The sequence below is a fragment of the Diceros bicornis genome, chromosome 4 (genome assembly GCF_020826845.1).
Source record: "Diceros bicornis minor isolate mBicDic1 chromosome 4, mDicBic1.mat.cur, whole genome shotgun sequence".
NCBI classification, from domain to species: domain Eukaryota; kingdom Metazoa; phylum Chordata; class Mammalia; order Perissodactyla; family Rhinocerotidae; genus Diceros; species Diceros bicornis.
In genome coordinates, this window is record NC_080743.1 from 72036636 (window position 1) to 72097583 (window position 60948).

The following is a 60948-nucleotide window of genomic DNA, read 5'->3' on the forward strand; positions in this document are numbered from 1 at the left end:
AGCTCAGGGCCGGTCTTCCTCAGCAAAAAGAGGAGGATTAGCATGGACGTTAGCTCAGGGCTGATCTTCCTCACAAAAAAAAAAAAAAAAAACCTAAGGGGGTGGGTGGTAGGATGGACCATATATCCTCACTTTACAAAGGTAATGACAGAATTTTGAGTGTGGTTCCTTCTCTTTTTATGCTTCATTTTAGCTATTCCAACATTTCTATCATCATTGTTACCATGATTGTCATTTTCCTCATTAACATCTTTAATTATTATTTTGCCTGGAATAGTCAATGACATGGAGAAAAGACCATTAGAAATCATCACCATCCATGATCGGGCATCCTTTCTGATAAAAGTACCCTTGAAATAGGGATTTCTGTTCCATTTCATCTGTTTTTATTGAGCTTTGCTGTGTTCCCACCCATGTGACTGTTTTGAGGAAACAAGAACAAAAACTAAGACCAAGCCCCAACTTTAGAGCTCACACACTCGAGCTGAGGAGATAAGGGAAGGTGATGGGAAGAGAATCACCACATACCTATGGGGAGGCTGTGATATGACATAGCATTTGAGAGCCTGGATTACGTGACTTTAGACTGCTTGGGTTCAAACCCTGACTTTGCCACTCACTAGCTAAGTGATGTCGAACAAGTTACTTAACCTCTCTTGCCTCAGTTTCTTCATCTTTTAAATGAGGGTAAGAACAGTAATTACCTTATGGAGTTGTCTTAAGATAATTCTTAAACTAGAGAATCCATAAAACACTTAAATTTATCCATATATTCTATCAATTTCTGTGTTGACCACTCTTTCTTATATCCCACACCTTCCCCTTGGAATTCATTTTTGTCTCTGACATATATCCTTTAATAATTCAATTACCTTGGATTTTGTAGCTCTGAAAATACTGCCCCCAGTTTTGCCCCAATCGTATACTTTACCTGTGCATAAAACTCTAGGTTGATGATTATTTTCCTCAGCTTTGAAGATATTATCCATCCCACTGTCTTCTGGGCTTTATGCCACTGAGAAGTTTGCTGTCAGTTTAACTGGCTTATTCTGCAAATAATGTGTCTTTTCTCACTGGTAGAATACACGCACCTAAGACTACTGATAAATATCTATATTTATTATGAGAGTTACCACTCCAAGTACACAGGATTTCCAATGCCATGGACGAGGGGGGAAGATCACAGTATAGGTATCCTCTCATCCTTTACAAAGGGGCATGCCAGGGACTGAAGGCCATTGTGATTAAAAGGAAGCTCCACAAGATTAACCATATATAACTCTAACCTTGCCTTCAGGGGAGAACTAAGAGTGCCTTTGCAAGAATCCAAAAGATTGTCCTAAGGTATGAAGGGAACTGCTGGAAGACCCTCATTTTTATACTCCACTGAGTTACTACTTTCCTTTTCTCTCACGCTTTCCAATTCCTATAACAGAACAACTCTGTATTTTGAGCATATGAGGCAAGTATGATAAAACAGTACATTAAAAATTTTTATTTTAGCTCTTCCTGGCCAATGTTTACCCTTATGTTCATATTACCAAAAGCATGTATCTAGAAATACAGCACAACAAAACAGATCTCTCCTTGTAGATGAAATAGCTAAAATGTTGGCCTCTTTATTGATCTCAGGTCATATATTTGGCTTGAAGAAAAACACACAACAAATAGTTCCAATTAATAGTTACAGAATCTAAATTTTTCTTCCAGATCTCTAAATACTCATGGAGAACCACTTCCATGGTACATGGCACACAGCACAGACTTGAGAGGCGGTCCCACAGAAAATATTCATGTAAGCAAAACAAGAAAGATGCTATTTGTTTCTCATTACATAAATATCAACTGAACTTATCTAATCAAGACACTTATTTAAAAAAAATTAATCTGTGATCCAAAGCACTATCATGTTTGTTGGGTGCCATCCTTACGTGAATCACATCCAAAAAGTCTAGAGATAACTCAAAACTAGAAAGTCACCCATGTGCTAAGGCTGCCTATGGCTCTTGCTACAAAGTAATTGCCAGTCTGATTTGAATGGCTAAAAAGAATGACAGGAATTATGGGTTTCTTCTTGATTTCAAGAGAACTTTCCAGAAGGAGGTGGAGGACCAAGAAATCCACCTGCCTGCTTGGTGGCTGCTCGCGAAGGGGCAAGGCCAAGAATCTTCTGGATGTTCTGTGAAAGAAAACACAATAAGAGTTGGGTTTTAACATGAGATATAGGGAAGAATGTTTTACCTTAATCTCATATGAAGAAAAGCCATACAAATTAAAAGCATCATTATGACCAAAATAGGATGATTACCACTAGGTTATTTTTTAAAAGGCCTACAACATTACGAAGATCATAGAGCAGTAAAAGCCCTCTTACCTGATGGGACATTGGTCTATTAACCAAAGAAGCTGATTTTTTTAAGTGGAGAATCATAATAAGTAGGTAACCTTTTGGGGCCACCGCTTGTCAGGCCATGCTGTGGCGGTGTCCCACATAAAGTAGAGGAAGATGGGCATGGATGTTAGCTCAGGGCCAGTCATCCTGAGCAAAAAGAGGAGGATTGGCATGGATGTTAGCTCAGGGCTGATCTTCCTAACCAAAAAAAAAAAAAAAAAGAGGTAACCTTTTATTTTAATACAAAGCATATAAAGTACATTCAGTAGCTATTTCTTGTAGCAAGGCCTTTTCTTTGAGTATGGTACCATAATTTAGTCATTATGGTACCATCTGAGGCTGCAACTGAAATATTCAGTTTCAATGTCTTCAAAGTGGTGAGAGAACTTAGGCTCCTGCAAAGCAATCTGAGTCCAGAATCCTCCTAGATTTTTAACACCTCTCCTCGTCTTTTTCAGTTGTCTCACTTACATCTAATTCAGTAGTTTTTTTTTTTTTTTAGAAACTCACCTTTATTAAACTAGTTTTCATAATACAACTATTTTTATACTCAGATTTCATCAGTTACTATAAATTAAATTAAATTACATAAATACAACAACAAGTAGAACTAGCATAAACAGTTTGGAGATAAACACAATCGGCTCTTGGAAGGCAATGACTCAACTGGCGGGAGCAGACAGGTGTAGGCATACTAAAGAGCAGTCGTGAGGGGACAGTGTGATGTGGAGATTAATCGGTATGCTTTAAAGAGGGAAGGGAAAGGGTTTATGAATGTGGAGAGGTTACATAAAGGTCAGTTGTTAAGATTTTGTCCAGCATTTAGAAGAAGGAAAAACCTTAAAGATCATCTAACTATTCTTGTTCAATTACTTCACTTTATATTTGAGGAATTCCAATTAAAATTCAGAAAAGTATGACGGCGTGTCCAAAATCAAAAAGTTAAATGAAGAGCAGAGTTAGAATTAAAACCCATGTGTTTTGATTCTTGATCTAATGGGTTCTCTTACACTGTACTTCCTATGTTAAAGCTCTGGTCTTCAGAACAAACTCCCCCCATGGTAGGCAGCTTAGCATGCATGCATACATTCATTCAACAGTTATTGAGTACCTATTGTATATAAGGCACTATGAAAATACTCATATTCTGGCTTCTCTGAAGTATACACTCCCCCGATCCTTCATCATTAAGGATGATGACTGCCACAGATGTGAGTGTTTATATTTCTGAGATAACACTCTGTCAGAATATAACAGAACATTTAAATATGAAGACACAACTATAAGAACTCATTTAACTTATATTTACCATAAAATACTTTATTTATTTACATTTGTTTATTAATTCATTCACTTACAAAACTATAGCTCAAGCTTTACTTTAGAAAGAAATCTGAAAACAAGTAGACAAATCAATCATTAGTAGATCAGGCTACCTCTCCTTAGTAAAGCTGAACAATGTCTGTATTACTTTTATAATAAAAATAGCTCCTTCTTGCCCATCTCTAAAAATCCACTGCACAAAGCAAGACGACGACCAAATAATATAATGTCACTAATTTCCAATTTCTTTTATATAATCAGTAAGTATTTCCCGACCACCTACAATGGTATCCAGCATTAAGCAAGGCATATGGGAAACTGCTTTAAAGATAAAATTTTAAATAATAAGACATTACAGAATTAGCTGCTGATAAATACATTTGTCTAGTTAACAAATACAATAATACAGTCTAGACAAAACATACAAAGGATCCTTGCTCCGTTATTTTGTAGAGACAGGGGTCAATTAAGTGAGCCCTTATCATTTTAGATAAAGACCAGTGTAAAAACTTCTGATGCCATTTAAATTACAGGTTTACTGTGACTTTAAAAAGACATCTGAGAAAAATAGGAACTGTTTTGAAGGGCAGACTGTTGACAGTCTCATTTATGAATTAAAAACATATAAACGACTACTGAACACAAGCCACTGCTCTAGATGGGAAACAGCTCTAACAGCAACAACCACACCAGCAACACAAATGTTAAAACGGAGGCACTTTAGTAGCCAAGGCCGAAGGCCATGGAAATCCAGGCAGCTCTACACTTTGTTCTCCTTGTCACAGGCTCCTTTTGGGAACATTAAATTAAGTTTAACAAAGTTATATTACTCAAGTATTTGTATTTTATTAAAAATATTCTGCATTTACTGCATGCAATCTTATCCTTTAGTGAAATTCTAAACAATCTGTTTAAATTTCTGTAGTCTCACAAATGAACCCAGGTCTTATGACAGTTTTTCTTAGATAAAATTTCCCCTGCTTCCCTGTCAGTGAAGTCTTTTCCTCTAAAACACATGGAGGAACTAACTGATGGTCTCAAGATGCAAAAGACCTAGGTAAACGACTAGCGGTCACTATTCTGTCCACAGTAGTAATAACATCCTACATTTCTATGCACTTTAAAGTTTGCAAATAGTTCTAAGGATCAGATATCTCCTTAGTTATCCTCGCTTTTCAGATGAGAAAGTTGAGGCAGAGAGAGATTACAAGTCAGGACGTGAACTGACATATAACTCAAAGTACAGTTTTCCTCTATTAAACCACATCTCTCTAACAGATCTTTATCTCAGGAGTAAAAAATTGTGTAGCAGGCCTGGCCTATAAAAAAGACGACTGTGTAAGCACACCACAGAAAAATAGATAAGTTATATTGCTAAGTGAATAAATACACATAAATCAAAACCCACAGAAGGTACAATCCCAAGAGTGAACCTTGGGGCACAGTGGTGAAGTTTGCATGCTCCACTTCTGCAGCCCGGGGTTTGCAGGTTCAGACCCTGTGCGTGGACCTATACACTTATAAAGCCATGCGGTGGCAGGCGTCCCACTTATAAAGTAGAGGAAGATAGGCACGGATGTTAGCCCAGGGCCAATCTTCTTCAGCAAAAAGAGGAGGATTGGTGACAGATGTTAGCTCAGGGCTAATCTTCACCGCAAAAAAAAAAAAAAAAAAAAGAGTGAACCCTAATGTAAATTACGGACTTTTCATGATAATGATGTTGTCAGCGTAGGTCCACTGATTGTAACAAATGTACCACTCTGGTGCAGGGTGTTGATAGATGGGGAGGCTGTGCATATGTGGGGCATAGGAGGTAGGTGGGGGATAGGGGATATGTGGGAAATCTCTGTACCTTCCATTCAATTTTGCTGTGAACCTAAAACTACTCTAAAAAATAAAGTTGACAAAAAATACATATAAAGGCTGTAAGAATATATGGAAAAATAACTGTTGTAATAATGATAGTTGTATACTCTTTTCTCATTCACTGCCTCCAACTTTTTGAAATATTGCTAAACAGGATAATTTAAAGACAAATATTTTCGTCAGTGGTATCTCAAAGTGCTAGGTATTGTTCTAGCACTTTACATATATATTCTCATTAAATCCTCACAACAACAATGAAGCAGGCTTATTATTATTCTTATATGCAGATAAGGAAAAGGAGATCCAACTGTCAGGCTTAATTCAACAAATACTTGCTGAGCATCACACTGTGTAGCAAGTACTTTTATATAATATATTATCTCCTTTCTAGCTTTCAATAACCTCATCCATTAAACTTGAACTGGCTGCTTTCCTATACTCTCTTAATTCTCCTCCAATTTTTGAGGCCTACTTAATTAGCAAGATTTAGTTTAGAAATGCAGGCATACCTTGTTTTATTGTGCATTGCTTTATTGCTTGTCACAGATACTGTGTTTTTGACAAGACCCTCCACCAGCAAAAAGACTATGACTCACTGAAGGCTTGGATGATGGTTAGCATTTTTTAGCAATAAAGTATTTTTTAATTAAGGTATGTACATTGTATTTTTAGACATCATGCTCTTGCACACTTAGACTACAGTATAGTGTAAACATAACTTTTATATGCACTGGGAAACCAAAAAATTTGTGTGACTTGCTTTAATGCAATATTTGCTTTATTGTGGTGGTCTGGAACTAAACCCACAATATCTCCAAGGTATGCCTGTATGTATTTTGCTGAAAGACAGGAGTTTTAATATATTATAAAAATGATATGGAAGAACAAAATATAAATGCAAAATATAATAAGATGTGGTAAGGTTTTGGAAAAATATAAAACAATTATTTTGAATTTCTGTTCAGCCCTATGTAATGGGGTAAAAACTAAAGAGTGTATGTCAGAAGGGAAAAACAAAGGAAAAACATTTTCCCATAATCATGCCTTCTATTGGCAGGAAACCCAAAAAAATACCACCACAGGATTTGCGTTCCTTCCTCTTTGGGAAGGATAAGAACCGGTGATCAAGAAAAGGAAGTTGTTGGTTGCTAACCAGATATTTTGGGAAGACCCAGGTCACTGGTAATAAACACATTCTGCTAAATTTTATCCCTTAGTCATTTAGCTAAAATAACTCAGCCATGGCAATCAGTTCACTCTTTGTTAGTTTCTCTGGCATCTGGCAGGCAGCCTTCGCTTCCAACTGATTACAACTTCTCGTCAAGTTCTCATAACATAATCTTTACTATATCCATAAAGCTATGTGTAAAATCCAAACACCTCAGATGGCCCCATCCAACAGTCCCAGGGTTTTCACATTACATCTGAATAGGCTGTTTGGGAGAATGATGTAGATATTAAATATTTACCGAAAAAAATGACAGTACAAAACTGGTGGAGCTGAAATATTAGCTGGATTAGCAATCAGAAGATTTGAGTTCCAGTACTGGCAAAGTAGGCAAAGGGACAATAGGCAATGTCCTTTCACTTTACCAAATCTCAATTTACTTACACTTGAAAGAAGGGGGCTCATTAGATCAATTGTTTTCAGACTCTTTAAGCCACAGACTCCTTTCTTTAAACAAAATCCCTGGGCCAGCCCCGTGGCTTAGCGGTTAAGTGTGTGCGCTCCGCTACTGGCAGCTCGGGTTCAGATCCCGGGCGCGCACCAACGCACCGCTTCTCCGGCCACTCTGAGGCCACGTCCCACATACAGCAACTAGAAGGATGTGCAACTATGACATACAGCTATCTACTGGGGCTTTGGGGAAAAAAAAAAAGAGGATTGGCAATAGATGTTAGCTCAGAGCCAGTCTTCCTCAGCAAAAAAAAGGAGGAGGATTAGCATGGATGTTAGCTCAGGGCTGATCTTCCTCACAAAACAAAAACAAACAAACAAAAAACAACAAAATCTCATGTGAAAACCCAATACAGAAAACAGATAAAATAGGGTTGGGGATCTGATGCCCCCTGCCAGGGGGGCCGTGCTTCAAGCTTTTCCACCAAACACCTTCAAGGAGCCACAAGTCCCCTCCAACATTTTAGAATGTGTCTATGTTGTAACAAATTATATTGCAGACTCCAACACATATCTCCAAAGTGGAAATCAAGGATTAGCACATCAAATTCGTACCAGAGAACCCATACAAGGCATATCAAAATACTTTGCCCTCAGAAAGCCAAAAGTGTGAAAGAAAATAAAATTTACCTATTTTTATCACTGTCCTGAGCACATATACAGGTGAAGGAGACAATGACAAATTCTCACTGATACTTTTTCAGATTATAGTCATACATACATTAAGTTATATATTAAGATGTAGGTGATGAAAGAATAAAAAGATAAGAAACTCTTTCTTCCACTTTTCCTCAGAACCACTAATCCTTTTTGCTGTCAAAGAAAAGAGAATTCTGTTCATAGCTTTTACAGTCATATAAATTTATAAGAATAAACCATTTTCCCCTTAGATTTAGAGCACTTTATACAGAGGAGACCATCATTTACTCAATCTACCAACTGACTCATAATAAGAAAAAAAAAAAAGCAAAAACCTTAATTTTAGGAGTTCAGGAAATTTCCTTTTATTCTTGAATTCCATCACTACCCTGGACTGATTTAACACCTCTGATGGAAGCTGGCAGACCTGCTATTTCCGCTGCTACAAATTCACACAAAGCAAACAGTTGTGATGTGAAGGTCAAGGCAACTAATCATTTATCACTAAACATTAAGGAAGTAAACAAAAGGAGAAAGATAAAAATGAGAAAAGGTAATTAGATTTATTTTCAGTTGATATGACCTATCACCATGTGTCAATCTGTGAAAAGAAACTTTGTTCTAAATTGGGCTGGGAAACAAATATTAGTTTTAAAAATACTCCAAAGTGGCGGGGGAGGTTAACAGATTTTTTAAAAAGCGTCACCTTAAGAACAACTGCTAACATTCTATATCATTGTCATCTGATAATCATAACATGATGAGGTTGTGCACTAAACCCCATTTCACATCTGTGAAAACTGAGACTCAGAGAGGTTATATGACTTTCCCAAGGACACTCAGCCAGTAAGTGGCAACAAGATTCAAACTTCAATGTTTTACCTCCTAATACTGTATTTCCTCAACCTTACAATGCATTCTACCTCTCTCCCCAGCATTTAAAGTTTCTGAAGGAGGAATGTGTCTTCAAATCTATTATATGATCAGTATAGCATTATTTCTGCTTTTCCTTGAAAACTCTTAAGTCAATGGTGAATCATATAATCAATAACATCCCAGAATGGGAAAAAATATGTAATAGATGAAAACCAGACTCACAAATACTTATATGAACTAGTAATATGTCATAAAACTGCCTTCGTTTAGGTTTAAGTTTAATTTTTGTTTGCTCTGCTTCTACTCTGAATGATCAGTATAATAGAAATAATTTTAAATGTACTTCTACACCTTCATATTTAATAACGATTTTTTTAAGTGAAGCTATAGGTGGGGAAATTAACTTTTTTATTTAAAAAGAAACATAAGTTTCATGAGGGCAAAAACCATTAGATGTCAGTTTTGTTTACAACTGTATATAAGCACACAGCACAGAGCCTGATACAGATACGTGCTCAATTTTGTTGAAGGAATAAATGAACAGATGAGTCTACCAAGGAATTATTAATAATGTGATAATCAGTTCTCTTAAGGAGGGGGGAAAAATGCCTGAAACAGATAGATACCCTTAACTCAATCTAATATTAAACGTCCACCATAGTAAGGGGGCATTATTGTCATGAACTGACAGAGCTAGCTGGTTTAATTACACCATCACTCACATTTAGTAAAGGAAGTGGATTCTGGTAAATACTATTGAGATGTTATTAACACTTACATATGTACATGTAGTCATGCTCTTTCACAAATAAAAGACTTTAAAAACATAAACTCAGGAAACCAAGTGATAAAATACCTAATCACTTCACAGCAATTAAACTGGTGAGACTTTAAAGACACTAATAACAGAGATGTTTCTCATTCTCCTAGATGCTATCTTCTAATTTACTATAAGAAGACTTCCTCATTAAAGCAAACAAGGCCACCCTCATTGCTGGAGGTAACTTGCATAAAATGTACATTGTTTTTACACGTCTAGCATGAACACTAAACCTCAGTGAATGAAATTATGGTTTTCAATCACTGAAACAAAAACATGAGAAATTACTTGTATCCTTTAAAAAATGATCCCAAGCTTGGGGCTGGCCCCGTGGCACAGCGGTTAAGTGTGCGCGCTCCACTGCTGGCAGCCCGGGTTTGGATCCTAGGCGCACATCGACGCACCACTTGTCAAGCCATGCTGTGGTGGCGATCCACATAAAGTGGAGGAAGATGGGCATGGATGTTAGCTCAGGGCCAGTCTTCCCCAGCAAAAAGAGGAGGATTGGCATGGATGTTAGCTCAGGGCTGATCTTCCTCACACACACAAAAAATAAATGATCTCAAGCTGGTAGTGAATTGAAGCCTTAAGATTAACAGTAGCGGGTAAAATGGTGGAGTCACTGTGGAAAATGGTGTAGTGACTCCTCAAAAAATTAAACATAAAATTACCATATGATCCAGCAATACCATTTCTGGGCATATAACCCAAAAAAGTGAAAACGGGAACTCGAACACATATTTATACACTCATCTTCATAGCAGCAATATTCCTAATAGCCAAAAGGTGGAGGCAACCCAAGTGTCCATCAATGGATGAATGGATAAAAAAAATGTGGTATATACCTACATTGAAATATTATTCCGTCTTAAAAAAGGAAGGAAATTCTGACACATGCTACAACATGGATGAACCTTGAAGACATTATGCTAAGTAAAATGTGCCAGTCACAAAAGGACAAATATTGTATGATTCTTCTTATATGAAGTCAAATTCACAAATATGAGTAGTCAAATTCACAGATACAGAAAGTAGAATGGTTGTCAGGGACTGAGGTGAGGGGAAAATAGAGAATTAGTATTTACTAGGTACAGATTTTCAGTTTGGGAAGATAAAAAAGTTCTAGAGATGAACAGTGGTGATAGATGCACAACAATGTGAATGCACTTAATGTCACAGAACTGTACTGTTAAAAATGGTTAAAATAATAAATTTTATGTTATGCCTATTTTACCATAATAAACAAAAAAGATTAATAGCACTGGAATTACCAAATACAGGAAACCAGAAAGTAGCTTTTGGGCATAAGAGAGGATTGGCTTGAGAATTCCTGAGGAAAACTGTTACAATGGGCAGTGGCACTCCAAGTTTAAACCCTTGAGACTGTCTAGGTATAACATATATGTTCTGACCCACTCCTCCGTATTCTTTTACTCCAGGCGTTCAGATCATATTGCTTAGCCCACTCTATGACACCAGCACATGCCAAAAGACCTGACTATCTAAACAAGGTGTGAGGAAAGGAAGAATGCCTCCAGTCAAACCCTTGTCACTGCGATCTGACCAGACTTTCAAATTTCAAAGACGAATTTAGGTAGGCACTCCAGAGAAAATATTAATACTAGGCTACTGACAGGGTTTCATCGTATTCAAACGCACACCAGACTCAAGAACAATCATTCAGCTCATTGCATTCTTTCAACTCTCTGGCTTCTTAGTCTTTGAAAAAAGGGGCAGGCAACCTGTGATCTCAAATGAATCCATGTTTTCCTGTTTTCTCTCCTAAAACATCACATAATAGTGGGCAAAGTAGAGGAGGGTAAAGAAAGAGTAAATAAGGTACACCAGCATAAACTCCAAGTGAATTGACCTATGGTTTAAATGTAAAGAATGAAACCACAAAAGTATTAGAAGAAAACAAGGATGAATTTCTTTATAACTTGGGAGTGGAGAAGACATATCTAACCATAACTCAAAATCAAAAAGCCATAAAAGACTGATAAATTTGAGGGGAAAAAAACCCCTAGTAAACAAATAAAATTTTGCACGGAAAAAACCATTGTAAGTAAATCTGAAACACAAATGACAAGTTGGAAAAATTATTTGCAACTTACAGCACACAGAGAGGGGCTAATCTCCCTAAATAGGGCTAAAAAATAAGAAAAGGACTAACAACTCAATAAAGAAATAGGCAAAAGCATATACAGTCTCTCATTTAACAATGAAAGAAAAAATATATAAATAGCTCTTAGACAAATAGAGATGCTCAATCCAAATGCAAATTAAAACTACAATGGGATAGCAATTCCTACTTATCAGATTGATAAACACCCAAAAGATTGACAATTTCCACTGGTGAGGTTAGGGTAAACATGTACTTGCATACATTGCTCTTAGGAGGAAAAAATGGTATAACCCCAATTTGCCAAGTTTATAAGTTTATATTTCGGTATCTACTACTTGTTTAACACGTGCTTTCTAGGCGCATACTACGTACATACAAAGGTACTTTAAAGTATATAAAGACAATTACAAAATCACTACCTTCAAAGAGCTGGAGAGGAAAGGAGAAGAATAGAGACAAAAACAACAAACAGATAAAAACAAATTTTAAAAATCCTGTAATATTAGGCAGAATATGACCAATCATAACGAAAACTTGAATCATTCTATTTTACTCTCCTCATCACTCATTCAACTTTACAACCGAAAACAAAGAAAACAATTCTTTGTGTTCTCTTAAAATTACTTTACGCTACAGTGCATATCTGAAACCAAGTGGCCTATTTCTTTGAATAAAAATGGCCTTGGGGGCTGGCCCAGTGGCAAAGTGGTTAAGTTCCTGCGCTCTACTTTGGCAGCCCAGGGTTGGCAGGTTCAGATCCTGGGCACAAACCTACACACCGCTCATTAAGCCATGCTATGGCAGCATCCCACATGCAAAGTAGAGGGAGACTGGCACAGATGTTAGCTCAAGGACAATTTTCCTCAAGCAAAAAGAGGAAGATTGGCGACAGTTGTCAGCTCAGGGCCATTCTTCCTCACAACAAAAAGAAAAAAAGAATGGCCTCAATGGGGAAATCATAGTATAGTCTATAGTTTGAGTTTCTGAAAGCCTCATATTTTATGACTGCTCATTTCATAGGCATCTACATATTCAACTCTCATGTAACCTAAGATCCTAAAAAGCAAATAAACAACAAAACATGGAAATTACAGGCTAACAAGCATTTTAATTCAAAGAAAAAAGCATATACTCCATAGTTAACACTTCAAACGTTAAGGTATTTCAGAGTAGATATAAATTCATAATCCTCCAGTACATAAGCTAACAATCAATGAGGAACAGGACAGAAACCATTTGCAGTTAGTAAAATAAAAATTATAAAAGTAGGCCATTTCAAAAAAAGTAGGTGATTTTTCGAAGATTGTGAATATCTTGGAATACTTTGTTTAGAAATTGAATAATATAATTATCTGCCCAAGATAACTATCATTCAGGATGCTGCAACAAGTTAGAACTCAACATTGACCTTGGGGAAGATAACTGTATACCAAAAGAATAAATCTTTCAAATACAACAGTTTTACATAGCTATGCAATACTATAGCTCTTATATACTTTTTTCCTATTAATATCAGTGCATAGAACTGGACACATGGAAATCAAATATATAAGTATACATTCTCCTTGGCTCACAACAAACACATTGATTTTTTTTTTTTTTGCTGCCCCCCCCTTTTGTATATTCAATAAGCAATTATTTCATTAAGCTGTACCACTCTAGGATCTGTATATGTCCCTATTTTTAACATATTGTACACTCTGGCTCTCAGGGGATAGCATACCATGGCTGGCCCACTGCCTATTTTTGTAAATAAAATTTTGTTGGAACACAGACACACTCATTCATTTACATATTGTCTATGGCTGTTTTCATACTATAATGGCAGAGTTGAGTAGTTGTGACTGAGACTGTATGATCCAAAAAGTAAATACAAAAATATTTATTATCTAGACATTTACAGAAAAAGTTTGCTTACCACAACGAAACAAAACAACAATCATTATGTTCTCTTAAAATTACTTTATGCTACAGTGTGTATCTGAAACCAAGTGGCCTATTTCTTCGCATAAGAATGGCCTCAATGGGGAAATCATAGTACAGTCTATAATGTGAGTTTCTGAAAGCCTCATATTTTATGACTGCTCATTTCACAGGCATCTACGTGTTCAACTGTCATGTTACCTAAGATCCTAAAAAGCAAATAAAACAACAAAAAAAACAAAATAGGGAAAATAAGCATTGCATTCCTGATAAAATTAACTGCTAGACATATATCTTACTACACTTTTCTGAAATAACCAAAAGGAGTTTAAAGACCAGCTTGGGCTGAACTTCCTCAATGATCATTCTTAATGTTTATTTCATTTTTAAAACTCTACAGTTTCAGATGGTGATTTCTAGGTAGCAAGTCCAGGTAGCAGTACAAATGTTGTCTCTAAAATGACTATTGTGAGCCATCATAAATGAAGTAGTAACATGTGCACCTAATTAAAATAGAATTGCCTTTGTGGCTTAAAGTAGAATGTATACATCACTGTGTTTTATTAACATTCTGACTCAAGCTACAATTTAAACATTTCAGAATTAGACAATTAAATTTAAGAACAATATTCTATAGAGATCAATGGACCTCTGCTAAACCAACAAAGAGATCTGTGTTGTCATTGTCTTGGCTTTCACCTTTGGACAAACCGAAATGCTTCATGACAGAGACATTTGCAAAAGGTATAGTATACACCTCAGCTCCACAAGAATACAACTTCCTGGTGGACATATGCACTTAGCTATTCCACAAACAACTCAAATAGCACGTCTTCTAACCAACCTACTCTTCTTTGTTTTATTCTCATCCTCACAGTGAAATACTCTGCATTTGGTTACTAAAGCTAGAAATCTCGGAGTCACCTTAGTCTCTCCTTTGTCCCCTCACATTAAATCAATCACTAAGTTCTCCTGGTTTTCCTCTATGTATTTCTCAACTCTGTTGCCTCCTTTTCATTCTTCATATCATTGTAATTGTTTAGAACATGATATTTTGCTGGACGATTGTAACAGTCTTAGTACTTCTGCATCTAGTCATGCCTCTCATTACATCTATCCTTCAAAATACAGTGTCAGAAAATGATTCCAGGAAGCCTTGAAACTTCGTTGCATTTAATATGCAAAAGGAGGAGGTGGGAGGCATTCAGATAGAAGGAAGAGCATTCACAAAAAGTAAATCTGGGTGAGTGGAACATGGAAACAGTCAGGCAAGCAGAATGGTCAGAGTGTTGTATTAGTGGGGATGAGATGAGAGATGAGGTGGGGAAAGCATTAAGCAGTAAGATCATGAAGATCTTTGTGAGCTTCAAACTATAATTCCATTTCCTACGGATTCTCACCTGCCAGGCTAACCAAAAACCTGCTGCCATAGACAGTATTCAAAAGAAGTAAGACAAGTCTGAAAGAATCACTTATGTAACAAATAGTGAAAGAATCATGTTCACCTTTACTGCATGTGCCAACCTCCTTACTGCAATGCCTGCTGAATGTTCAAAAACTGAATAATGCCCTGAAATATAAAGATTCTTGAGCCAGAGACTTAATGAACTTTCTTAAAGGCCCATCTCAAAAGCCACTTCATTCTCTAAAGCTTTGTGCTTTAGAGAATCTTCTCTAAACTGTGAATCTTCTCCCACTAATTGAATGTTATGTCTCTCTTCCAGGCTCTCACAACCCTCAGCTCTCACTTTTTTTCACTATGAATGTCCGATCATCATGTTGGCCAAATGTAAATCCCATAACCCAGATTTTATCTCCATTGTGAATAACTTAAAATCCCCAAATTATTACATGTACTTGTGTTCCTGAAGTGCCAAAAGGCACTGGTGTACACTAAAGAAGAAATGGTACTGGGAAGACCAAACCCACTCTTTACTTTTGTACCTTTAGATAGCTGCAATGAAAAAGGAACCCTAGAGCTCTAAGAATGGAATGTGGAAACCATGTTTGGTTTCATGGCTACTTTCCATCCCTAAGGATCAGTAATCTAGACCTATACACATTTAAAACAGCTTTAGACGATACACTGGAATTCTAAAATGAGCAACTGAAAGATTTCAGTAGCAACAGATAGACACTTCCAGTATTACAGAAGTAAAAGCTAATTTAGGGTATGAGAGCAAGGAAGGATATACATATTAAATAGCAGAAGTGGTCACTCACCTGTCGAATCGACATGGTACACAGAATATACAGGAAGATGAAGGAACAGTCAGTGGTGTCATCCCCCAGCAGATTTCGATGAGACAGCCCTTGGATATAGGAAAGGGGGGTGAAAGGGAGCTTTGCCACCACTCTACCATCAAATCTAAAAAGGAAAAAACAAAGAATTGTTATTTTTGGAAGACTGACAAGATTCTTAGTTCCAGAGATGAAATCTGGGACAGAAATAGAACGTTAAGTCTCTTGATCTCTAAAAAACAAAGAAAGGATGATATTCTAAAAAGAGACCTGAAGTACAAGGATGTAAGGAAAGGCCTAGATTTTTCCATCAATCTTTTTCTAACCCGGTGATTCTTAATTTTTTCAGTATCAGGACCCCTTAACACTCTGAAAAATTACTGAGGACCCTAAAAAGTTTTTGTTTAGAGGTCATATCTATCAATATTTACTGTTTTATAAATTAAAACTGAGAAATGTTAAAATACATATTAAATCATTTAAAAGGTAGCAATAAATTCATTATATGTTAACAAATATTTTTAGGGAAAATATACTTTCTAAAACAAAAAAGAAATTAGTGAGAAGAAAGGCTTTGTTTTTTCTCATCTCTTTAATGTTTTATTTAACAGAAAACTGCTGGATTCTCATAGCTGCTTCAGTTTTCAGGCTGTTACAATACTACACATCATGAAGCCCCTGGAAAATTCCACTGTACATTCATGAGAGAATGAGAGTAAAAAAGGCAAATGATGTCTTAGAATTATTATGACAATAATTTTGACCTCAAGGACCTCCTCAGAGTCTCTGAGACCTCCAGTATCTCCAGTTCTAAACCACTGTTCTAAACCATGACACCAACAAGATATGATAAACCCTCTCTTCCAAGACTCAAAGATTCCCAATATACACATTGAACAGGATAAATGTTTCTGAATAGAAATTCATGGAAAATATAGTAGTGAATAAAAAAAGTAGATTACTAAATTGTATACACAATATACTGAGATAACTTTTAACATACTTTTAGTGTTCGAAAGTAATTCCTGTAATTTTTTCTAAAAAAAAAAAGATATGTTTCTAAAAGAGAAAAGCTTACAAAAAAGCTAGAAGAAAATACATATCAGTGTATATATTGAGATGCTAGGGATATAAGCTTCTTTTATACTTTTCTACGAATAAGTTATAAAATCAGACAATAATAAAAATTAATGTGATTACAGATAGTGATACTTTAACCATAATACTAGAGACTTATATAACAGTATCGGCTAAATTACCCAAATAAAGCCTTCAGTTCCAGTTAAAATGGCTAGAAAATTCCCTCTTAGAAAAGCACTTGGTATTTAGAATGTTTCTACGGAGGGAGAGAGAAAAGAGAGGTAGCAATACCATCTTTGTCTCTGGGAAAAAAAATTCCAAAATATCCAGATTAACTACTGTGGTTCTAAAGAGCTTTTTATACAACTGTACTCCAAAGAATATAGGATAGAATGAATCTGACATCTTCTATATGTATGATTGTCCACTTACTACTTCCAATTGCCTTCCTAGTTTATATTTACACAGGCAAAGGGCTCAATCATGAAGTGACTTTACCTGTATATGACAAATATATTTAAAGATGTGCTTGAAGTAATCATTGCCATTCTTTTCTACTAACCTAACAAAAGCAAAACAAAAGTAGTAATTTTTCCAGGAGGAGATATTTCCATTGACTCACAAGAAGTATTAAATGCAGTTGTCCAAATATTTTCTAGTTATATGCCATATACAGTATGCTGTTCAGGTCTGCCACTCAGACTATCCTTTTGTAGAGTTAAACTGTGAGAAGAAGGGATGGAACAGATATAGTCCAAGATATTTACTCCCTCTTACTGCTAACGTACACAACCAACAAATTCATCTTATGTAGTCATTTTATTTTTTGTTATTTTCAACTTGAAATTGTAACCAAAAAGAAACTCTTTTAGAACTAATAAACCAATTCAGTCAAGTTTCAGGATACAAAATCAACATACAAAAATCAGTTGCATTTCTATACACTAACAATGAACTATCTGGAAGAGAAATAAAGAAAATAATCCCATTGACAATAGCATCAAAAGGAATAAAATACCTAAGAATAAATGTAACCAAAGAGGTGAAAGATCTATACACAGAAAACTATAAGACACTGATGAAAGAAATTGAAGACAAAAATAAATGAAAATATATCCATGTTCGTAGATTGGAAGAGTTAATATTGTTAAAAAGTCTATCCTACCCAAAGCCATCTATAGATTCAATACAATCTCTATCAAAATTCCAATGGCATTTTTCACAGAAATAGAAAAAACAATCCTAAAATTCATATGGAACCACAAAAAACTCCTAATAGCTAAAGCAATCTCAAAAGGACCAAGCTAGAGGCATCACATTTACTGATATCAAATTATATTACAAAGTTACAGTAATCAAAAGTATGGTACTGGCGTAAAAACATACACGTAGAGGGGCCGGCCCCGTGGTGTAGCCCTTAAGTGCGCACGCTCCGCTGCTGGCGGCCCGGGTTAGGATCCCGGGCGCACATTGACCCACCACTTGTCAGGCCATGCTGTGGCGGCGTCCCACATAAAGTGGAGGAAGATGGGGCACGATGTTAACTCAGGGCCAGTCTTCCTCAGCAAAAAGAGGAGCATTGGCATGGATGTTAGCTCAGGGCTGATATTCCTCACAAAAAAAAAAAGAAAAAAAAACCAGACACGTAGACCAATGGAAAAGAACAGAGAGTCCAGAAATAAACCCACACATATATGGTGAACTAATATTTGACAAGGGAGCCAAGAATACTCAACAGAGAAAGGATAGTCTTGTCAATAAATGGTGCTGGGAAAACTGGATATTCACATGCAAAAGAATGATATTGGATCTGTATCTCACACCACTCACAAAAATTAATTCCAAATGAATTCAAGACTTAAACGTAAGTCCTGAAACTATAAAACTCCTAGAAGAAAACACAGGGGAAAAGCTCCTTACATTGGTCTTGGCAATGATTTTTTGGATATGACACCAAAAGCACAAGCAACAAAAATCAACGAATGGGACTACATCAAACTAAAAAGCTTCAGCACAGCAAAAGAAACAATCAACAAAATGAAAGGCAAACTATGGAATGGCAGAAAATATTTGCAAACCATATATCTGATAAGAGGTTAATACCCAAGAGCTATAAAAAACTCATACAACTCAAAAGCAATAATAATAATAACAATCTGATTAAAAAGTGGGCAGAGGATCTGAATAGACATTTTTCCAAACAAGACACACAAACGGCCAAGAAGTACATGAAAAGGTGCTCAACATCATTAACCATCAGGGAAACGCAAATCAAAACCACAATGAGATATCATCTCACACTTATGAGAATAGCTATAACAAATGCTGGCAAGGATATGGAGAAAAGGAAACCCACATGCACTGTTGGTGGAATGTAAATTGGTACAGCCACTATGGAAAATGGAATGAAAGTTCCTCAAAAAATTAAAATAGAACTACCATATGATGCAGCAATCCCACTTCTGGGTATATATCCAAAGGAAATGACATAAATTATTATCTCAAAGAGATATCTGCACCTCCGTGTTCAAAAGCATTATTCACAATAGCCAAGACATGGAAACAAACTAAGCATCCACTGACAGATGAATGGATAAAGAAAATGTGAGACAGACATATTTGCATGTACACAATGGAATATTACTTAGCCATAAAAAAAAATCCTGCCATTTGTGACAACATGGATGAAACTTGAGGGCATTATGCTAAGTGAAATAAGTCAGAGAAAGACAAACACTGTATGATATCACTTATATGTGGAATCTAAAAAAGCTGTACTCATAGAAATAGAGAGCTAGATGGGTGGTTGCCAGGGGCTGGGGGGGATGGTGGGGGTGGTGGGAGAAATGGGGAGATGCTGGCCAAAGGGTACAAACTTCCAGTTATAAGATGAAAAATTTCTGGGGAATCTAATGTACAGCATGATAATTATAGTTAACAATACTCTATTATAAACAAAGTTGCTAAGAGAGTAAATCTTAAATGTTCTCACCCACACCACCACAGCAACAAAATGATAATTATGTGAGGTGAAGGATGTGTTAACCAACCTTATTGTGGTAATCATTTCACAATATATACACTGTACACCTTAGACACACACAATGTTATATGTCAATTATATTTCAATAAAACTGAAAAAAAAGATTTAAAAAAAAGGAAACCCTTTATGTCCTGTAAGTTATTCATTTATGTGAAACTGAACATCTATTACGCATGAGACCTTAAACCAGCCACAAATATGAAAAAAAAAGAAACTTTTGAATATTCTTACTTTTAATGAATTAATTACACTAATTCATTCAGTTAGTCTCCAGTTCTAAGAGACTAGAATTTTCATTAATTAATTCAGTTGGTCTTCAGTTCCAGGAGACTAGAAGTTTGTCATAGGAATAGCTAAGTGAATTGGTGTCTAGCTTAATAAAGAAAAGACTTAGGGAGAACAGGAGAAAGGTGCGAAGAGAGAAAGAGCTTATAATAGGTAAATTATTTAAGTGCACTTACTCCCTGTGATTCCAGAGGACAGGAACACAACTGATGAGTAGAAGTACAGGGAGGCATATTTTGGCCCAGTAAAAGGAATTACTTTTAAGTCTTAAAAAACTACTCAATAAAAGTATGTTATCTCAGAAATGATCAAGCTCCTCATTGGTGAAAATAATTAAACAGACGATGGAAAATTATCTACTAGAGGTATTATTGAGAGGATTTCTGTATTTGGACAGAAGTTACATGTTAAATGACTTTCAAAGTCTCTTCTAAGATTATAATGTTTCAGCTTAGGGAAATGATCCAGGAAAAGAAAACAAAGAGAAATAAATAGCTAAATCCAGTGCCTCCTATTGCTTCTCTGGCAATCTGGGACCTAAGTCCTTCCCATTTTAGTTGGATCTTAGGCATTTTTCTTAAAATCTGCTGGCTGTCAACAAATTTTAAGACTAAATGGGATATTAGAGATAGCTGGGGTGGTGGAGGAGAAAAGGGATGAGCAGGCAGAGCACAGAGGATTTTTAGGGCACTGAAAGTATTCTGTATGTACTATAATGGTGGACACATGTCATTATACATCTGTCCAAACCCACAGAATGTACACCAAGAGTGAACCCTAATGTAAACTATGGACTTTGGGTGGTTATGATGTGTCAATATAGGTTCACCAATTGTAACAAATGTACCACTTTGTTGGGGGATGTTGATAATGGGGGAGGCTATGCATGTGTGGGAGCAGGAGGTATACAGGAAATCTCTGTACGTTCCTCTCAATTTTGTTGTAAACCTACAACTGCTCTAAAAAAATAAAGTCTTAAAAAATGAATATAGCACTTGAATATATAGTAAAACACATATTACATGAACCTCCACCAGTACTGTAAAACAAAACAAGCAAAAAGCTACTGATTGCCAATGTTCTGAATAAGAAAGTTAACAAAAAGAAAATAGTATACTCAAGAACAAAGAACAGCCTTCCTTCCCGCCAAGAGTAGAATTTTATAAGAAGCCTGAATATAATGAAGCTTTTCATACCATTTTCCTCCTGAAGATACTATATTTGATTTCTTTGACTTCTACAACTTGGAAAACCTATACTATAAGAAAAAACATCTAATAACATTTTATCTTGTACTGATGAACTGCATAAATAGGCATTCCAATATTGGTCTAAGGCCCAATAACTTAATCACCAAATATTTGTTGAGTACTTAATTATATGGTATATGCTTATAAGAAAATGGCCCTTGACTAAAGAGCTTTAAGAACTAAAAAATAAAATGAAAATACATTAGACATTCAGTGCTAGATGGTTTATGCAAGTGATAACAGTATGAAAATTCAGCAGAGAAAACATATGGGGGCTCTGCTGACTAGGAAAGTTAATTTGGTTCCCCACATTTTCTTGTACATATTTTTGAAAACCTCAGTCCTCTAAAAATTCCATAAACATCAAAGTAGCAATATAGGCATTCTCTTCATCTTGTTCCCATCTTTATTGGATTATCTTTAATATTTTGTTATTAAGTATTTAACCCTCTTCTGGTTGTTCTAATTCAATTCAGGTTAGAACTAGAGGGAAGTGGGAGAAGAAGGGAGAGAAGGAAAGAGGGGGAAATTTGGGAAGAATGAGACAAATTATTTGTCTCTTCATATGATTATCTATCTAGAAAACCAGAGAATCAAACTAAAACCCACTACAACCTCTTAAGAGTTCAGCAAGATGGTCCGTTAGAAAATAAAATCACAAAAATTGGTAACCTATTTACATATCAGTAGTAATGAGCTAGAAAATATAAGATCTACGCAATACTTATTTGAAAAGAAACTAAAAAGTAGATAAAATAGACTCAGCAGAAATATTATGTGCCCGGATAAGAATATTAAAAATTATAAAGGTGTATAATATTTCAAAATTAATGTATAAATTTAGTAAAATTTCAATCAAAACTCAAAAGGAATTATTTTAGAGGAACTTGACAAACAAGTGATACTAAAATTCACGTGAAAGAATAAGTATCTCAGGAACAGTGCACAGTGCTGTTAGAACAGAACAATTAGTAGACAGTGATAAAAAATAAAGTTTAAAAGACAGGCTGTGCCAGAGCATGGAATGCCATGAAAACCAACTTAAGGAGTTTGGACTTAAATCAGTATTCAGAGTGGCAGATGGTAAGTATGGACTTTAGAGTTAGACAAGGGTTAAATCCTAGCTTAAAGTTAACTAGCTTTGAGACCTTGGGCAAGTTAAATAACTTGGAGTCTCAAAGCCTCATCAGTAAAATAAAGATTATAATCCTTATCTCAGAAGGCTGTTAAGATGAAAAGGGTAACATATGTAAAGGGTTTAGTATAGTGCCCAACACACAGTTACTATTCAATCAGTAGCAGACGTTATTAGGCAATGAGTAACATGCTTTTGAGGCTGGTTGACTTAATATTGTTGTGACAGGAGATGCTTGAAGGAGGGAAAGCAGTTAGGAAGCTACTGTGATACCCAAGGTTAAGAAGCAATAGCAGAGGGGAAAAAAGGAAATGAGCTGAAACTAGCATGGAAGCTGGTGCTAGGATGGATGACAAAAGGAGAGAGAGGAGGGAGGAAGAGAGGGAAGGAAGGAGGGCAGGCAGGCTGGCTGGCTGGGTGACTAGACAGATAAAGAAAGGTAAACAGGAACTGTTAACTGATGTAACACAGTGTTGATAGTGTTGATAACTCAGTGTTTAGCAATAAATTTGGGACAGGGTGGATACACTATAAATGTTTGCTGAAAGAAAGGAAGGAGGCGGGGAACAATAAAGATTTCAATTCCAGATGACTAGAATTGACTACCACTGAAAGACACACACATATCAGGAGGAGTGCTGCTTTGGCAGAGAATATGATGGCTTCCAAGTGAGTTTCAAAAATAATTTAAAGAGAAATAAGCCTCTCCAAGGTCCAAAGATAGGCTGTTCTACAACCCAAGAAAAAGGTAAAATATAGCTGAGGTAGGGTGTTATTGCTACAGAATCCCCCCTACCACCCTTTTTAAAGAGCTCTCTATAACGGACCTTCTACAAATTACAACAGCCCCTATATAGAAAAGAATAGTAGGGTCGGTCCCGTGGCTTGGCGGTTAAGTGCGCACGCTCCGCTGCTGGCGGCCCAGGTTTGGATCCCGGGCGTGCACTGACGCACCGCTTCTCTGGCCATGCTGAGGCCGCATCCCACACACAGCAACTAGAAGGATGTGCAGCTATGACGTACAACTAACTACTAGGGCTTTGGGGGAAAAAAATAAATAAAATTATTAAAAAAAAAAAAAAAGAAAGAAAAGAATAGTAAAATTTTAACTGGCAGATCAATACTTCCTATATAGATGTCTAGTCTATTCTAAGGCAATAAGCAACTTGAGGGCTTAGACTGGGCAAGTTTCTTTTACCTCCCACACAGTGTGAGGCACCAAATAATAGCATGCAGCTTTTTGAACTGAATAATATTTTTTAAAAATAGTTAAAATATTCATGTCTTATATTCACAGAAAATTGAAAACTGGAGGGAGAAAATCAAAGGAAGAAAGACAAATGAGAATCATTATTAACTCAAGGGGTAAAAAAACACATGAAATATATTATATTTTGTGGTTGTGTGATTCCATGATTATAATCAAATATATTAGCTTCATTTAGTAACTAAACCAACTAGAGATTCAAATCAAAATTATACGCCAAGGTCTTGTTTTAACCACAAGAAAGTATCAAAGAGCTGGCAAATTCTAAAAAGGTGATCTAACATTACCTCCTACTATATAAGTAATGAACATAAGCCAAGATGATTCATTTCCATTTTCACAACTTAGTTTACAAGTCTAGACCTCTCCCTACTCAAATATAATGTCAACACTCTCTTGTATTGAGATCACAGTCTTCGAAAATTAGATTTATATTACTGACCTGTCAAAAGGATATACACAATTTTGTATTATTTTTTATGAATACTGTCAACAGGTTATTTAATACTGAAATAACCAGACTCGCAATATTTTTTGCTGGGATTAGCCTGTCTTATTACAAGACCCTCTGAGCTATCGTGGGCTAAAATAAACTACGTCCTAAGAGTCTTTAGAAGACATTTTCACCAACTAGACTCAGACTCTCATAGTTTGAAACTTTGGTTTCACTGCAGTTGGTTCACTAGTATTTTCATAAATGAACCACTGGTATCTTGGAAATCAATAATTATCACTTTAAACTTTTTGATTCATGTTTCAAATGAGATCAAATTCTTACTTCAGAATAGTACAGATATCCTGACAGAGGGGAGAGGGTTGTGTATTTATAAATATTTTTTATTTACTTAATAAATACCTATCTATGCCATGAACCCTAAGGATATAATAAACTATTACATGTAAGTACTATGAGGAATTTATAGTCTATTAGAGGGACACATAGATATAAGTTTGGTAAAAGAAGAATCAGGAAAAGTTTCATAAGGAAGTAACCCTTAACCTGAGTTTTGAATGATAAAAAAGTATTCCCCAGGTATGGGGAGAGAAACTCACAGATATTAAAGTGTGAAATAACCTGGGCTTGGAGTCAAAAAGGACTTTTCAGCAAGAAATGAATCAGAAAATGTAGACAGGTCAAAACCAGGGAAAGTTGAGACTTACTCCTAGTGGTCAGTGGTTTTCCAATGGGGTTGGGCATCAGAATCAACTGTGAGGCTTTTAATTCAGAAGCCTAGGCCACAACCTAATCTTATTGAGTCAGAATCTTTAAGCGTGGGGTGGGGTCTGGGCCTGAGTATTATGTTTTTAATTGTGGTAAAAAGAAAAGTAGTATAAACGTTTCCATTTTAACCATTTTTTTTTTTCATAATCATCCTTGCATCATACTATTGTTGTGAAGCTTAAATGAGATAAGGATTGGTTATTTTAATTATAAAAGTATTGTTTTTTCCTACTCGAAGTATTCCTTTTCTACGTGACAACTTCTAACTCATGTTTTTTTTTATTATTATTTTTTATTGATGTTTTAATAGTTTTTAACATTGTGAAATTTTGGGTTGTACATTTTTCTTTGTCCATCACCATATATATGACTCCCTTTACCCCTTGTGCCCACCCCCCACCCCCATTGCCCCTGGTAAAAAAAATAAACATTTTAACCATTTTTAAGTGTCCAGTACAGCAGTGTTAACTATAGGCACATTGTTGTGCAACAGATCTGTAGAACTTTCATCTTGCCAAAATGAAACTCTATACCTATTGAGCAACAACTTTCCATTGTGCTCCTGAGGATTTTTTTAAAGCTCCAGAATGGTTAAAAAAAACTTAAAAGCAATCTACATATTCATCAATAGGGAAATAATTAAATAGAATACGGTAATCCATGCCATGGGATACTATACACCAGCTAAATAGAATGGAATAGATTTGGTAGTACTGATAAAGATTTCTAAACCTAAAGTTAAATAAAAAGCAAGATGCAGGGCCGGCCCCATGGCTTAGCGGTTGGGTGCGCCGCTAGGCTGCTGGGGGCCTGGGTTCGGATCGTGGGTGCGCACCCGCTGACGCATCACTTCTCTGGCTATGCTGGGGCTGCATCCCACATACAGCGGCTGGAGGGATGTGCAGCTGTGGCATGCAACTATCTACTGGAGCTTTGGGGGAAAAAAAGGAGGAGGATTGGCAATGGATGTTGGCTCGGAGCCGGTCTTCTTTGGCAAAAAGAGGAGGATTAGCATGGATGTTAGCTCAGGACTGATCTTCCTCACAAAAAAAAAAAAAAAAAGCAAGATGCAGAACAAGACATAGAGTATGATATCACTTAAGTAAAAAAAACACAAGACTTAGAAGGACAGATTACCTGTTAACATTTGTTTCTTTTTTTCATAAAGAAAGGACTATTAGAGTTTGGAGAAAGGCAAAAGGTCACTTTCACTTTTTTTTATTATATGCATCTTTAATTGTTTATTAAAAATAACACTATTTTTTTTTTTTTTGTGAGGAAGATCAGCCCTGTGCTAACATCTGCCAATCCTCCTCCTTTTTTCACTGAGGAAGACTGGCCCTGGACTAACATCCGTGCCCATCTTCCTCCACTTTATATGGGATGCTGCCATAGCATGGCTTGCCAAGGAGTGTGTCGGTGTGCACCCGGGATCCGAACCAGCGAACCCTGGGCCACCGCAGCGGAGCGTGCGCACTTAACAGGATGCACCACCGGGCCGGCCCCCTGACATTGTATTAATATTCTCATTTTAAGTGGAGAAATTAGAAGGTTATACTTTAAATAACTTGTAGAAGGTTACCCATTTAGTAAATGGGGGAGAAGCCTGGAATTTTAACCCTTATCATCTTAAGTCCATCCTTTTTTTCTTTTTTTGTGAGAAGATCAGCCCTGTGCTAACATCTGCCAATCCTCTTTTTTTTTTTTTTTTTTTGCTGAGGAAGACTGGCCCTGGGCTAAGATCCGTGCCTACCTTCCTCCACTTTATATGGGACGCTGCCACAGCATGGCTTGCCAAGCAGTGCGTCGGTGCGTGCCCGGGATCCGAACCAGCGAACCCTGGGCTGCTGCAGCAGAGTGCGCGCACTTAACTGCTTGCGCCACTGGGCCGGCCCCCATCCTTTCTTTTTAATAGACTTTATTTTTGAGAATAGTTTTAGGTTTACAGCAAAACTGAACTGAAAGGACAGGGTTCTCATATACCTCATACCCCCAAACAGCCTCCTAAACAATCAATATCCCCCACCAGAACAGCACGTTAATTACAACTGATTCACCTACACTGACACACCATTATCACCCAAAGTCCACGGTTTACATTAGGGTTCACTCTTGGTGTAATACATTCCATGGGTTTTAATAAATATATGACATGTATCACCATTAAGTATCATACAGAATAGTTTTACAGCTCTAAAAATTCTCTGTGCTCTGCTTATTCATCTCTCCCTCACCCCTCTCCTTAACGCCTGACAACTGCTGATCTTTTTACTGTCTCTATAGTTTTGCCTTTTCTAGAATGTTATACAGTTTGAATCATATGGTATGTAGCCTTTTCAGATTGGCTTCTTTCACTTAGTAATACGCGTTTAAGGTTCTTCCATGTCTTTTCACAGCCAGTAGCCCACTTCTTTTAGCACTGAATAATATTTCATTGTCTGGATGTACTACAGTTTATTTAGCCATTTACATCTTGGTTGCTTCCAAATTTTGGCAATTAAGAATAAAGCTGCTACAAACATCTGCGTGCAGGTTTCTGTGTGAACATAAGTGTTCAACTCATTTGGGTTCACTTTCACTTTCTATTCTCTATTATTCTGTATTGTTTGAATTTTTGAGAAGCGTTTGTGTTTCACTAGTGTAAGAAAATTATTTTAAAAAGCTCCATATTTGATTCTGATGCACACTCTTGGTTAAAACTTACGGCATAAGCTTTGGGAAGCTACTGATATACGACAAGTAAGTCATTTCTAATTATCAGGGAGAATATTGTTTATTCACTATCTGGTATTGACAATGGCTAAGAACTTGATAAAACTGGAAACCAAACACCAAAATAATTACAGATGAAACAAGATTTAAATATAAAGATAGGAGAGAGAAAAAAATTCTATAATCTGGTATGAGGCAGCAAAGAGTTAACAGATTTGACATAAAAGTTAATATTTTCCATATATTTCCAAAAAGAGAGATTAATAGCCTCAACAGATGAAGAGTTCTTGAAAATAATGAAATAAAAACAGGGAGAGAAGGAAGACATGAAGTAGAAATTTAGCAATGGAAAAATATAAATACATGAAAAGATGCTAAACTTTACAAGTAATCAAAGAAATGGAAATTTTAAAAAGAAATATTTCTCAACTATTAGATTGGCAATTATTAAAGACACATAATTACCAGTGATGACAGATAAATGGAGAAAGACCACTCACAAGTACTGATGGCAATAATACAAAAATATAAATTAATGACACCTTTCTAGATAACAATTTGTATCAAAATTTTACCCAAGCAATACTTCTGGGATATACCTTGAGGAAAAAATAAGTATACACTGGTGTACACACTATCTGTGAATATTCTATACAAAGACTAATAGAAGATTAGTTAAATAAATCAGGGCACATTCATTCAATGGAATACTTACAGACATTAAAAAAGAATATGTTAGAGCTATATATATTGTATTTTAAAAATTACCACAGGGAAATATAGCAAGTTACAAAACAACAATCTTTGTGTATAAAGATTTATATATACAAATATCTAAATGCTCATATACATATAGAAAAAGTACAAATCTTGAAGGATGTGCATTATATTTGAGGAAGGCAGAGTCACTTTTACTTTATATTTTATATATTTATGTATTATTGGAATTTTTCCAGTGAGAATGTATTACTTTAATAATTAAAGAAAAAATGTAATAAAGGAGAGGTTCCACCTTTGGGGAAAAAGATGGCACTGGGAGAAAAATTATACTTGAAGCAGATGCCTTCCCAAAGAGCAGCCTTTCAGACTTAGTGTGTGTGTGAATGTGGGTGGGTGTGTCTATGTTGGGGGAGATTAGAAGATTGTTTATCATAATATGTTCATAAACAATATTATGAAAGAGAATCACATGAATATAAAGCAGCATTATTACTGGCAGAAACGGCCACAGTTATTTCTTAGTCAGGCTATTTCATTAGAATTCAACTGTATATAAGACTAACGAATAAAATAAAATGCTGAACTTTAAGCAAAGCAGTAATCACACAATAAAGCCAAGGCCAACCAGAATAGCTACACACACACACACACACACACAAAACACTAACCTATAAAAATATTATTTAAAAAACCAGAAGTATGAAAAAAATTAAGTATAGATGAGTACTTAGCCAGCTCTATACTGTCCAAAATGTGACAATTTAAGAATCCTTGTACCAAGGAAGCTTACTAGTTAACTATAAAACCTTTCAGTGTTTGGTTTGCCTGGTAATTCACAGTGAATATGTACCCAAGAAATGAGAGAAGGCATGGCAGAGTGAAAAAGAGTATTGAGTTTAAAATTATAAGACAGAAATCATGAGACTTCTAGATATTTTGGGAAAGTTATTTAATCTTCAAAAAGTCCCTTTCAGCTCTAAAGGTCTATGATTTTAGTAATCATTAGTTAGGTGGAAATTCTGTATTAAAACCATTTTGGACAACCCCCTCTAGTCCCTCACCTAAGTAAAAATAACCACTCACTTCTGTCCCCCTTCTGTACCTCATGCACACAGATTTCTATTATAACATCCATCAATGTATTTATCTGTCTTTTTGTCATGTCATTTTCTTTATAATTTTTTGATATTACTGAGGGCAGGGGCCACATCTTGTTATATTCCGAAATCTAGCACAATGTCTGGCACAAAGTAGGCACTGAACATGTGGGGAGGGAAGAACTGACTGGAGCTAGAGGGGAGATTCAGGGAGAGGGAGAGAGACAGAAATGGAGCCGGGGAGGAAGAGTAGGAGAAAGAGAAGGAAAAGAGGAAGTGAGGGAAATTCTAACTCGTGTAGGATGGTTTAGGTGAGCTTTGAAAGACAATAAATGACTGCTTGTCATCTTTGGATACTTTCCCAGCTTCTGTCAAAAGCAATTCCACAATTACTCAGGCCTGCTATATGCTAGTTTAGACAACAGTAACTTACCTTATGATTAAACAAGATTATAGTTGCTAAGACTCTATTTTAGGAGTCAAAACATCTCTATACGACTACCTTCATTTTGATGCAGAATGCTAGTAGGCAACTTAAAAATACAGGAAACATATTAAATTCTTTTTAGAGGCCCCATAATACCTTAGTCTTTGTGTTGTACATAAAATATCCTCACTGTTAAGAGGCTGAAAAAGTTATATGACTGTACTTTATCAAAATTAAATGTCCTTGATTTTGGTAACTGGATTGAGGTTATGTAAGAGAATGTCCATATTCTAAGGAAACACACATTCTAGTAATTATGGGTAAAGGGGCATGAAGCCTACAACATACTCTCAAATGATTGAGAAAAATACATAAATCGTGTATATGTGAGTACATATCACGATATGGAGAGACAGAGAAAAAGAGAAAGCAAATGGGGCAAAATGTCAACAATTGTGAATCTGGATAATAGATATACTATTCTTGTAACTTTTCTTGAAATATCAAAATAAAATATTATCAAAAAAGTTAATTGCTCACACATAGACTCACATAGAGCAATAGTTAGGTAAAATCACATAAAAGGATACTCACATGGAATTGAACATTCCCATTAGGGCAGTAAAACAAAAGCCAATTGCAAACATGGATTTCATTCGAACCTGTGAGGAGACCAACAAATTGTAATTTCACATTAAAGAAAAATCACCACTAAAACACACCCCAAAAGTTTTGGTTTCACGTCATTTTTAAAAGGCGCTCCTTAGCAAAAAGCTGTTTATTGGCTAACCCACCCTCCATCTCCAAGACCTCTTCTCTTGCTGCCTTCTGATGAATAATATTGGGGTGGCCATGTAACCCAATTCTGGCCAATGAGTTATAAGGACAAGTACTGAACGGACTTCTAAAAGGGACAAACTTGGCCATATTGCCCATTCTTCTTGCCTGAAGGTAAAGCGCCATCAAACGACCAAAAACCTTAAACGAAGGATGATTAACCTAAATCCTTGATGACATTACTGAGCAGCCACACCAGCCAAGGACTACTAACCTCTGGACTTCTTTAGCAGGTAAAAAAAACTTTATCTGTTTATGCCATTATTAGTTAGGTATTCTGTTACTTGCAGCTATCTTCTTTATTAATTACATATGCCGTAAAAGTGTAAATACACAAAAGATTATAAAGATATAAGATTAACATTGTTATATCTGGATGATAGGTTTATGGGCAATTTTTCTTTTCTTCTTTCTGTCGTTTCCAAATTTGCTACGGTGAACATGTAATAATTGTATGAACAGAAAAGAAAAGCTATTTTCAAAAAAATGCACTTCTAAATTATAATCTTTCTAATTAATAAGAATTCCAAGAAACAGGAGATAGAGAAATATAGCAAAGGTCTCTCGGTAAGCAAAAGACAACTGTTGTACAGTTTAGATGTCCTATATGAAATATACAGAAATTAAGTAGAGAAATTAGTCAAGCCTTATCATTAGCCTATCTATGCCTTAGAAAGACATTCTTGAACAAACTCTACTCTTTACAAACAATGAGTAAATGGGTAATGAAATCACTTTCCCTTACACTTCATGGTTAATGCCTGATACTCACAACAAAAGGCCTCTTAAAGAACAAAAGACAACAAAGGCCATCCATAATGCTCCAGCTTCTATACTGGGATTACCCAGGTCACCATAAACCCAAAGATTTAGCTTTAACATAAGGAAGAAAAGAAAATAAACATCAGGGAGAAGCTAATCAAGAACTGTGTGAAAAGGACAAATTATGACCTTTGAGACAGCCTAAAAAAGCTATTCCTGTTACTAAAATGAAGTTTAAGCCCAGTAGCATATTTTCACTTCCGTTTGGTCCAGGAACAGTCATTTATTATTATTTATTTTTTATAGCCTGCATAGACTATAAATTTCTGAAAAGGTAAGTGCAGTGTACTTTATGCAAATCAGGATCTTTTGCTAAAAAACATTATGTGGTTTACCATGAGCTTATATTTAGGACTCTTACCATTGACAGATCTCTGTTATTATTCTTCAATTTCTCTTCTTGCCTCTCTAAAAAAAATTAATAAAATGGTTAATATACACAGTGCTGAGCAAAAGGCAGATGTTAAACTGTCATGATTGGTGACTATAAAAGCACTTCTGTCTCAGTATCATTTAACAAGATGAGCTGATTACCTGACATATCGTATACTTTGTACTAACAGAAAATTCACATGCAGCAGAGCACCAAACTATTTCAATTTAAATAAATAAAAATCTTTAAAGTTTAACTTTAAAAAATTACCTCTGGTATTAAGTGTCTTAACTCTGTACCTCAGGATATACTCTTACATTACATCGATGCGAATTGTCAATCAGTTGATTCATAAGCGTAAACATAATGATTATACTTAGGTTTCAAATATTTATTATCCATTTCTTATGTTGTTTCCCCTCTTTCAGTTTCTTTAAGAGAGCATATAGTCTAAAAATTAAAAGTCAATTAAGACGAATTTAAAATTCAGCTTCTCTCATATTACAGTCTAATCAATTCAAAAATAAGCATAGTTTTATGGTTAAGTCACTTAGAAAGCTCCAAAATTTGGCCAATATTTCAAGAAAATTGTTATATAAACAGAACTCAAATTGATAAAGAAGCCTCAACTGTATATTAAAGCCCTATTTACCGTATTCCATCAACATACAGGACTTCATTGTACCTATGAAGAAACTGAGGCCCAGCAAAGGGGAAGTGACTTGTCAAAGTGTTGTCAGAGACCACACAAATATTTTATGGCAAAGCGAGGACTAGAACGCAAGTTTCCCAGCTCCCAACCCAATGATCTCTACATACACTATGCTACTGTTTTCTTTGATCAGGTATTTTATCACCAGGATTAATTTATTCAACAAATACTTATTGGTTAAGTAGACTATGTGCCAGGCACTCTTCTGAGCACTAGGGATGAACAGAAAATACACACAAAAATCTCCACCCTCATAGGAAGATTATGAAATAAAAATATAATATCCTCTAAAATAAAAAATATACCATTGGAATATATTAAACTGGTGTGCGGGCTGGCAACATCAGGCAGGTAAAGAAAACGAACGAGAACAAGCCTACAGGAAGATTGGCTTGCAGACTGAACTGCAGTTTCCAAACAGTGCATGGCAGGATGAATATATGATCCCTTAACCTGAACTGTTGCTCTCTAGTTTGTTCTCCCTGGAAGGAAAGGATACAGGCAGGACGGAATGGAGATGCTGAAGATATACCGAAGAAAATAAACAAAAAGGAATGGAGCTATGGTCTGTGTTGGAGGCTAGAGCTTCTTTTCTACCTGAGCAATCCTCTTACAATGTAACAAGACTTTCTTAAATTGGAGGGTTGAGGAATGGGGTAAGAGATGACTAGAAGGTAAACAGGCATAAAACAACTAGAGGGGGAAAGGGACTTCCACTAAGAAATGAAAAGAAAGGTATAAAAAATCATCTATGCTAGAAACCTTGGCATATCCTTGACTCCCTACTCTCTCAACCAACCAAACACCAAGTCCTATTAATTATACCTCATAAATATTTATGAAATCCAACCCCTCTCCTCCTCCTTACTACCATTTCCTTAGTTAGGATTTCTAACACCTCTTACTTATATTATTTCAAATCTCCTAACAGGTCTCACTGCCTCCAAACTTGTTCCCTCAAATCCATCTTCCTCATAGCTGCCTGTCAGATACCTAAAAGGCAAAACTGACCAATATTATGACACTCCCCAGCTTAAAATCCTATGGCTTTTCATCCCTATAAGATTATGCTCCAATATCACTTGCAAGTCCTGTATCTAGCCCCTGCTTAGTTCTGCAGCCTCATTTCCAATCACTCCCATGAATTTTTATGTTCCTACAACACCAAACACTTTAAGTTCCTCTATATATGATGCTTTTCTATCGATTCAGTGTCTTTGTTCATAAAGTCCTTTCTACCTTGGGTGACCAAATGTCCCAGTTTTCCCTGGACTGTTCCAGTTTTAGTTCTGAAAATCTCACATCCCAAGAAACTCCTCAGTCACAGACAAACTGGGATGGTTGGTTACTCTATTTCTACATAGAAAGTTTTATAACATCCTTATCCAACTCTTTCCTGGCCAGCCAGTACTCAACTTTTAAGCCTCAGCTCTTGTATTACTTCCTTTTGAAAATCTTGATTCCTTAGGCAATATTATTCTATAGAACTTTCTATAATTATGAAAATATTTTGTTTTTGTGTCAATATAGTAGTCACTAGCTACATGGGGCTACTGAGCAATTAAAATGTGGCCAGTGTGATCGAGGAACTAAAATTTTAACTTCATTTAGTTTTAATTAATTTAAAATTTAAATTTAAATAGCCAAATGTAGCTAGTGGCTGCTATAATGGACTATGCAGTCTTAGACACTAGATTCACTAGAAGTCCTTTCTTTATGCTTGCAGAATATTCCAAGCACATCTCTATCATTATACTCACTGAGCTTGTACATTCTGTTATAATGATCTGTTTTTGTACCCATCAGCCCAACTGGATGGCAGATTCCTGGAGGGCAAGGACTACTATGCTTTCTTCATCTTTGTATACTCAGTGACTGGCATGTAGTTAGTTGCTCAACATTACAGTATATGCTCAATATTGTTTCATGAATGAATCAGCAATATAATAAAAGCTTATCTGAAGATATAGCATACCAAAAATCACTTTCCAGGGAGAGTAGTCCTTTATGATAAAGTTGGTAGCCTGAAGAGGCAGAAGAGACACAGAAAGGCTGAGAGCAAACTAAAGTGACATAGTTTTTCTGAAGATCCATTCCATTTTTTTAAAATTATGTCTAAACAGAAATTGTAACCATAAGTATTGTCAAGATAGACTGTATGTATACATGGCTTAATAAGAATATAGCAGCACAGGTTTATGACACGTACCTACACCATTGTGCACGATTCTTGAAGATTTTTCAATTCAAATTGTTATTAAGTGCCTACTATATACAAATAAAGTAGGCTTAGTTGGTTTCAAATAATTCAGAAATAAGTTAAGGTTCACTTGGTCTTGGAGGGGGTAAAAGAAACAGAGTCAAGTTTCTTAGATGTTTGCCTTCACTCCTGCCTCACTCTGACACACTTACGGCATGGCACTAACAGCTATACGAGATCTAGTTAGATGGTACAGTAGAGGAAGCTAAGACTAATTCTCAGCATAAGTATTTTACTCATAGGAAATTAACAGCTGATTGTGACTGAGGCCACTTAAAAAGTGTATATTATATGCGCCAGTGATTTCACTTTTTACTAGGCACTATTCTCAATAGAATAGAACAAAAAAGATAGTAGTATATAAAAATGTCAAGTTGGTAAAAAAAAAAGATCTCTCTGTAAAGAAAGGGACAAAAAGTAGAATAGAATAAAGGAACAACAAGCTAAACAGATATATTTAACAGGGAAACATAACCACAAAGTTTCATCTGAAATAAACTTGATCTGTCTAGTTGGCAGAAAATATTAAGATGCCTCAAGAGGCATAAATATTATAAAAACAAAGAATTTAATATTAAAAAGTCCTAGACAAGGAAAGAGTCTTCAGAAATCCAAAAACACCGATATGGGAAAGAGCAAATCTGATCTAATGGAAATGTTACCAATAGGAAACAATTTCAGGTACTCCTCAAGTTATGGACAATAAACTTGTAAATATCCCCATAAAGCCACAGTTAGGGGGCCGCCCGGTGGCGCAGCAGGTAAGTCCGCGTGCTCTGCTTCGGCGGCCCAGGGTTCGCAGGTTCAGATCCCAGGCGCGCACTGACGCACCGCTTACCAAGCCATGCTGTGGATATATAAAGCAGAGGAAGATATGCACGGATGTTAGCCCAGGGCCAGTCTTCCTCAGCAAAAGGGGGAGGATTGGCATCGGATGTTAGCTCAGGACTGATCTTCTTCACACACACACACACAAAAAGCCACAGTTAGGTTTATATACCTCCCCTTCTCCCCACTAATCCCCTAGACTAATGATACCTTTAAATGGCTGCTGGGAGAAATGCCTAATCTAAAGTCTTCCCATTTTCATTTTTCTCCAGTCCAAGCTCAGTTAATTGCATCTCAGATGCTCCTATTCTCTCTCTCTCTCAATACTCACATTCTCTTTTACCCCCTTCTTTTTATAATTTTGCCTCTTAGAAAATTATCAAATTCCTTCTCTCTTTCTCTTCCATTAAGACTATCAAACCCAGACTCTAATAATTGCTAGGCAAAGATTTGTTCTAATTATTCATTCTCATTATTTTAAAATATAAGATTCAAGTTTTGCAAGGAAATTGCTAGACACAACGAGAAGTGAAACGTTTAAGTCCTTAAAAGTACTTAAAACATTTTAGAGTTTCTATCTCTCATCTTCTGATGAAATCTACTCTTCTTTAAGTCTCAATGATTTAAATAAATTTTTAAAAGTCATTTCATATCCAATTTTGCTTTTAATTACCAGTATTACAAAAAAAAGGACAAAAATGAAAACAAACTACTGTTCCAAAAAATAAAGTTTTTATGTTATATTACGGGTTAAATAAGTTTATGAAGACTAGTTTTTCAATATAACCACCATGTGATACATAGTTTATATGAGAATAATCCAAGTTCTAATAAACTGTATTGAAAAAAATATTTTTTTAAAGAACTTTCCCTTAACAAGAAACTTTATTTCCCAGGTGAATAATTTCTAGAAGAGTCACATTAGTAAGTAAAGTAAGTGCAAACAATTTATTTTGAAATGATAATTTATGGGCCAGCCCAGTGGTTTAGCGGTTAAGTGCGCGCACTCTGCTGCTGGCGGCCCGGGTTCGGATCCCAGGCGCGCACGGACGCTCTGCTTCTCCGGCCGTGCTGAGGCCGCGTCCCACATATAGCAACTAGAAGGAAGTGCAGCTATGACATACAACTATCTACTGGGGCTTTGGGGGAAAAAATAAATTAAAAAAAAAAAAATTATAAAAAAAAAAGAAATGATAATTTAAATTATTAGCAGGAATTCAATATTTTTGAGCATAACAATTCATGTAATTATGAGAATAGTCTGGGCTGAGATGATGCAATAAATGCTAGATATTCTACTGCTTGAAATGCATAATTTCTAGTATCCCAAATAGTTAAGAGTATATTGAAATAAATAAAAGTGATTGGCTTTCTCTATACCCAGGAGTGTAACTTAGCCTTTAACTGCTATCAGTTAACTAGCATAAATCTTCTCAGAAAGTGGTCTCTTGGCTCCAGTAAGGTACAGAAGTCACTGTCTCAGTCTTACATTATTTGCATCTTGGTGGTGTGTTACTTAAAGAACTATAGCTGGTGAATCTTTCCCCTAAGGTAGAGAGATAACTCAGCATCTAGGAGCCCAAGACTTCCAAGATGGTTGTGCTGTCCAATCTCTTTCAACTGTTATGTTGACATCAGGAGGGTGAAAATGTGTGTCTAAAACCTTCTATACCTTCCTTGAAGATCCAGAATTTAAAGGTGTTGAGTGCTGGAAATAAATAGTATATGTCATTTAGTGTTCACTTGTGTGAACTCTACTTTATGCCATCCAGAACCTCAGGATTTAATACAGGGGAGAATCATGCTTCAATCCCTCCATTTGGAGGAAATTCTATGCACCCTCTTACTACTGAACTTTTGGAATATAACCTCTGTGAAATCTGAGGAAATTTCATGGAGAGAAGAAACTGGAAATATGAAGAAGATACATTTATATTCTAGAATGATTTATTATCCAAGATGACAGACAGAAGATTCTGTCTTTAAAAAAAATTAAAATTCTAAAAGGGAATACACCAATTAAAAAGAGGCTATATTTCTTGTAGCTATTGGAATAAACTAGCAATGATGACATCCCTTCTGACCACAGAATGAACAAACCTCAAGTCAATCTATTAATTTGATGGCATTAGGCTTTGTACAAGATAATTAATTTATCTAAGAAAGGAACATTTCATCATTTACCTTATTCAATAACCAGTGTCTTTTCTGTCAAAGAATGTAAATCAATTAAAGCACATAGTAGGCAACTGGGTAGTCTGATCCAACCAATAGTTTGGGAGATGAACAACATTTTCAAATAATGAAGAGATGACCAAAATAACAGATGCTTCTCTAGAGATGAAAAGAATTAGGTACCCTATGGCAGTTCTACATTTTGAGTTGTCTTGAATGGAAGACCAATTAATAATATACTCTTGAAATTTCAAATAGATTTGGAAATGGAGAAGCAAAATTTAAATTCTATGTCTGATGCAGCCTTCTTTTATGGAAAATCCAAATAGCATAGATAAAGACCTAGAATGAATATATAAACTCAGGGCTGCAAATAAATTAAATTTCAAAAATGTCCTCCCATATTTCCAAGTCACTAAGAAAGGAGATACCCACCCCCCTCAGTCAAGCTTCAGAATGCCTGCCCTCCCTTCCACAGCGACCTTCTGGGCATATCTGCCTCTCACCAGAGTCTTTGTTGAGGGTCAGACTTGTGAAGATTCCTAACATCCCCTTCCCTGCCACTACTGACCCAAAAGGCAGCCAATCCATAGGCTTTTCCATGACCTATGGCGCAAAAAGATGAGCTGAGCCAATCGGATTCCTTCTTTCAGGAGTTTAAACCAGAAAATCTTGGGAAAGTAAATCAATTAACCGTGGAAGTTGAAACAGAAAAATTACAATATAGTACTGGCTCTCAAACTTTAGTGTGTTGAAGAATGATCTCTGCAGCTTGTTAAAAAAGCAGACTCCTGGGTCCCACGTCCAGAGTCTGATTCAGTAAGGTCTGTGAGTAAGACTTGGAACGCTTCATGTTTAACAAGTATCTCAAGCAGTTCTGATGTAGATGGCCTACAGAGTGTATTATGAATAATACTGATATAGAAGGAACCCTAGGACACAAGCCAAAGGGAGGTAAAGGGAAAAATTAAATGCTGGAAAAACACTATAGAGAAAGTGCGGAAGCTGAACAACAGAAGAGAGAGAGGTATATATAACCGTGGAGCTTTAAAGATAGTGGAGCCCACTGTCTGGCTTTACCTCAGGGCTTGCTCTGCTTGCAGCACTTGCCTGAACACAGTTCCTGCCTTCCTGTAACCAGCTGGTTCAGCTTTTCCTGAGTTTTGGATCACATATATCCTTAAAATAAATCCCTCGTTACTCGAGCTAACTTGAATGCGGCTGAAAGAGCTAAATAACATTCACGTATCAAAAGTAAATTAGTTCCTCTTCTATGAGAGGGAAATGTAAAATAGCCAAAACATCTGCTCCTGAAATTAAGAATGGGAAACAATTAAAATCTTCAGTTCAGATGCAAAAGACACTTTGGTTTCAAATTAATAGCTCTACCCAAGACCATCATCAAAGAGCTTTGCCTAATGAAATCAACGACATTTTGCTTCTCTGAAACACTGAATATTGCTGACCTCTCCCCTCTTACTGAAAACTCTCTTCTTTTAGTGCAGCAGTATCATTCTTTGTAGTCCAACCACTACCATATATATTTTTGTAAAGAAGCTCAAATGGGGAATCTGAGCAAAGGCAAAGTAAGGGTTGCATAACAACAAAACTGTAGATAGGGTCGATACACAGAAATACGTTTAATTGGTCCTATAAAGTTGCTAGAGATGAATAGCAAATCTGACTCCATGCTCATTAGCAGCTGGTTCAAAGGGGGGAAAAAAAACACCTGTTCAAGTACAGTGTCCATAAGATAAAAATAAATCAATTATTTATGAGAATCACTGCTTTTCTTGACATTGAAAACTAATAGAAAGTTTCCATAATTTCTCATCAAAAGAGCATCATGTGATGATGTAGATAATGTCCTCAAAAATATTCCATAGTAGTACTACAATAAATTGTATCTGGCTGAGTTTTTCATGCCATGCCTAATAGTACAAATGTCAACGTGAAATAGAGTAGAAGCAATTTTATGAAGTCCAAAATAATGCAGTTTACGTTTACAGATTTCTGATAGTCTAGCTTAACCTACAAGCAAAATTTACAAATCTAGGGAATGGACAGGTTGTTTGTCTTTTAAGCAACTCCTAATAAATATTATGTCTTGTGACTCCTGATAAGATTTCGATAAGCAATTTTTCACACATATTATTTCTTTTAACTTCTGATTTTTTTTTGGTAAGCAAACAATTCAAGGTTGCATTCCATGTTAAGATAATTTTAAAAAATTTTTTTATTGATGTCATAATAGTTTATAACATTGTGAGATTCCAGTTGTACATTATTATTTGGCAGTCACCATATAAATGCACCTCTTCACCCCTTGTGCCTACCCCCTAACGCCCTTCCCCCAGTAACCACCAAACTGTTCTCTCTGTCCGTGTGTTAGTTTATATTGCACACATGAGTGAAGTCATAAGGTGTCTTTCTCTGTCTGGCTCATTTTACCATGTTAAGATAATTTTAAATTTTGATACTTTGTGTTGTCAATTTAAGGGCAGAGGGTAATCTGTCTTCCGTTTTTACAACTTTCCTATCCTTTATAGCAAAGCTACTTGAGAGAACTGTCCATGTTCAATGTCTTTACTTCCTCACCATCCATTATCTCCCTAATCTATGCAATCTGGCTTCTGTCCCCCATCATGCCACTGAAATCACTTTTGCTAAATCACTAATAACCTCCATTTTGCCTCTCAGACATTTAACAATACCTACACTCGAATCCCTCTCGCCCCTGAAACTCTCCCCTCAACTTGTGTGACACAACTCCTTTCCAACTTCTCTGGCAATACTTTTTCAGAGCTCCACTTCTTCTGCTACTTTTTTTAAACGTCTACGTTTCCTCAAGACTCTCTCCATCCTCAGCCTTCGCTTTTCTTACTCTAGATGGTCTCCCTATGTGATCTCATTTACCTTGTGGACTCAATTACTACTTATAAGCAAATGATTCTAAAATCTATTTGTAGCCTTTCTCTCTCTGCCAGCTTCAAAACCATACATCCAACTGTACCAAATATTTCCACCCTACTGTCACACAGGCACTTCAAATCCAACATGTTCAAACCTGAAATCATCTTCTCTTTTCTTCTCCATGACAATCTGCTACTCTTCCAATATTTTCTCTCCAAATCAAAAATCTGGGGTTCTTCCCAGACTCGTGTCTCTCCATATCCTACATCTAAACAGTCATCAAGTCCGCTTACTCCCACCTCCTCTATATCTGTTGAATCTGTACCATCTACTCCATTTCCACTGCCACTGCCTAAGTTCAGATTCTTGCCATTTTTATGCCTGGGATACTTAACAAGCTTCATGATTTCCCTACCTCCAGAATGATCCCCTCTCCAATTTATCCTTCAAACTATTGCCAGAGTTGTCTTCCTTAACACTGGATGTCACTCCCCTGTTTAAATCCCTTAATGGTTATGGGAAGCCTTCTGGATACAAGTTAAACTCCTTACCTTAGTTTAATTTATAAGGATTTTATGTACTAGGCTCTACTTATTTCTCTAGCCTCATCTGCCTATACTTTACACATACCTTCTTCTATTTGTTGTACTAAATTATTTATAGTTCCAGGTATATACCTTGCTATTTGATCCCTCTACACTTTGGCACATGTCTATCCTTCTGCCTGGAATGCAAAGAGCTTAAAAACGTGGATTCTAAAGTCACAAAATGACCAGGTTCAAACCCCTTCTCTACCACTGACTTAATCCCATCATAGCACTGAATGAGCAAGAGCAAGTTATTATTTTTTTTGTGCGTGTGAGGAAGATCAGCCCTGAGCTAACATCCATGCCAATCCTCCTCTTTTTGCTGAGGAAGAGCGGCCCTGAGCTAACATCTATTGCCAATCCTCCTCCTTTTTTTCCCTTTTTCTCCCCAAAGCCCCAGTAGATAGTTGTATGTCATAGTTGCACATCCTTCTGGTTGCTGTATGTGGGTCGTCGCCTCAGCGTGGCTGGACAAGTGGTGCGTCGGTGCACGCCTGGGATCCGAACCTGGGCCGCCAGTAGCAGAGCACGCGCACTTAACCGCTAAGCCACAGGGCCGGCCCCAGGAGCAAGTGAATTTAAGCCTCAGTTTTCTATTCTATAAAAATGAGGTAACACTGTTCACTACCACATACACTGATTAAGAGAATTAAAAAATATGTAAAGTGCTTACCTCAGAGTGATACAGATGGTAAGTGCTCAATAAATACTGACTAGTATTTTATTTATTTATGTTTTTATTTAGCTAATTCACAATAAAGCTTCAAGATTCAGCTACAGCATTATCTCTTCAAGAAAACCTGATCCCCTAGGTTGATTTGGATATCCTTTCTCTTTACTTTTATAACACTCAGAATATACCTCTACAAAAGTATTTACCATACTGCACTGGTCTGTTTTCCCTCTCTAGACAGACCTTCTAAAGACAGATTTTTTTTCTACTTCGTTTCTTCAGTGCCTACAAGAGTGACTGACACATACAAAGTAGATGTACCATAGCATCTTGCCTCAGAACTAAATGAGTAGGCCACTTAAAAACATCTGATACCCCTACAGTAAACTGAAAAGCTTTACTCAGAATAGGACATTGGCATAGTCCAGCCTGGTAGAATTCTCTCCTGGGATATAAGAGCAGTAACCTAGGTATGGAGACATAGTTTCTGAATCAAATACACAATTTCACTATTTTTTCCTGATTTCAGAATCAGGAAGCATCACAAAAGTATGACTACAAATCACATCTAATCATTTATAAATTGTCTTTTTGGAACAGAATTATATTCTGTAATTAAATTCTAAATTACACTGAAAACCCAAAAACATCGTTATTTTTCAGACTAGATAAAAATTATTACGCAGAAAATTTCCTACTCCTTGGTAGATTTCCATCACCAGCGAATTCCCAGTATGGAAGCCATGGCAACAATAAATACAAGTAACTCAGACGTAACTGGAAATAACCATCTCAGATATGAAAAACAATACACTTTTACCAACTATGCCAAGAACCCTCAGCCAAGCTCAAAAGCCACAACGGTGAACGTCATTTTACTAAAACTGAAATTTCAAAGCTAAGAGCAAAAAGGAGCAATTGCTTGAACTTGTCCTATAAAATGGCTGAGAGAATCAAGTAAGACAATGTATACAAGTGCTTCATAAACCATAAAATTATACAAACATGAGTTACCACTATCAACAACTTTATTATATTTTCATCATCTAAGAATTTATTTTTTCCAAGAAAATGTAAATTTTTTTGTACCAATAATTCATCTTACCTATTTTCTTTTTTTGTTGTCGACCAGCTGACTCTGTTATTGTTTCCTTCTTCTTTTCCACTGTAAACAACACAGTGACACAGTACATATTAATTATGCATTATGCTATAGAAACAAAATGTACTTTATCAAAGCTGAACCACTGAAAGAAACCTACAATAAAGTTACACATTGACTTTGACTACGATCATGATTAAGTCAATTGGTATGCTCCCATACCTGCTGACAGTAAACAGTAGACACAACATTCTAAGACTAAAACAGCAATATTAAAAGCATCATTAATCAAATACCCGTAAAAGACTGAATAAGGACACAATTATAATCAAAACTGAGATGATATTCAGACCATCAGCTGAGGGTGCTGCCTTAGACAGAGTCTAAGCACTATTTTCAAATTCTGCTCTCTCAGATAACAACGTAAATTGTAGTTCCATTCTCATGTTCACTACAGAAGGTAGCAATTCATTCATTCAGTTACTGGCTGCCTAAGTAACAGGCACTATTCTAGGTAGAAAAAAAGATAAACATGATCCTTGCCCTCTAGAGAGCAACCTAGTGTGATCAGATAATCAAATAACAATTATAGTATAGAAAATTGGCAAGATAGACATACGCACAGCATAGGAAGATCAGGAGACCCAAAAGCGCTAAGACCAACATTTTTTGATGCATTTCAATTAATATGATGATAGACTAACAGTAAACTTTTGAGGAGGAATAGCATAATATATTTATATTTACTATCTTTAATCACCTACGAATGGACTAGGAATAGATATGTCAAAAATTACCTTTACTTAGTTTATTTATATTATTTGTTCCATATATTATCTTAGTGTACTTCCTTTACTAGCAAACAGTACAGTACATGTATAATTTCTAAAAGTTGCATTAAAGAGAATTGGCAGGTAGGACACTTTCCATTAGTATAATAAGTATGCTGCCTGAATTCTAAAAGCAAAATTGGTATTACTGCTTTATCAAATAGATGTAAAATTCAATTTGACTCCAATATTGCAAATGAAATGATAAACTGCTGGCTAAAATAAAATGTGTCCGTGTGAAGATATATGTTGAATGTCTAAGTAACAGGTATTTTTCTAGGTAGATAAAAAAATAAAACACATGGGGCCGGCCCGGTGGCGCAAGTGGTTAAGTGTGCGCACTCCGCTGCGGCGGCCTGGGGTTCACCGGTTCGGATCCTGGGCGCGCTTGTTAAGCCATGCTGTGGTAGCGTCCCATATAAAGTGGAGGAAGATGGGCATGGATGTTGGCCCAGGGCTGGTCTTCCTCAGCAAAAAAGGGGAGGATTGGCATTGGATGTTAGCTCAGGGCTGGTCATCCTCACAAAAAAAATAAAAATAAAAAACAAAATAAAACATGACATATATAAATGGGAAGAAAAAAAGATTTAGAATGAACATACTAGTATGAGATCATAACAGGAAATTAAGTCAAATTCTATAAGATGTTTTAGAAATAACATTTTAACAGATAAAATGGACAGAAAACATTGAGTGTTTTACTCTTTATCACTATTGTTAACCAAAGAAACAAAAAATATTTGTCTCCCATCCCGGAAGGACTATAACACAACCACTTAGCATTTAACCATGACTGCATAAAAAACAAGGGCAGGGCCGGCCCCGTGGCTTAGCGGTTAAGTGCGCGCGCTCCGCTGCTGGCGGCCCGGGTTTGGATCCCGGGCGTGCACCTGCGCACCACTTCCCCGGCCATGCTGAGGCCGCGTCCCACATACAGCAACTAGAAGGATGTGCAGCTGTGACATACAACTGTCTACTGGGGCTTTGGGGGGAAAAAAATAAATAAATAAAATCTTAAAAAAAAACACAAAAAACAAAACAAAACAAAAAAAAACAAGGGCAAAAAAAAAAGATAGATGGTGAGAGAATAGAAACACAAGATGATACTATGAACATTAACCTGGTCTTCTAGCAGACTGGATTGAGACTAGATAAATCTTTTCTACGGATAAGATAACTTAATCTAATGTTTTTCTAACCTCATGAGGTTGCGAAGAAACTCTTTTGTGTTGATATTTATTCACAGAAACTCACCCCATAACGAAGTAGAGATGTAAGGGTTGACAAAAATAAAAGATGTCTATTATGAAACACATTTTTGCTCATGACCTGGTATTGCTGCATTCTGAATTTCAGAGTTCTGTCAAACAGTTTATAAATTATTCTAAAAGCTTTATCCTGTTTCACTGCAAACAACAGAAATAATTCATACTTCAAATAATTTGTACTTAAATGTTGTCAAATAAATAATTTTGTTACAAGAATTGATTATATATACTTTAATAGTTCTCATTTACTGGAACGCTCTTTCATTAGTCTATATTACAACAGTAACACAAAGAAAGGAGACCTGCTAATATTTAGAGCACATCTCTAAGTCTAGAGACCCCCTGAATCAACTAAATTGGTACTTTCTTTTGTTTTTGTAAGGAAGATTGTCACTGAGCTAACAGCTAACATCTGTGCCAGTCCTCCTCTATTTTGTGTGCGGGATGCTGCCACAGTGTGGCTTGACAAGCAGTGTGTAGGTCTGCGCCTGTGATCCAAACCCATAAACCCCAGGCCACCAAAGCAGAGCATTCGAACTTAACCACTACGCCACCGGGCCAGCCCCCTAAACTGGTACCTTTAAGAAACCATCTTTCATCAAAGGCCCTACCACTGTAGGACAGCTTTTTAGATAATACTAGTATTCTCCAAATAACGCCAAGGATTAGATCAGCATAAGAAAAGAAATCTACATCTAATGCTGATTCAAATCTATTTACATTTTTTTGTATTCCTCCAAAGCCCTACAAACTTTTCTTGCCCAGAGTCATATCAATTTCTGGATACAGAATGTCAGAAGAGATTATATATTTGCAGTCAGGACATTTTTTCAAAGAGGAAATTTACCTTATTTCTTTTTTTTTTGCTGAGGAAGATTAGCCCGGAGCTAACATCTGTTGCTAATCTTTCTTTTTTTGGCTTGAGGAAGATTAGCCTTGAGCTAACATATGTGCCAATCTTCCTCCACTTTATATGTGGGTCACCGCCACAGCACAGCTGATGAGTGGTGTAGGTCCACGCCCAGGATCCGAACCCGCAAACCCGGGCCACCGAAGCAGAGCATGCTGAACGTAACCACTATGCCACAGGGCCAACCCCTACCTTGTTTCTTCCTGTTAAATATCTCCCATGCTAAATATAATAGTTGTCCATTTGATTATAAATATCTAGAACACAGAATCTATGCCCATTCATCTTGTATTGCACTTACCATGGTAAACTCTATACCCAGCAAGCAATCAAATGTGCCAACTGATCACATAAATGAAAATAATACATCCCTACTGAGTTTTGATAGATTACCTAAACTACAGGACCTAAGACCATAAGAAATACCATGAAGGTTGGCCTGGCGGCGTAATGGTTAAGTTTGCATGCTCTGCTTTGGCGACCCGGGGTTCGCAGGTTCAGATCCTGGGCAGAGATCGACACACTGCTTGTCAAGCCATGCTGTGGCGGCATCCCACATAAAGTAGAGGAAGGCGGGTACAGATGTTAGCCCAGGGCCAATCTTCCTCAGCAAAAAAAGAGGAGGATTGGCAACAATGTTAGCTCAGGGCTAATCTTCCTCCTTGGGCCCCCCACAAAAAAAAGAAATACCATGAGTCATTCCAATCATCATCAACCTACCTCATACTTGTCTTCAAAGCAAGCGCATTAAAAAATTATATTAAAAATTACAAGTATATTCCATTGCTGGGAAGACGCTGGCATAGAGGTCTCTGAAATCACTTCCTCCCATGGACACAACAAATTTACAACTACCCTTGGAACAATTACCCCTGAGAGAGAACTGGAAACTGGATAAAAAGAAGCCTCACAATGGACAGCTCTGACTGAGGTGGAAGAGGCAGAAATACCTTCCTGGAGAGGAAAAAGCCACATTCTAGCTGCAGCGCTTCACGGCTGGGAGCAACCTTAAGTTACGAAGCTTTTCCTGGAGGAGCGGGGGATCTGAGAGGGAAAGCTTTGCCAAAATAAGCAGCTTTTGAACTCAACCGAGTTTCTTGCACAACCGAGACGAGTGTTGTAATATCTGGCTTTGCTGGCTATTAAAAACAACGAGGAATACCCCCAGAAAAGCTATCAGATATAAGGTAAAGAAAAGCCTGCTCTTAAAAGGCCCACATACAAACTCACTCATTCCAGAAAGCAACACAAAGTCACCAGAAAGAAAGACACACAGTCCTTTGGTGAAAGAGACTCACTTGATAGGCTCTGGGCACATCTCAGGGAGGCAGGGGGTGGCTGGGACCACCTTCCCAGGGACTGAGACATTGGCAGCAGCCGTTACTGTGACCTAGTACAGGAGTGCCAACACAGATGCTGGTAGACGCCATTGGAGTTCTTCCCCTGGCCTGTTAGCGCAGAGGTTTGCCCCATCCACGAGGGCACCAATTTAATCCAGCTTAACCAGGGCAGGCAGCCTACACTAGGCACTGGCCCCACTCACCAGCAAGTCCTTGGGCAACTTGTGGGCCCACACAGGCAGGGTGTGTGGGACCTGTGCAGCAGGGTGAACGGGTCCGTTTCAGCGAGACGGGGCGTGCACAAAGGGCAGGACTGCATTGACTGGATGTGTGAGCCTGTGGGCAGTGGGGTGTGTCAGCTGCAGCAGACTTGGGCTTCTCAAACAGCCACATAGGGGTTCTATCCCACCTTCCAATGCCTGAAACAACTGTGTGCTGCCACACCTGGGGCAGGCCCCACCCAGCTGCAATCCTGAAAGAGCTGACAAGAGCCTTGCAGGCTGGAGCCCTACAGCAACTGTGAGCCCCTAAGCCTAACAACCAGCCACACTGGGGGCCTACTCAACAGCAAAATAGCAGTAGGTGTGTGATATTAGACCTTGTAGCCAACTATGCTGGGGCTTCCCCCACCCAATAAAGTGACTAAAGGGAACAAAGCAGCTGCACACAGCTGAACCTTACAACCAGCTGGCCAGGGGGACAGCCTAGCCTCCCTGGGCACCTGCAGTAAGAGCAACCCTGCCACAACAGAAAGACACATGTAGCCCACACATGGGACACTCCTGGAACATTTGGAACCGGTGATGAGAGGTAAGCACGCTGCTGGGCCTCATAAGGCATCTCTTACATAAGGCCACTTCCACAAGATAGGGAGACATATCTGATCTACCTAATACACAGACACAAGCACAGAGAAATAGGCAAAATGAGGAGAAAAAGGAATATGTTCCAAATAAGGGAACAGGACAAATCCTCAGAAAAAGAACTCAATGAAACAGAGATAAACAATCTACCTGATAAAGAGTACAAACTAATAGTCATAAGGATGCTCACTGATCTTGGGAGAGGAATAGATGAACACAGTGAGAACCTCAAGAAAGAACTGGAAAATATAAAAAAGAACTAATGAGAACTGAAGAACACAATAACGGAAATGAAAAATTCACTAGAGGGAATCAGTAGCAGAGCAGAAGATTCAGAAGAACAGATCAGAGAGCTATAAGAAAGATTAGGGGAAATCACCCAAGCTAAACAGAAAAAATAAAAAAGAATTAAAAAGGAAGAGGATAGTCTAAGGGACCTCTGGGACAACATCAAGCACACTAACATCCGTATAATAGGTGTCCCAGAAGAAGAGAGAGACAAAGGGGCAGAGAATCTATTTGAAAAAATAATAGCTGAAAACTTTCCTAACCTAAAGAAGGAAACAGACATCCAGGTACAGGAAGCACAGAGAGCACCAAACAAGAATGACCCAAAGAGGCCCACATCAAGACACGTTACAATTAAAATGTCAAGAATTAAAGATAAAGAGAGGGGCCGGCCCTGTGGCTTAGCAGTTAAGTGCGCGCGCTCCACTACTGACGGCCTGGGTTCGGATCCCGGGTGTGCACTGACGCACTGCGCAGTCTTTAGGTCCGGCCATGCTGAGGCGGCATCCCACATAATAGCAACTAGAGGGATGTGCAACTATGACGTACAACTATCTACTGGGGCTTTGGGGAGATGGGGGAAAAATAAAAGCAGGAGGATTGGCAACAGATGTTAGCTCAGGGCCGGTATTCTTCAGCAAAAAGAGGAGGATTGGCATGGATGTTAGCTCAGGGCTGATCTTCCTCAAAAAAAACAAAACAAAACAAACAAACAACAAAAAAAATATAAAGAGAGAATCCTAAAAGCTACAAGAGAAAGGCAACAACTTACATACAAAGGAAACCCCATAAGGCTATCAGCTGACTTCTCAGCAGAAACCTTACAGGTTGGAAGGCAGTGGCATGATATATTTAAAGTGCTGAAAGAAAAAACCTACAGCCAACAATACTCTACTCTGCAAGGTTATCATTCAGAATGGAAGGAAAGATAAAGAGTTTTCCAGACAAGCAGAAATTGAAGGAGTTTATCACCAATAAACCAGCCTTACAAGAAATGCTCAGGGACTTACTTAAGTGAAAAAGAAAAAACCACAAACAGGAATAAGAAAATTACCAAAAAAATAAATAAAATCACTAGTAAGGCAAATATACAGTAAAGGTAGCAGATCAACCTCCTATGAAGCTCATACGAAGACCAAAAGACAAAAGTACTGGGGCAAGCCCAGTGGCATAGCAGTTAAGTTTGGACACTCCGCTTTGGTGGCCTAGGGTTCACAGGTTCAGATCCCAGGCGCGGACCAACGCACCGCTTATCAAGCCATGCTGTGGCAGTGTCCCACATAAAGTAGAGGAAGATGGGCACAGATGTTAGTCTAGGGCCAATCTTCCTCAGTAAAAAGAGGAGGATTGGCAACAGATGTTAGCTCAGGGCTAATCTTCCTCACACACACAAAAAAAATTAAAAAAAAAAAAGACGAAAGTTCTAAAATTATCTATTTCCATGATAAGAGGGTAATAGACACACACACACAAAGAAGTTAAACACGATATCAAGAACATAAAACGTCGGGGGAGAGGAGTAAAAGAGTAGAACTTTCAGCAAGAAGTCAAACTTAAAAGACCATCAACTTAATACAGATCGCTATTTACATAGGTTATTATACATGAACCTCATGGTAATCACAAACCAGAAACCTATAATACATACACAAAAAATTAAAAGAAAGCAACTCAAACATAACACTAAAGAAAGCCATCAAACCACAAGGGCAGGGAGCAAGAGAAGAAGAAAGGAACAGAGAAGAACTACTAAAACACCTAGAAAAAAAGTAACAAAATGGCAATAAGTATATACTTATCAATAGCTACTTTAAATGTCAATGGACTAAATGCTCCAATCTAAAGACACAGGGTGGCTGATTGGATAAACAAAACAAGACCCACATAAATGCTGCATATAAGAGACACACTTCAGACCTAAAGACACTCACAAAGTGAAAGTGAAGGGATGGAAAAAGATACCCCATGCAAATAGCAATGAAAAGAAAGCTGAGGTAGCAATATTTATACCAACAAAATAGACTTTAAAACAAAAACTTTAACAAGAGATAAAGAAAGGCACTACATAATGACAAAGCAAACAATCCAACAGGAGGATATAACATTTGCAAATATCTATGCACCCAATATAGGAGCACCTAAATATATAAAGCAATTATAACAGACATAAAAGGAGAAATAGACAACAACACAATTATAGTAGGGGACTTTAACACTTCTCTTACATCAATGGATAGATCATCCAAATAGAAGATCAATAAGGAAACACTGGCCTTAACTGACACATTGGATCAGATGGACTTGTAGATATATACAGAACATTCCATGCAAAAACAGCAGAATACACATTCATGTCAAATGCACATGGAACATTTTCCAGGATAGATCACATATTAGGATACAAAACAAGTCTCAATAAATTTAGGAAGACTGAAATAATACCAAATATATTTTCTGACTACAAACAGTATGAAACTAGAAATCAACTACAAGAAGAAACCTGGAAAAGCCAAGAATATGTGGAGATTAAACAAAACGTTACCGAACAACTATTGGGTCAATGAAGAAACCAAACGAGAAATCAAAAAATAGCTGGAGACAAATGAAAATGGAAATACGACATGACAAAATTTATGGTACACAGCACAAGTGGTACTAAGAAGTTTACAGCAATACAGGCCTACCTCAACAAACAAGAAAAATCTCAAATAAACAATCTAAAAGTGAACCTAAAGGAACTAGGAAAAGAAGAATAAAGCCCAAAATCAGTAGAAGGAAGGAAATAATAAAAATCAGAGCAGAAATAAATGAAATAGAGAGTAAAAAAACAAAAGAAAAGGGGCCAGCCCAGTGGTGTAGTGGTTAAGTTCGTGTGCTCCGCTTCGGCGGCCAAGGTTCGCAGGTTCGAATCCTGGGCATGGACCGACGCACTGCTCATCAAGCCATGCTGTGGCAGCATCCCATATACAAAATAGAGGAAAACGGGCACAGATGTTAGCTTAGAGCCTATCTTCCTCACTAAAAAGAAGAAGATTGGCAACAGATGTTAGCTCAGGGCTAATCTTCCTCACCAAGAAAAAAAGAAAAAATTAATGAAACTAAGAGCTGGTTCTTTGAAAAGATAAACAAAATTGACAAACCTTTAGGTAGACTCATCAAGAAAAAAAGAAGGAAGGCTCAAATAAAATCAGAAATGAAAGAGAAGAATACAACAGACACATCAGAAATACAAAAGATTATAAGAGAATACTATGAAAAGCTATACCCCAACAAACTGGATAATCTAGAAGAAATGGACAAATTCTTAGAATCATACAACTTTTCAAAACTGAATCAATAATAAATAGAGAATTTGAATAGACCAATGACCAGTAAGGAGATCCAAACAGTAAGCAAAAACTTCCCCCAAAATAAAAGTCCAGGACCAGACAGCTTCGCTGGTGAATTCTACCAAACATTCAAAGAAGACTTAATACCTACCCTTCTCAGACTCTTCCAAAAAACTGAAGAGGAAGGGAAGCTTCCTAAGTGATTCCAGGAGGTCAACATTACCCCAATACCAAAACCAGATAAGGACAACAGAAAAAAAGAAAATTACAGGCCAATATCACTGATAAAAATTGATGCAAAAATCTTCAACAAAATACTAACAAATCAAATACAACAAGACATTAAAAAGATCATACACTATGATCAAGTGGGATTTATTCCAGGGATGCAGGGATGGTTCAACATCTGCAAATCAATCAACATGATACACCACATTAACAAAATTAATAAAAATCACACGATCATCTCAATAGATGCAGAGAAAGCATTTGACATGATACAGCAACCATTTATGATAAAAACTCTGAATAAAAAGGGTATAGAAGGAAAGTACCTCAATATAATAAAGGACATATATGACACACCCACAGTTAATATAATATTCAGTGGAGAAAAACTGAAAGCTATCCCTTTAAGAACAGGAACCAGACAAGGATGCCCACTTTCACCACTCTTACTTAACAAAGTATTGGAAGTCCTAGCCGGGGCAATCAAGCAAGAAAAATAAAAGGGATTCAAATTGGAAACAAAGATGTAAAATTGTCACTAGTTCCAAATGACATGATTTCACAATAGAAAACCTTAAAGAATCCACCAAGAAACTATTAGAAATAATAAATGAATACAGTAAAGTTGCAGGATACAAAATCAACATACAAATATCAGTTGCATTTCTATACATTAACAACGAAGAAGCAGAAAGAGAAATTAAGAATACAATCCCATTTATAATTGCAACAAAAAGAATAAAATACCTAGGAATAAATTTAACCAAAGAATTGAAAGACTTGTACACTGAAAACTATAAAGCATTGTTTAAAGAAACCAAAGAAGACACAAAGAAATGGAAAGATATTCTGTGTTCTTGGATTGGAAGGATTAACATAGTTAAAATGTCCATACTACTAAAGCACTCTGCAGATTCAAAGCAATCCCTATCAAAGTTCCAATGACATTTTTCACAGAAATAGAACAAAGAATCCTAAAATTTATATGGAACAACAAAAGACCCCAAAGAGCCAAAGGAATCCTGAGAAAAGAGAAGAAAGCTGGAGGTCTCACACTCCCTGATTTCAAAATACACTACAAAGCTACAGTAATAAAACAGCATGGTACTGGCACAAAAACAGACACACAGATCAATGGAACAGAATTGAGAGCCTAGAAATAAACCCACACATCTGTGGATACCTAATTTTCGACAAAGGAGTCAAGAACATATAATGGGGAAAGGACGGTCTCTTCAATAAATGGTGTTGGGAAAACCGGACAGTCACACGGAAAAGAATGAAAGTAGACCATTATCTTACACCATACACAAAAATTAACTCACAATGGATTAAAGACTTGAATGTAAGACCTGGAACCATAAAATTTCTAGAAGAAAACGTAGGCAGTACGTTCTTCGACATCAGTCTTAGCAGTATATTTTCAAACACCATGTCTGATGAGGCAAGGGAAATAAACAAAATAAACAAATGGGACTACATTAAACTAAAAAGCTCCTGCACAGCAAAGGAAACCATCAACAAAACAAAAAGAACCTAGGGCCAGCCCCGTGGCTTAGCGGTTAAGTGCGTGCGCTCCATTGGTGGCAGCCTGGGTTCGGATCCCGGGCACGCACCGACGCACCGCTTCTCCAGCCATGCTGAGGCTGTGTCCCACATACAGCAACTAGAAGGATGTGCAGCTATGACATACAACTACCTACTGGGGCTTTGGGGGAAAAAAATAAATAAATAAAATTAAAAAAAAAAAAAAAAAAGAACCTAAAAATTGGGAGAAGATGTTTGCAAACCATATATCTGATAAGGGGTTAATATCCAACATATAGAAAGAACTCATACATTTCAACAACAAAAAAACTAACAGCCCAGTTAAAAAGTGGGCAAAAGATCTAACAGACATTTTTCCAAAGAAGATATACAGATGGCCAACAGGCATATGAAAAGATGTTCAACATCACTAATTATTAGGAAAAGGCAAATCAAAACCACAATGAGATATCACCTCACACCCATCAGAATGGCTATAATTAACAAGACAAGAAATAACAAGTGTTGGAGAGGATGTGGAGAAAAGGGAACCCTCATATACTCTCGGTGGGAATGCAAACAGGAGTAGCCACTATGGAAAATAATATGGAGATTCTTCAAAAACTTAAGAAAAGAACTACCATATGACCCAGCTATTCCACTGCTGGGTATTTATCTGAAGAACGTGAAAACACCAATGCATAAAGATACATGCACCCCTGTGTTCACTGCAGCATTATTCACAGTAGCCAAGACTTGGAAACAACCTAAGTACCCATGAAGGGAGGAATGGATAAAGAAGATGTGGTATATACACACAATGGAATAATACTGAGGTATAAAAAAAGATGAAATCTGGTCATTAGCCACAACATGGATAGACCTCGAGAGTATTAAGCTAAGTGAAATAAGTCAGAGGGAGAAAGTGAAATGCTGTATGATCTCACTCATAAATAGAAGATAAAACAACAACAACAACAAACAAACACGTAGATACAGAGATTAGATTGGTGGTTACGGAAAGGGAGGAAGGAAAAAGGGGTGACTGGACACACGTGTATGGTGATGGATGGTAATTAGTCTTTGGGTGGTGAACATGATGTAGTCTACACAGAAATCAAAATATAATGATGTACACTTGAAATTTATATAATGCTATAAACCAATGTTACCTCAAAAAAAAAAATACAACTATGGAAGCTTTGCCTAGCAACTACATTACTTTGCATTTAGGTGTAAAGTGAAGGAGACTTAATTTATTTTCATAATGCAGATAATCAGAGACAAAGCAATTAGTGTGGCCACTAAAGAAGCTCCAAATCTATAGAGAAAATTCATATTCATATAAATATTTAAGGTATGAGAATATTCACCCAAACAAATTTGAAGCTAAATGTGTTTCGTATTTCATAAGACTACTAAATGATACATGTGACATGAAGAAATTTGTATATGGATGCCATTGCATGCTGGCTAGCTAGTTTATGATCATAGCAGAACAATTTCTCACAAAGAACATATGTGATGTTATGCTACAGAGTGAATTTATTCAACTCACTTTTATGAAGTATCTAATCTGTGTCAGGCACTGTGTTAAGTGCCAGAGATACAATGGTCTTTACCATCACAGAAATTACACTTTAGTTGGGGAGCAGACATTATTTTAATAATCAGAATCATATATAGGTAAAATTGTAATTATAACAAGTTCTCTAAGAAGGGGTATATGGATAAATTGGAGCCCATGATAGGAAGATTTGACCTTGCCTGGGAGACTAAATAAAGTTTGGACATCTGAAGGATGAGTAGAAGTTTACTAGACAAAATGAGAAGGGAAAATTATCCCAGGTAGAAGGAAAGCCAATACAAAGGCCCAGCCCCAGAGTAGGAAAAAGCAAGACTAGTCCAGAGAATGGAAAAAAGGCCTGAGTGGCTAGAAAATAGAGAACAAGGAAAAACATGACACAAGATACGGTTGGAGGGGAAAGGAGGGAGGCACCAGATCACGCTGGACCTTGTAGGCCACACTTTTATCCTAAAAGCAACGAGAAGAAATTGAATGTTTTAAGAAGGCAAGTAACGTAATCAGATTTGTGTTTTTACAAATTATTCCAGATGTACTGTAGGGAATAAATGTGAGTGGCTGCAGGTAGACCAATGAGAAGGCTATTGCAGTAAATCAAATGAAACATGATAGACATTTAGACTAGGTGGTGGTGGCAGAAATGGAAAGATGTGGAAAGACTGAAAACTATTCAGGAGGACAATAGTAACAGGTCTTGATAGTGGACTGCACATACAGGGTGAGAGAAGAAAGTATTCAAATCCATAAATATTTATTAAGCATTTACTATGGGGCCAATCACTATTCTAGGTGCATGAGACACACCAGTGAACAACAACAACAACAAAAAAGAACCCTGCCCTGGTGAAGTTTCCATTCTAGCAGGTGGAGATTAACATCATAAATAAGTAAATCATATGGTATATAAGAAGGTGATAAGAGCCGTGGGGAAAAACAATAGAGCAGGGTAAGGGTGATCAGGATCAGCAGCGGTACAGGGGGTGGGCAGGTTGCAGTTTTCAATAGGGTGGTCAAGTTAAAACTCACTGAGGTGGGTCGGCCCCATGGCTTAGCGGTTAAGTGCGCATGCTCCGCTGCTGGCGGCCTGGGTTCGGATCCCAGGTGCGTACTGACGCACCGCTTGTCCGGCCATGCTGAGGTCACGTCCCACATACAGCAACTAGAAGGATGTGCAGCTATGACATACAACGATCTACTGGGGCTTTGGGGGAACATAAATAAATAAATAAAATTATGAAAAAAAAAAAACTCACTGAGGTGAGCTTTGAACAAAGATTTGAAGAAGACATGAGGGTTAGCTAAGAAGATATCAGAGAAGAATATTCTATTATTAGAACATTAGAAAGCCATCAGAAAGGTCCCAGCACAGGAGTGTGGCTGATGTGTAATGAGGAAAAGAAAACAAGTCAGTGTGGGTGGAGTAGAGTGAGTGAGAGGGAAAGAATATCGGATCGGTAACAGGGGGAGCTCTGTAGGCCACTCTAAGGACTCTGGCTTTTCCTCTGAGTGAAAATGGGACACCATCATAGGGTTACGAGCAGAGGAGGGACATGATCTGACAGGCTTTTAAAAGGGTTTTTCTGGGCCAGCCCCGTGGCTTAGCGGTTACGTGCGCGCGCTCCGCTATTGGCAGCCTGGGTTCAGATCCCAGGCACGCACCAACGCACCACTTCTCCGGCCATGCTGCGGCCGCGTCCCACATGCAGCAACTAGAAGGATGTGCAACTACGACATACAACCATCTACTGGGGCTTTGGGGGAAAAAAGGAGGATTGGCAATAGATGTTAGCTCAGAGCCGGTCGTCCTCAGCAAAAAGAGGAGGATTAGCATGGATGTTAGCTCAGCGCTGATCTTCCTCACAAAAAATAAATAAAAAATAAAAGGGTTTTTCTGGCTGTTATCTTGGAAACAGACTACAGGGAGACAGGAACACTTGTTGGAGGCTATTGCAATAATCATGCAAAAGATTATGGTAGGTTGGACTATGGTAGTTATCAGTGTGATGAAAAATGGTCAGATTCTGGATATATCTGAAGACAGCCCAACAGCATTGGATGTGGGTAATGAGAGAAGAGAAGATAACTACACAAGGATTATGGCCTGAGCAACTGGAAGGATAGAACTGCCATTGACCAAGATCGTGAAGGCTACAAATGAAGCAGCCTTGGAAGTGAGAAAGAAGCGTCAATTTGGACTTGTTGGGTTTGAGATGTATAGTAAACACTCCAGTGGAACTGACAAACTAATAGTTGGATATATGAATCATGCATTAAGGAGGGAAGGCTAGGGATATATTTGGGGGTTATGGGCAAATAGAGCAGCACATAAATGAGTTCACTAAGGGAGTGAGTGTAAAGAAAAAAAGAAATTTTGGGTCACCCCCAACCACAGGAAGTCAAGAAGAGGAACCAACAAGAAAAGTACAAAAGAATGACAAGCAAGATAAAAGCAAAACCAAGAGAGTGTGAAAGCCAAATGAAGAAAGTGTACCAAGGTTTCTGACTTGCACTATTGGAAGCATGGAGGTACCATTCACCAAACAGGGAAATCCTGGAAGAAAATCACATTTGTGAAGGTAAAGCTAATAAGGTTAGTTTTAAATATGTTGAGGTGCATTATCAACATTGAATAAGTGAAGGAACAGTTACTTAGTTTAAAAAGCCTGAGTTTGGTTTCTAATTCTTTGTCTTCTCTGTAACATTAGCATGTCATTTAACCTTTCTGAGTCTCAATCTCCTCTTCTATAGAGATGATAATATTTATACAACTGACCACAATGGTTGTTTTGTGGATCAAATGAGATATTGCAAGAAAAAAAACTTTAAAGTCTTATGAAGGCATACAGAAAAGTCATAGAACGCAGAAAATCATATGAATTTTAAGATGTAAAAGTTAGATTTAATCTTTATAAGGTAGAAAAGAACACTGAAAGCCAAATCAAGCCTATAAGGAACCATTCACACGATACCTCTAGTAGCCTCCTCAGCTTGTCCTGTAGAATTCCTGTTTTAATACAAAGACAACAAACTCTACTTGTTCTTAACCTTTTCCTCAAACACTCCTTCAGCCTCCTCACTCAACCAAAACTTGGCTTACCCCTGAAGAGACCACTTACCTTGATACAATCATAATGACCTGTTGTTCTCCAAACACACCTTACTTGTTAAAATTTCCATATTTTTGCTCATATGCTATTTCCTTTCCTGGGAATTCCTTCCCCCATCTCATTCTCTACCCAAATTCTAACTATCCATGGAGGACTGCCAGGCCATCTGTATCACAAAGGCTTCCACGGCCCCTCACAACTGAATGAGATCTCTTCTTTAGAACCACCACAGCACATAACGTGCACCTCTCACTGTAGTTTGTACTACATTTTGCATAAATACCTTATATTTCTAAATAGACTTCAGGTCGGATTCCGCCTTGTATTCCTGTAAAGTTTTTGTATCAGTTGGTGCTCCTAAAACATTTACTGTGAACATGCACTCAATGAGCTTGATACGTTGAAACTATTTCTAAATGATGTTGCCACACTCACATTTCTTACTCTGCTTTTCCACTTCCGCCTTCAGTCGCTTGTACTTGTCCGTCCTGTAAACCAGGACCCAGGTTATACCTGAAACATTAAAAGCAACATGCTAATAGAGAAATGTTTGGAAAGGTCACAAAAAGCTGTTATTAGTGGTTGGGTAAGGAGGGATTTCAACTTTTTGCTTTATATTTACCAGTAGTTAACTTTTTGCAAATGGTAAGACAACGGACTCTTCAACCAAAACAACCGCGGCAAGATATGAAGGTGTCTACACATATGCAAGTGAAAATCTACCCTAGACCAAGAAACTTCGGTAATCGATGCCACACCACTCCTCCCCCTCCTGTCCAGGAGTTACCCCGAGATTCCCTGGAGTAGGTGACCCCTGCAAGCAAGCAAGGCTCGCGACCTCTCCCTTGGTGGCGCGAGGGACCCCGGGCCTAGGATCCCTCCCCTCGAGGTCCGGTCAAACGTCAGAGAAGCAGCCGCTCTCACCCTCGGCGAGAAGAGCCGTGCACACGGAGATAAAAACGATGAGCAGCGTGTCCGCGAACATGGTGCTCATCTTGCACTTCCGTCTCTGCACTCCCACCCGCCTGGGGGGAAGCACTCGAGAGTCAGGAAAAACGAAGCGACGACGACTTCCCGAGATTGCAGGACCACTGGGCAACACTCCGACTCTGACAGATTGGAAGTCACACTTCCGCTTCCGGGGCACGGCGCCGGAAGAGCTCGCTCCGGAGCGTCGCGTGGCCGCGTAAATCTAGCAGAAAGCAAGCCGTAAATCTGGGCTGAGGGGCTGACGCTCAGGCCGAATCTCGGGAGAGTTGGAACCTGAGCGGGTGAGACCGCATCGCGGCGCGGGACTTCCCCCGGCAGCGTTTACTCGCTGGGCTGCTCGGGCGCGCCTTTTTCTCGGCCGGAATGCAGGTGTTTGGACGCGTCTGCGCTTCTGCCTGCGCCCCACTTCTAAGGCCGATTAGATCGTTCAGGCTAGGCTTGCGGTAAAATAGGAAGACTGACTTCCGCAAACGCGTACAGCACGTACTGAACGCCTGTGTTTAGGGGCAGGGCCGCGATTTGGAGCCGGGGACACAAAAATCAGCTAGGCGTGGGCCGCTGGCTTCAAGGAACTCACGTCCTAGCGGAGGAGAGAAACTTGTGCGCACGGTGTGATTAAGGTTTTAATTGAGGTATGACCAGACTGCTGCGGTGACCCAGTGGAGGGAGTGGCCAGAGACAGCTAGTGAAAGGAACTGAAGCAGCGACGTGGGGTAGGAGTGCTTCTGGAGAAAGCAAAGACCTTTCTAGGCAAAGTGAAAGGCAAACACAGGCATGCTTAAAAATACGTGGTGTGTCACAGAGCAGTGAGCGGTGTGTCTGGAGAAGGGGTCATAAACCCAGATGCCTACAGTGGTCAGATATAAATGATCTCATGCAGGTTGCGCATAAGAAAACGGTGGGAGGTAGTACGATGAATAAGGGAGCATTAACTTCATCTGAAAGGAACAGTTGATACTCACGTCCGACCAATTTCCTGGGAGATTGAGCACCCAGTTTCCAATATCTTCCCATTTATAGCTGGTAACTCGTGAAAATTAAAAAATGCTGTGTAAGTTAAAGAAAGTGCCTCAGCAGCTTGGTTTCAGCCTGTGTAGAGGTTTTCAGCTTTTTCAGACAGATTATGTGTGTGTGAGTGTGTATGTGCGTCTGAAACTCTGGAAGCTGGCTGAACTGTCTCCCCATGACTTGTGCTTTCTATCATTAGTTCTTTTCTCTTAAACTCCAATGCACTTTATTTATAGCTCTCCTGTAACACTACTTTTGGCCTTTTTTATATA

The 60948-nt window shown here is 37.5% G+C and overlaps 1 protein-coding gene across 1 annotated transcript; it reads right to left on the reverse strand.

The window, feature by feature from the left end:
• Window positions 1-1599: 1599 nt before the first annotated feature.
• Window positions 1600-59797, reverse strand: TMCO1 (transmembrane and coiled-coil domains 1). The gene is made up of 7 exons (XM_058539723.1): window positions 59603-59797; window positions 59114-59191; window positions 43407-43466; window positions 32142-32188; window positions 30716-30783; window positions 15866-16010; window positions 1600-2179 (listed from the first exon to the last, which is right to left on the reverse strand). Exons 1-7 carry the CDS (start codon window positions 59670-59672, stop codon window positions 2081-2083), a joined length of 567 nt encoding a protein of 188 aa, XP_058395706.1. The 5' UTR covers window positions 59673-59797; the 3' UTR covers window positions 1600-2080.
• Between the last annotated feature and the right edge of the window lie 1151 nt (window positions 59798-60948).

Excerpts from the sequence above, each read along its gene's own strand:
- TMCO1 (XM_058539723.1), bottom strand. The coding sequence starts at position 59,672 with ATGAGCACCATGTTCGCGGACACGCTGCTCATCGTTTTTATCTCCGTG. Across the intron at positions 32,189-43,406 it reads ACAACAAAAAAAGAAAATAG|AGAGGCAAGAAGAGAAATTG; the intron begins GTAAGATGAATT and ends AATTTTTTTTAG. Across the intron at positions 2,180-15,865 it reads GTACCATGTCGATTCGACAG|AACATCCAGAAGATTCTTGG; the intron begins GTGAGTGACCAC and ends TTTCTTTCACAG.